At 40.0% G+C, this 60,948-nt stretch overlaps 1 protein-coding gene across 2 annotated transcripts; it reads left to right on the forward strand.

Moving 5' to 3' along the window:
* Positions 1–8,439: 8,439 nt before the first annotated feature.
* Positions 8,440–60,685, forward strand: TBC1D9 (TBC1 domain family member 9). Of its 2 annotated transcripts, XM_017820326.1 has the most exons (21): positions 8,440–8,623; positions 22,670–22,780; positions 29,073–29,191; positions 30,630–30,858; positions 31,940–32,201; positions 33,154–33,361; positions 36,055–36,261; positions 37,942–38,112; positions 39,634–39,784; positions 41,333–41,547; positions 43,286–43,403; positions 44,336–44,621; positions 45,332–45,461; positions 48,616–48,714; positions 48,837–48,905; positions 50,277–50,517; positions 54,887–54,952; positions 56,216–56,302; positions 57,191–57,265; positions 57,404–57,504; positions 58,452–60,685. In XM_017820326.1, the coding sequence occupies exons 1-21, from the start codon at positions 8,497–8,499 to the stop codon at positions 59,163–59,165; spliced, it is 3,786 nt and encodes a 1,261-aa protein (XP_017675815.1). In that variant the 5' UTR covers positions 8,440–8,496; the 3' UTR covers positions 59,166–60,685. The 2 variants fall into 2 exon arrangements, with proteins under 2 accessions (XP_017675815.1, XP_017675816.1); XM_017820327.1 differs by lacking the exon at positions 48,837–48,905.
* Positions 60,686–60,948: the final 263 nt, after the last annotated feature.

The following is a 60,948-nucleotide window of genomic DNA, read 5'->3' on the forward strand; positions in this document are numbered from 1 at the left end:
TCCACCACGATGGTTTCTACATTCATTTGGGTAGACTCACTTATTTGATCTGTTCACTATGCATGTGTTGCAACACCAAAATAAACTGCCACTCTCTTCTGCCTACAGCGAGAAGAGGGGGCTGGAAGAAAGCGAAGAGGGTCCTAATGAAGAAATACTAAATTTTACAGGCTGGGATTAGAGAGGTGAGAATGACCAGGTTTAACAAAAAGGCTGAGAGGTGAGTTGAGACTAGATCTCCTCCCTAACACCCACCAGATCATGGCAATGGTCCCCTGTAGTGACCTCTGCAATTTCAGATAGCTCAGGAGCCACAACCAGTGCTCACTTGATGAAGCAACATGCCAGTGACCAGGCATTTTTTGACTCATCTTCCCTCAGCTCCCTCCTTAAGGGAAGTAGGTTAATTCTAGACATTGAATAGAGATGGGGTAGGTCTGAGCTTCAAGCAAGTGAAAGGGGGCAGTTGAGGTTTTTTGTTTTTCTTTTGTTTTGAGAGGAATCACAGTAAGCCTTCCATGCTGCTTCACAAAATTGTTTCATACCTTTTCCCTTCCTGCTGCAATGAAATTTTTTATCTCCCTCCATCGAAATATTCTCTTGCAAATTTCCTAAGAATTATAGATTTACTAAGAGTCCAGGTGACATCACACTGGGTACCACCTCATCCCACAATTACAGGCATTTCAAAGCCTCCTTTGTCCACAGCTGTTTGGTGAGTGCTGAAATATAGGGGGCTTTTTTTGATCTACAAAGCCAGTAATAAGAATAACAATAAAAACTTGCATTCTTTCTTCTTTTAGGTTTCAGAGAGCTAATGCATTGGGTTTGTGTAGCAAGGTAGCTTCCGTGAGAAGTTGCCAGAAGCTTCCCTTGTGTCTGATGGAGCCAATGCCAGCCAGCTCCAAGAATGGATCTGCTGCTCGCCAAAGGAAAGCCCATCAGCAACAGTGGCAGCCCCTCTGGGATAACTGGTTTAAAACAGAGGGGGGAAAAAACCCAAAAGCAACTGAACAATTGCAACTAGAGAGATGAGTGAGAATGTGTGAGTGAAACAAGTCAGTGGGCACCAAGGGGGAAGAGCAGAGTGCCAGGTCAGTGTTTCTTTACATGATTCATTCAGAAAATTAGCAGGAAATCAATTCATGTATTTGGGGTTTGCGAGGCCATGTGGATCTACTGCGATGGCAAATCTGTCCTCCTGGGTTGCACCAAGTACAATGCCATTATTTATGGGAGATTTTAATGTATTCAACTGCAAATCGTGATGCTTTCAAGGGAAGTCAGCTCTTCAAATTTCAGTATCTTAACTAATCTTGGTGCTGTCTATGTTATTTTCAATAAACAGGCAAGTAAGTGGTAAACAGTTTATTACCCATCATTTAGATGTCAAATCAAGCATATTTTATCAGCATTTCAGGAGCCATCTAGTTCCCTTAAGAACATGTAACAGAAATTTCAAGTATCAATTCAGATACCAGCTGACACATAGTAATTTTTTAAGCATTTAGTCACACAAAGCAAGATTCCTCGTTGATGTATCTTCACTGATTGCACTGAGTTGTATTAGGAGCTTCTTGGGTGTGTGCCACATACTCTTATATTTTGTAAGCAAGTAGAGAACATCTCAGAGCCATTTAAAAAGAAAGATAAAATAAAATAGGTAAAATGAGACAAAAATACACAGCAGAATAATTTGTGAAATAAGGTAATGATTCTTCAACTAAACTATTTTTCCCAATTGTTTGGGTTTTTTTAAAGGGCCTTAGTAAGATCAGTGAGGAGTTTAACCCAAAACGATGCCCCCAGTTTAATCCAAGTTCAAAGTGTCAGAAATAAGTATCAAAGATAATTGGTTCTCTGAAGACCCTGTTCAACAGAAGAGACATAAGTAGAACCTAGAACACAAATCTATATTGACTACTACTTTATTTAATAAAATCCAGACAAACAAACAAAATAAACCAAACCCCCACCCACATTTACAGGCTCTCTCTGAACAGACACATCCACACCCACAAACTGTGTCACCATCTCTATGCCAGCACTTGCTAAATCGACTTCTTTGTTGACTCCCTCCATAATCACATTGCATTATTGGGTAAGAGGTACACAATGAAACAGAAGAATCACAATTATTATAACACATTACTATGACTTTTATTTATTAACTGAGTTTGTATGCCAAACCAGAGGGGAAATTTTGTATTCTGCTTCATGACGTTTCCCTGCCCATTTATGCTTTGAAGATCCCTGAGACAGTTTTCAGGTTTCTGATTTCAGCAACCAGAAACATTCCTGGAGACCCCAGGCTACAGTAAGAAAAGCATTAGAGTAAACTAACTGCAAATTAACTTAACCCTGTAAATCATTCAAAACACAAATGAGTAAATGAACAGACCAGAACCCTGGCTTCTACTTGGTTCCGTAGGTCTAATGTAGGTTTGTTCCTCATTTTTGATGGAATGTTGCTTCCCTAAATAATTTCACATCAGATGTGCACTCTTATTTTAGGGTAACACAGATAACAAAAAACAGCATATAGAAAAGCAAGGAACACCATAATCAAAATTTATTCTGAATTTAAGGATAAACAAACCTGACCAGTTTATAAATGGGCCAAGCTAATTAAGTCTTATGACACATACAAAAGTATTTAAATTTAGGTACTTAGCATAAGTAATTAATGAAGAGATTCTGGGGTAAGTAATTACTGAGTACTAACACTCTTAAAGACAAATTAAGTCCAGCATTTCTCTGTTGTCCAACAAAACTTACGTTGTTCCTCAAGAAATCTGTCATCTCCAACTTGTTCAAATTATTATTTACAAGAGCACGTAATGAAACCATCAAAATCTTTAAAAGAAAACTCATTCCTTGCCAGTATTTTTCTTCAAACTTTTTCACTCCTGTCATGCTGAAGAGGCAGTGCCAGTGAAGCTGCTTGCTGAACTGGTTCGGTGACTTCTCCTCTGCCTGTCTGCAGGTGGCTCCGGAAGGTGCTGACAGCGAGGTGCAAGATGGAGTTGGATCATTGAATCTGAGAGAAAGGGGCCAATTCTGCTGTTACCAAGATGTACACCTCCCTTTTTTTCTTAGCATCTCGCTGAAACATCATAACTGTGCCTTTTTCAGAGCCCTGTTGCATTTAAATATCATCTGCAAACAAATGTTTCTTGGCTTTCCACTTCTGTTAGTAATGTTGGCTCAGCTATGCGTAGTCTCCTAAGGCATATCCAAAGAGCTGCTTTTCTTCTCAGCTTTATAGTTATGTCAGCTTTGTTGTCACAGGAAATCTTAATAACTTCTTTGGAGTTTTCATTCTTAAGCTTTTTCTATTTTCACTCCACTGGAAGATAGCAGATGTTAAAATTCTTATACATTCATCCATATACTGATGTAGTTCCCACATTTTAAAACAAGCAGCTCTGTTAATTAGTTAGACTGAACAAACTATGGACCAGATAGTCTATCACTGAACTTTGTTACAATGGCAGAGTAACCAATCTGCCACAATGTTAATAAATAGTTTCAGGATAAGAATGCAATTGTATTTTTTCTTGACCTGCCCAAATATGGTTTTATGGAAGTAGGTCCTGTCAAACAAAGCTTGTTTGTTTTTTGGCAGGGTGAAGGCTTTGGGCAATAGAAATAGTAGAGTTGGTATCATATGTCTGGGTTTTGCTGAAAGAGTGTTAATTGTGAAGATGGATTGTATATGAAATTAACTTGGTCATAAGATCTGGGCGTGAAACAAACCCACAGAGATATTTAAGACAAAGGGATAATAGTGATTGGGAAACTTGTAGCAGTTCATATATACCTCATGATCAATACTCAGCTAAAGAATCTTTATGACACTGTTTCTGAATGGCATAGGGATTGACAAGATAATAAATAGTGATGTAAGGTCACTGCTGTATCAGGACTCAGATCACTCTACTACAGCCCACTGCTTATATCCATAAGCCAGACGTAAGGCAAAGGGTCCCTTCCAAATACAGATCCCTTCTTTGGAAAGCTTTCACTGCATTAAGATTTTAGATAAAGTGCTCATTGTATTCCCAGTGCCATGCTGTGTCAAAAAAAAAAAAAAAGGATGATTCAGACAGAATGTGTCCAAATTAGCAAAGAGATCACAGAATCAGAGATCACAGAATATTCTGAGTTGGAAGGGACCTCCAAGGATTGAGTCCAGCTCTTAAGTGAATGGCCTGTAGAAGGATCAAACCCCCAACCCACAACCTTGGCATTATTAGCACCACCTCTAACCAACTGAGCCCGTTTCTGTTGCAACAAAACAAAAACTGGCAAAGCTCTGTTAACATACAGAGTCCAGTTCTGACACCTACACTTCAGAAATTACCAAAGGATCTTATAGACATGGCAGGAGAGCTGGAAACTTTGAGCCTTATCCAACACACCTCATGAAACAAGGTAGTCCCCAAACAGATGTGTGGGCTTTGGACAGGCACCCACCTTACCCATGGAGAGCCTGGTACACCAACAGGGTAAAGTAGTCGATACGACACCTAAGGGTAGCTAAATATAATATGTTGCTGGAAAGTAGGGAACCGCTCTTTACCAACCTGGAACAAGTTGTCTCTCTCAACGGCAGAATCTTACAAAAAAAGTAAAAAAAAAAAAGAAAAGAAAAAGCCTAAAAAAGCTGTTATTCACAGTGAGAGTAAAAGTAGTAAGTGGTATATTGAAGAAGAGCTGTCATAATTATGGGGAATTGCAAAAAAATGCATCACAGGATATGAAACTGTTTTATTTAACTTTCCTCATGAGGTAGGTTCCTCATCCAGACTGAAAGCTTGCATTCAGTTTATTTCTCCTGGATATATACGCCTGTTGTTCCAACCTGAGCAACGCGTGCATTTCTCCAAGATTATTTTTCAACATTTTGATATTTAATCTTTGCTTCTAGTCAACTGAATGGCTGTCCTGAATCACTAGCAAATGCTACTTGGCTGCATCTGAAGAACAGGTCCATTGTAAGAAGGACTTCTGGGGAATAAATGGTAAAATGTCTGCTTTATTTAATCTTTCTCCTGCTTGAGTAGTGTTAATATGCATTAGTCTGTGATATTACACAGAATGGTTGTCCTTCTACAATCATGTTTATTTTCTTCCCTGAGAGGCTTATAATACCTCACTATATGAAAATAACTCCTTAGTTTGTATTGATATCTGCACCTGATTTCTTTAATTGGTTTTTCAAAATTGAATTATATATGTCGAAGTTTTAAATCTCGTGGCATAGAGAACTTTAAACAGCCCCATTCAGTGTTAATACCGCTATGAGGTTCCAACCTGATACAATTTTTAAAAAAAAAATACTACAAAACATGCAAAGGCAATTATTCTTTTATTTCCATTTCACACTTTTTAAAAAAATTCCTTTCATAATTCACAGAACTAGCCAGAAGTTTTTAATTTTTTTTCTAAACTACATGATGAAAAAGAAACTTTTGAAACTTTATCATGGAGCATTAAGACTCCAAAAAACTCCCCCCAAACACATAGACAAGCACTTTGCATGAGGGATAAAAATAAGTGATGAGCATGCAGGAAAAATATATTTGCATTTGCTTCAACAAACAGGTCAGCCATGATAGCACAACACTGTATTTTACATTACAGTGAAAGCAGATCAGGTTTCCATTTAAAAATGCTTTGATACTATCTACAACACAGCAGCAAAAAGACACAGTACAATCTCATTTTAAATGCCATTTACTTGAGTGATGATATGTCATTTCTTTCCAGTTTTATTCAAATGCTTTGTAATGCTTAATGGAAAATAAATAGGAAATATATCAGACATTCTGCTTTTCTTTATGCCAGTAACATATGTCACCCTACTCACATGTAAAGCTGTCTAATTGGCAATAATAGGGTGTTTTTGGTGCTCACGGTTTTCCACTTATAACTGTCTGTGCCCACTGCTGAAAAGCAGGTTAGGAGTGGGAAGCAGGAGTGTCCAGCTTCTGATAATGCTTTTTTTTCCTTCTTGAGGGCAAGTGGACTGTTCACAGAGAAAATTAACTTCATCCCTGTCTTCAACTACAGCAGAGCATCATGTGCTTATTCTTTCCTAAAATGTTGGCGTGGCTTTAGTGGTTCTACTGGAGATTGTTGGCAGTGGTGACATCACTGGTAAAGCCATCAGTACTCCTATGAGAACACGGGAGCATTGATAAGCCTTGTGTGCGTGACATCCTGTCTTTACTAAAGGAAGTTACTTGGAATTTTTGCCACTAATTTTAGCCAGGATAGAATTTAACTATAATCAAGCTACTTGGCACGTAGTTTTTAACTAGACCTGGTTTAAAAAAAAAAAAAAGAAGATCATAAATATCACCACCACCACCGAAATCCACAAAAACAAAAGCAAAAAATCAAACCCCCAAAACCTTAAATTTCTCCTCAAAGCTATAAGAAACTTGCTTGTTCAAAATTTTTCTTTAAAAATTCTACCCCTAAAAAGCCCTTTAAGAGCAAGATCATTTCAGCAATACTAAAATTCAAAATAACCTCATTCTGTGATAAATTCAGAAAGGGTAAAGAAGCTCTTCTGCATTACCATTTGAAGTGCAGCTGCCCTTTAGCAATGATGATGAATATCCCCCATGGTGCAGTGGAACTGAGAATTGTTAAGTGTCCATCAGAGATGGTCACTTCCTTCTCCTGAACCTTTTACCTACACAGTAACAGCCTCATGACTGCTACCTCAGATGAAGAATCATTTCTCCCATGACCATGTGTCCATCTCCACATGATGAGCACTGGGCACCAGCCCCATGCCAGCACAACCTGATGAAAGGCTGAACTCTATCCTAAAGCTACAGCCTGCATATGAGTAGTTTGTGCTTGGAATACGGTTTTAATGTTTTCTTTGGGGCTTAATTTATTCTTCTCCAAGCCTTTAATAAATCAAAGATAAGTATCTGACTGGACAGTAACAGTTTTCAGAGTAAAGGGAGGCCAGCAAGTCCAGCCCTTTCCTGACAACTTGGAAAGCAAATAGTGTTCAGAGTTGCAAGGGTAGAAAACATGTTACTTACGCATACTACTGTTCCTTTTGAGTGTGCTTGGCATACTGCCAAGTATACTGGTTTATTTTAGGACTTTTCAGGCCCTCAAAAATTCCCCCCATCTTAAGCAATAGGCACGATGTGGTCTTCAGCAGCAGAGGTGAATTTCAAATGCTACGTGGGGCATAGCAGAGAAGGGATACTTAAAAAAGGGACTGTGGAAAGAGGATTGTCTCACCACCTCTGGTGGATGGCTTCCTTCAAAGTTGAGGTCAGATCCCTCTCTTAACACCCAATCTTACAAACTTCTCTGAGCCACAGGATGAGAAGGCCAAATTTTTCAAGGCAGGCAGTTAAAAGAGGGAATCATAGAATGGTTTGGGTTGGAAGTGACTTTAAAGATCATCCAGTTCCAACCCCCTGCCATGGGCAGGGACACCTTCCACTAGATCAGCACTGCCCAACCTGGCCTTGGATGCTTTCAGGGATGGGGCATCCACAACTTCACTGGGCAACCTGTTCCAGTGCCTCACCACCCTCGTACCGAAGAATTTCTTCCTGGTATCTAATCTACACCTGCCCTGTCAGTTTGAAGCCACCACTCCTATCATATCCTATCATCACGTGCTCTTGCAAAACGTCCCTCTCCAGCTCTCTCGTAGCCCCTTCAGGTACTGGAAGTTGCTCGAAGGTCTCCCCGAGCCTTCTGTTCTGCAGGCTCAGCAACCACAGCTCTCTCAGTCTGTCTCCACAGGAGGCTGGACGCAGCACTCCAGGTGGGGTCTCACCAGAACAGAGGGGCAGAATCCTTTCCCTCGCCTTGCTGGCCGCGCTGCTTGTGATGCAGCCCAGGACAAAATCGGCTTCCTGGGCCGCGAGCGCGCCTGGCCGGCTCACGAGCAGCTTTTCCTCCAGCAGAACCCGCGGGTCCTTCTCGGCGGGGCTGCTCTCGCCCCGCGCCTCCCTCCCCGCGGTGTCCCCGCAGCTCCGCGCCGGGAGCGGGCAGGAGCAGGACCGTGCCCGTGCCCGGTGCGCGCAGGTGCCGGGAGCGCGGTGCGCGCTGCCCGCCCGGCGGGCGGAGCGAGCGGGGGCGCGCACGGCGCGGGAGCGCGGCGGTTCCCGCGGGCTTTGTGCGGGAGAGGAGCGCGGAGCGGCGGCGGGGCCGGCGCTGATGTCACCGCTGCGGCGGGAGCTGCCGCCGCCCCGGGCCGCTGCAGCCGCCCCTCCGCGCCCGGCGGAGCGCGGGTAGGCGGCGGGGGCCCAGCGGGGGGCTATGCGGCTGCTGCTGCTGCTGCTGCTGCTTCCACCGCCGCCCCTCCGCCCGGTGCCCGCCGGTGCCCCCGGGGCTGCGCCGTCGGCCGCGGCGGCCGGGCATGGTGGCGCCTGATGCGGGCGGTGCGAGCGTGAGCCGCCCCCGCAGCCCGCCGGGCCCGCCTTTGTCCGCGCCGGGAGCATGTGGGTGAACCCCGAGGAGGTGCTGCTGGCGAACGCGCTGTGGGTGACGGAGCGGGCCAACCCCTACTTCATCCTGCAGAGGAGGAAGGGGCACGGCGGCGATGGCGGCGGCGGGGGACTGGCGGGTAAGGGCGGCGGCGGCGGGCCGGGGTCCGGGCGGGGCGGTGCCCGCGGTGCGGGGGGTCCCCAGGGGATGCGGAGGCGCTCCCCGATCCTGCCGCCCTCCCGGTGCCCGGGCTGGGGGCGCCCCGTCGATGCTCAGGTGCGTGGAATACGCCAAGATTCCCGTGAGGATTTACGCACTGGAGCTTTGTGGGGTGACCCCCCCCCCGGTGTCCAATGGCTCCGTACATCGGGCTGTGACTTGCCCAGATTCCGGGAGCGTTTTGTTGTTGAGCCTCTAACACGCCTTCTTTAAAACGTTTTAAAGACCGTGTTGTAATTCATAAATTAGAAGAGATTTGCTTCGGCTTCTCCGTGTTCTCCACGATGTCCTTGTGAAGTATGCTCCCTGAATGCTTTTGTTTCCGACTGCTGGCAAGTGGAGACGCTTTTGTAGATGTTTGGGTCATAAGCATCTAAGCCTCGATAGTACTGTGCATATCCATTTGTCAAGAGCTTCCACCCTTCTTTAGGCAATGTATGTACACATCTGCATGTTGGGGATACAGAACCCAATGGTACTTCCATTGGTACATTTTTGTATATTGGAGATACAGAACCCAGTGGTGTTTCCACTGGTACTTCTTGAATTGGTACAGAACAGTCAAACTCATGCTCTGAAAACCTGTGCTTTCTTCTTTACCCACTTCCATGACAACTAGTACTTCAGACTAAGCAAAGTAAACATATGGACTACATCTGTATTTGGTTCAAGGTCCTGTACATATTTACCAGGAGATTAAGTGTTTCTTCGGTCTTTGAATGCTCTATGGACTTGTAAACAATTTATAATCTAAACTAAAGCATTGCTGTGAAGTGTGTTTTTGTGTAGACTGCCAAGGTCTTCAGTCTACTTCAGTGTTGTGTGTTGATAAACCACCTCATTTTTGTGTGGGAAGTGACCAGCAGCTACTACAGATTTTTAATTATTTTTTAAAATCTTTTGAATTATGGACAGAGTTGTCAAATCAATAAAAAGACATGTTGTGCCTTAAAAGTTCATCCTTGCTCTATTTACTGAGAAATTCTTTTCAGGCTCCCCTTTCATAGATTGCCCCCTGGCCTTTTAAGATCTGACAATGCATTCTTCTTACCTTTCTGACTTTGTTATCTTTGAATTAGAGATCATTTGAGATACCTGTCTATTTTCCAGTCATTCTTCAGTTATTGGGGCAACATGTTGAGAATGTAGAGTTTTTTCCTCAACCTGTTTGCACAGTGCATATATACCTAAGTCTTCTTGCAGTTGTTTGGTTGGTGATACCACTGTACAGATGGAGAGATCACTTTTGAAGATTTTGTCCTTGAGTGGGAGTAGGATTCATAAATGTGCAGGGTTTTTTGTGAAAGCCAGATAAGCCAGCAGCATTTGGTAGTAGTTCAGAATACAGAAATAGTTCTTTGTTTCTGCATTTCCCCCCTGCCCCTTGGAATGTAAATATTTGTGCACTGTATCCATTATTTTAGTTTGTGAATGAAGTCTGTATAGTGAATATTGTTTAGGAGGCAAAATTTCTATGTGTATTTTGAAAACTGCTTTCCATGTAGCTTTTATTAGTTCCTGTGCTTTGCCTGGAATTGCAGCAGCCGTGGCATTGAGGTAGTAGCAATAAGGCAACTTCCAGGCAGGTAGAGAAAACCAGTGGATTGTTGCCAGTAGGAAAGACTGGTTAAAAGCAAGGTATTGAGGGACCTAGCTGATCCTGAGGGTTCAGAATAAATAAATCTGCTGAAAAGGTAAACTGGATACATAATTTGCAGCAATGATAGCATTTAGGATGACCCTGTGGAAATTCTGTAGATGATATGATACTGTTCTTGTGACAGAGCTGGAGGTTATCTGATCAAAAGTAAAGAAACAGGAATAAAAAAAGAACCTTTTATGAATGGTGGGTTAGGGGTTTTTTCTCCTTAATTGTCCTTTCTGTAGTGACATAATGCTGAAATTTGCTCAGATATAGTCTAAAAAGTTATCCACCCATGAATGTGATATAAAATTTGGCCTGGTTGCTCTGTGGGAAACCAGCTTATATGTCCTTGAAACTGTCTAGAAATATTGTATGCAGGATTTTACACTGTGGTGGGGATGGCCTGAATTCATATATGCAAGAGAGGATGTAAATACAGCTGTCCTTTTATTTTTTTATTTTTTGATCTAACATTTTCTGACTTGTACTCCATTATTGACTCTTGAAGTCGTTTTTTCTTGAATTGTAGAATGACAATTGACTTTCAAATTGATGAGACTATGGGGTTGATGACATTACCTGGCTTCACTGTGTAACTTAAGCAGTGGGTAGACAATGAGAAGCATTGATTTTCTGGCAGAGCCCTCAAATCTAGATTTGCTGTGAAACTACCCCATCAGCAAACTGATCAGGGTTAAATGTGATGCCCTTCTCTTTATCTGTGATCATGTCAGGTTTCAAAGAACTTTAGCTGGGGCTGCTCTAATGCAGCTGAAGGAAGAGACAGAGTGCTTTCATGTGGGTGAGTGAGTGAGAATGAGGGGGGAAGGCTGAGAACAGACCCCTTTGGAGGTGGATGGAATGCTGTGACTCTGAAAATGCGTCTGAAAGGCGTGAAATATCTGCCAGGGTCTCTGTGTTACCCTTCTTCCATCACTTAGCTACCATCCTGTGGACAAAGGTTGCCGTCACCAGAGCAAAGTCTGGAAGGCCTCATCTTTCAGGTCTTTTGACACATCTCAGTTTAAAAACAAGTATTTTGTATAGCCTTGGGGGTGGTGAAAGTAATTCCTGTTGGCTTTGTGTTGGAACAGAAGAACAGTACTGGTGTTATCTGTTCTCCTGGATCGACTCTGAGTGCCGCAACCCTTTGCAGGAGAAGGAGTATCAGTTGCCTTGGGGGAAGGGGTGAAAAATCAGCCCTTTTACACTGGTTCTCTCCTCTTGACCTTCGTTTGTGTAACTGTTGAACTGAGAAACACTGTTTAAATGCTTGTTTGGACATTGGAGACGCTTTTTCCGCTTATTTTAATATTGTATTGTAACAAATTAGAAGAATTAGGATGATCTTGTTATGTGTTAAGGGAGTGATGATTAGTGAGCCCACAGAAGTCACCTCTGCTAACAAAGTGTATTTGATCAATAATTTTTTCAGAGACACGGCTTTTCTGCTAAAAGTCTTACTGAAGTAAGGTCTGTACTCATTTAAATTATTGTGTCTATGTCAGCACTGGTCACATCGGTGCAACTTTTCTTTGTAAGCATGGCTTAACTGAAGGGTTGCTTGGGTTTTATTTTCCTTTTAAAATAGGAAAATAGGAAAGACTTGTGAATTGGATTTTAAATTGGATTTTCATAGCTGTTCTGCAAACTCACATTATCTTGCATCATTGCATTAATCTTCCAGGACAAGAACAAAAAAAGTGTATTTTGCTGCTTTAAAAGTACTTGATGATGAACTTTCTCCTAAATTAAATTGTTTCATGCATTCCACATAATGCCATGCCCGTGTATTGCTTCTCTGTGACCTTTGCTCAAGAGTTTCATCTTCCCTTTGTTCACCAACAGGGAAAAAAGTATTTTCTTTCCTGTTATTAGTTTTCTCAAAGGTGCTGGATGTTTTTAACCTTCTCTCCTTCATACATATTCTGCTTGCTTCCCTGGGCAGCCTGCTAGTTTGGCCTACATGAAATAATTCCTTTTCCAGAAGAATCTGATGTATTTATTTGCACAGCAGCCTGCATGTGCTGAAGCAGAGGTATTTGGAGAGAAGGTGAACCCAGATCTCTACCATCATTTGGGCACCGTGCCCTGTATGATAGTACTACTTTCATGGATGTAAGGATCTTGAACATGCTGTAAAGTTTATAAACAACTAAAAGGCTCATGTTTTTAAGCATGTCTTGCATTCAGATGTGACAAATAGGTTTAAAAATGTCTCTAACTGCTTTCTACTATACTGGGATAATGTTTCCCAAACTCTTCTGCTTGGAAACATTATTGAAAGGAATTAGTGAGACTAACAGTGGATGGCAGAGCAGTGTATTCACTTGGAGCTTACAGGAAGAGAGACTGAGGGTGTGGTACAATTAACTTGTGGCTGCTGTGCTCCTTTTGCATGTGTACATTTGTGGGTGAAGTAGAGATGAATTCTAAGTCATTTTGTTTAAAGTGTTATTGTGAGATCTCTTTGAATCCCAAGGCAAATAAACTGTTCTTAGCTTGAAAGAACTGTTTTTGGGAGTGAATTATTTTGCAGACAGGGTATATTTATACTTACAGCTGGGACAGTGCATGCGTGAGGGATGCAGTAGGAGTTTATAAGTTTATGAGATGTTGCCAAAGATTATTCAAATGTTTAAGCAGAAGAGAGCAGATGGAAATTTGCAGACTTCTGGTGATAAAAGAATCTGATAATATTTTTGCAGAAAGAGTTATTGTTTAATTTCCAAATTGGAAGGGCAGAAAGGAGGGGTTCTGAGCTTGGCTGGCTGATGTGAGCTTTCAGTGTCAGATCTAATACAATTTTTAATACTGTGACTGTGTTCCATCTTGAAAGACTTTTCTGCAGCCTTGCTGAACAACACAATTAGTAGATCAAGTTTGGAGATAAGATTCTGTCTTGCTCTCAACCTGTCAATTCAGAGAGTTGAGGAAGAGGTTGCTTGAAAACCTGTTTTTATACTTAAGGTTTAGAAAGTCTTTTGGCCAGCGTATCATCTGCCTGAACAAACTTGTTAACTCTGCCCTTGTTGACTCAAGCAGTTAAAATTTTACATGTCAAACTTGGTACATTTGAGTAGAAGGCGTGTGCTTTTTCTGATACTTGAAATGTAGTATTTATCAAAATGGATGCAATTAGCATAACCAGTAGAGGTGGCCAGCCTGTCTATCAGCTTTTCGTGTTCATTTCAGCTCATGGAGTGGAAACCAGTCTCTTTTGCTCCACTCTTGTCATTTGGCAGTACCCCAAATCTGCTCTGATGCTTCTGAGCTTTTCCTTAGGATCTGCTGTGGGTGTGTTTTGCTTTTTCACAGTAGTGGATTTCCATTTCCAGAACATGCAGATGTCTGGGGTTGAACTGCTGTTTGATTGGTTTGATTGCTGGTCTTTCTCTTGAATTCCCAGATGCTTTCCCAGTTCCTCAGTTGGAAGGTGTCTCACTTCCTACTTAAAGGTTCTCTTGATCTCCAGTTCTTGCAGCAGGGCACTGTTTGCACAGACACAGGGCCTGAGATGTTGCTTGGTGTAGCTTTGCTTTCCCTACTGTGATGCTTCTTGGTCAAAGACTTTTCTTGAATGATACTTTACCTTTTACCCTGTGAGCAGTGTGACCCATCGAGGCTTCTGAGCTGAGCTGCCCTTTGCCATTTTTGCCTTCTGAAATAACGTTACTTGACATGTGGAATTCCAGGATTGCCTGGTGTTTCTCCTGTTTGTAGGAAACCCTGTTGGAAATGTCACACAGGATCACAAAATAGTAAGCAATAAATGTCTAGGCCTCTTAGTAATTTTCTACATTATACCAGAGTTTGTGTTGCTTACAGGATTTTTGTTATTGCTCTTTAGTCCCACACTGAAAGGTGTAGAAGAAGCACTTCTTCACATCAGTTTCCGTATTTCCATCCCTCCACTGTCCACTTATGAATCCTTGTAAGAATATATCTTCTTTCACAGAGGTTCCTGTAATAGACAGGAGTTGTCCCTGCCACCAATGCTATTGAAGTATGATGATACAAAGTGTATAAAGAGCTGTAAGCATTTGGCTGAAATCTTGCTTTTCTTTCCCTCTTTGATCACTAATCATCCTTCTGTTGTCTGATCAGTGTTGATATTCAGAAATTTCATATGCATTTTTGCCTTTAAATCTGGTACTTAAGTAGGCTTAGGTTCTGGAGGACTCCTTGATAACCTTTCCATTTGTTTTCTTTTCAAAAGAATGTTTCTAAGTATTTTCTAGGCCTGATTTCTGATTATTTTTTTCTGAAGTCTCCAAGTTGGGGTATATGAATTTGTTCTACAGCAGTAGTTTTAGCGTCACCTAGTAATTTTTAAATTTATTTTATTGTTGTTCTTTCCTCACAGTCCTTATACTTTCCCTCTGCCTTTTCCAGTATTTTGTTAGCCAGAGTTATTGAGATTTTTTGTTCAGCATCATTGATTTCCCTGGTAAAGTGCCTCCTCTGATAGCTTATTGAAATCTCACCTATCTGCAGGTATTCAGTCAGAACAGTTAGAATTTAAAATTAGCTTTTTCTGAAACTATTGCTTCTCTTCAGGTTTAGCTTGTACTTGACCATGCTGTGCTTCAGAACTGTTCTTAGTTAAAGCTGAGTTTACTGTACACACTTCAGTTCTCAATTTATGCCATTGATTTCATTGACTAGATTCAGTTTACAGTAATTTTTCTTGGGTTAGCAGTGGTGATGTTCGTTTGCGTTTTTTTTCTGTTTCATTGGGGGTTTTTTGTTTGGTGGTTCTTCTTGGGAGTTTTTATGTTTGGTGGTTTTTTTTTTTATTTTTATTTGGTGGTGTTTTGTTTTTGTTTCTTTTTCGTTAAATGGCTCCTCCTCACTTGATTTGTTCATTAGTCTTACATAGTTTCTCTGAATGGTGTATTGGTGCACATGTACTTGATTTACATTTTGCTCTTGGATGAAATCTGTTTAATTTGCTTATGCTACTCTGAGAGAATGGGATACTTAAAATAAGTAGTTTTGAGTGAAATTCAGTGACTTCACTGCTGCTTTGGTCAGTGATACTTGACACTGCTTTTCCTGAATGTTTTGGTTTTTTTTTTTTTACAAATTTATGAATAATTGTTTATATCAAACCAAAAGTAGTATAAAATTTATTTTCTTCAGCACTGTGAGATTATTTGTTTGAGGTTTTGTCCAAATATCAGTTTTACTCTGTGTTGTAAGCTTTCACATACCTGTAACTGTCCAGCATATCTTGTCAGTGCTCATCTCTCTGTGTTTTCCTACTTCTGCTGGGTTTTGTTTCAGTTAAATTCTGGTGGGTTCATTTCTGGGAACTTATTATTTGGATGTATTCTTGTGGGAGTTCTTTGCCTGGACTTTTCATCAGCTGCAAAACTGAGCCTCGGTGGAAATTTATTTTGGTTTTTTTGAAATTCTTTTGCTTTGTATGTATTTATCTGTATGTAATGGTAGATACAGAATGTAATGCACATTCTGGTTTCTTCTCTGTTACAGAGAAAGCCAGCAAAGGTTTATAAGCCTGAAATTCTTTAAGTATTGTTTAGTAGATAACACTGGCAAATGTGGTTAGCCTTACACTGCTTAGGGCCCTTCAGCTTAACAGAAGAAGTTACCAAAAATTCTAAAAGCTGAAAGTCTGAGCCCAATGAGATTTAGGTTTGAGTTAAGATACAGATTTTTTACAGGGATGGTCACCTTGACAAGTATTGTGGTAGTAGTTCAATTGCTGATCACTTTTACAGTTGTTAACTTGTAGGCTGGATGAAAGCTTTAGTGTTTGTTACTGCTTTATCCCTCAGTAGTCAAGCCAGATCATCACACTGGCCTTTCCTGAGCTTTTTTTTTTTTTTAAAGATTGGTGGTTAGGTTTTCTGTCTTCCCTCATTTGTGTCCATCAGTCTGAAGACAGAAAAAGCAAGTACTGTCTTTGCTGCTTTTCTGGCTAAATGTCAGTAGAGGGACAGTCCATCCCCAAAGTCCATTGCACTGAACATGTTTGAAAAGTTGTGTGTAAAGGAAATGGTGGCTGGACAAATCAGTGCTCTGTAGAACTGCATTAGTAGAAAGAGAGAGCAACAAAGGCAGACACTGGAGAAAACAAATCTTAGTTTCAACACCTTATGTTGAGAGGAAAAATTTCTTTTTCTTGATTCCACATTAGATGCCCATGTAAGCAAATGCTATATAACCCACATGGGAAGACAGTTATGAAATAAGTCTTTAGAGTTTATTTTGCCTTTGTTTATGTGAATGAACACCTGTAAAAAAACCCTAACCCTTCATAAAGTTTCAAGGGCAGTGTTCACAATGAAGAGGTTATATTCCTACTTTTGTGGGTATCATTACTAGTATTGAAAGTTTAACACTGTAATTGTTTTTGAGTGGTTTATAATATTTACTATTCATATAGGCTTTCCCATGAAATTAAATCAAACAGAACTGACCCTCCCTGTTAAAAGGATTTGTCCATTGTATTATCCATGGAGTTCAGATGGTTGCTCTAGGTTGAGTTTTGACAGACAAGTAATTGGATGATCTCATCCTGTAATAACAAATGAGGGCTAATCACATGAGCTGCCTTGAGAAAGAATGGAAGAGTAATGATTCATTATAGTTACTAGGAAAAACAATAGCTTATACTATGTATTCTTATGAGTTATTGTTTTTATAGTCCAGGAAGTAATACTTAAACTTTAGGAAGAGTTTATTCGTTGTCCATGAAATCAATATAAAACTGAATGCTCATGGTGCAAATATGACTTAAATCAACCTTATTGATTAAGGCTTTCTTGGAAATCAGCTGACATCTACAGTCTAAATAGGTCCCTTGGGTGTTCCAGGTTTATGACCAGAGCTCATTATGTGTCCATCACTTCAGTGGAAGGAGAAGGAGTCATCATCAGCATGCTTTAAATACTGAGAACCTTTTAAGCAGTGTGTTTCTGATTCAGTGTTGGAATGTCACGATGCCTGTTTTGAAAAGTTCTTACTGCTGGCACATGTGACGTTGCAAGTTCTCCTAGTTGCAGTGTTGAGCTCCTACACAAATAGGCTGCTGGCATCCATGGGACTGTTTGATGATAGCTCATGAGCGTGGCTCCAAGAGTCAGTCTGACCTGTACTACAAATCTCAGCTCTTTTGCAGGATATGCTTTTGTGTTTGCGTGCTAAAAACATGTATGCTCTTTGTTTAGGCATTTTTTTAGATAAAAAGCTCCTAGCAAAGGGTGTTGTGAGAGACTATCAGGCTGTAGATTGTATTCATGTAGATCTGGGAGAAGGATACAGCAGGGCAGGGCTCTGCTGCTGGGAGTCAGGTGAATAACACATTTGTAATCTGGCAAACTGGGGGAAGGGAGGGTGTCCCTGCATGGCAGCATTGCACAAAAACAGTGATACCAACTGCAGAGTGACCTCCTTCCAGCTCTGGGCAAGGTGTGATACAAGGTGGCCCCATGTCCCTGAGGAATGGATGTATCACAGGTCTCTGGGATGTGCTGAAAGCACCTCTGCTCTGAGGTTAAAGCTGAATGGGAAGCATTGCTGTCTGATACCATCCCAAGCTTTTTCATGGTGTTTGCTGTGCAACAAAGCCGTGGCTGCTGGTAACTCTTAAGCTTTGAAGTGTCATTATTTATTACAATTCATTGGCTTCAGTGTTTTAATAAGGTGTGCTAGAGGTAATACATAACCCAGATCCTCACTGTTGGTTGGATATGTAATCCAATTTACTCTGAGAGCCCGGTGTATTTTAGCAGGAAAAACGCCAAAGGCTCACAGATATAATTGTAACATTGCTGTTAGGGGGACTGTAGAAAGGTGATAAAGACTCTTTAGTCTTTGTCTGTGTTTTATTTAAATTAAAGTGTGACTTTCCGTGAAAGAGGGTTACTGTTGTTATAAGAAAATCCTTTGGTACTAAAAAAGATTGTTCATGTGTACAGCGCATAAACTCCCTTTTCCTTTAAAAACACCAGCAATTGATGCTTTATAAAGCAACTTTTTTGTGAAAGATAGAAGAATTATAACTTTAAAAGAAAGAAAATAAAGAGGGAGAAGTATTCCTGCAGCAAAGATCTGTGCCATGGATATCCAAACAGTCACAGATATTGTGACTTACTTCAGGTATTTGAGTCCAGTATGTGTGCTTTCAGTGGTAACTTGCAATGTACCGGATTGATTCTACAGCAGATCATCCCTTGATTTCATTACTGTTTGTGGGCAGTTTGTAATCAGTCTGGACTGTAAGTCATGTGGAATGCTGGTCTCCCAAGAGCAGGGAGTGCAGTGGTGCTTGGAAAAATCTGAACTGGCTGAAGCAGTTGGCTTAGTTTTCACACCAGAATGACCTACCTTTCCAGAAAATATTCTTTGGTGAGATAGAAATAATTTGACTTAAAAGAAGTCTGTGTTATGCAGGGGGTCAGGCTTCATGTGATCGTAATCCCTTCCAGCAAAAAACCAGGTTGAAAATTGGTTGCTAGTGTAAGGATACAAGTAGAGAACATCATGATTTAATGTGTGAATACAGACTATTAGAGTCTGTACACTTTCTGCAGTGGTTACAGGCTCCCACTCCAGTTTATGACTAAATGTGAGCCACCACTGAGTGTGGTCAGATAAGTAAAACGTAGTGTGATATCTTCCTTCAGCACAAATTGCATCAGGTAACTGAACCCCTTTCCAGTAATTCCCTCCAGTGCATTGGTTGTCCTTCCAGTAACATGATGCAAGAGCAATTTCCCAGGCCCCCAGCCAGTTGTGGCTTTGTATTCCCTGGTTCCAGGTATTACATATCACTGGTTTTCCTCTGCTAATGTCTATGTTTTACAGAAAACAAAGAGAATATTGAGACATTTTCGGGACCTTTGCTTTAGAATTCAAGTTTGCAAAAGAGAAACCAGACTATACAAAAAAAGTTGTGTCAAACAAAATGGCTTTATCTCTCCCTTTTCCCTGTATTGGTATGGTTGCTCTAGAAATTTGGCAAGTGTGTCTCATGGGACTATTCCTTGATATGTGGTTGCTTGTGCTTTAGTGCCCTCAGGATTGGGGCTGCCGTAAGTTAGACAAATGTTAATCTTACAAATTATACCACGTGCTTTATTTAACCTTTGCTCATGACAACATCACACTTCAACAAGGGCTTGCAGATCTAGTATTCTTACATTGAGAATTTCTTCCCTTATTTCAGTATCTAGTCAGAAACCTGATGAAATAATGGGGAAAAAACTTGCAATAAGTATAGTCATGTGATTTGATGCCTGGGTAATTTACTGGCTCTTGCCCAAAGGCCTGTCTAATCTAAGGAATATGATTCCTTGTTTCTGTTCTGTTTCTATAGAAACTTTCAGTTTACTTAATCGCATCTGAAAAGGTACTTGCTCTATGAAGAATTAATGAACACTATTAAAATGCCGTTAATAGTCTTGTGTTTTTTAATTTTCGTTTCTACTTCATGTAGAAATTCCCCAAAGAGATCATCTAGATGAAATGCTGTGACTTTATTCTGGTTGCATCACGTCTGCATTGCAAAAAACCCCCAACCAAAAAACAAATACCCAAACCCAAAAAGCCAGTGCTGACCTAGCAATGCAAAACAGAACAGTTCCTGAAGGAGGGCAGACAGGTGTAGCTGCATGACTGCACAAGGAAATATTAACTGATTTTAATGTTATAAAAACACATCATTTATTTTTTAAAATATCACATGTATCATCTATCAAAATAGTTATGTGATGATAGAAGTAAGATTTTCCTGATAAACTGTCTGTTGCAATTATCTTGGTAAGCTAGACTTTGAATTTCCATGGGATCTTCTGGAGTTCTTTGAATTTTCTTCCTTTAACCTCACTACACAGTTATTTCCATGTCCTGTTTCCACTGCTAAAAAGCCCCAGGGCAACACCTACTTACTGCACCACTGGAAAGTATTATTTGTTTTCTTTTCCTTTCCTACCTCCCATCTGTTGTTTCAGTGCTGGCTTGTCTCTTTTGTTGGCGGTTTGTTTTTTTTTTATGGTGCTTTCCACGTTTCTTGAATACATGCTTTATCTTACAATGTTTTGTGGCACAGGACGCTGTTCCTCTCCTGTCTCCCATATCCAGGGGAGATGGAGGTAGGATGGGAAACTCTTCTGAACTTGATGCTGCTGCACCAAGTCAGTAGGTTTGTTCTGACTCCATGACCTTACCTGCATATCCCATTTTTCACAGCTGCAGTGCCCTCCTAGAACTAGGGGCAGAATTTGTTGGCAGGACCACCCACATGCCAACAAATCTGGAAATACAGCAGGAGGAGAGAAACAAGCACATTTTTAAAGAATGCAGGGAATTAACAGTGTTTCTGTAGCTCAGAGAAGATTGCATTTGGCCAGCATACAACTTTATTTAGATATTACATCATGCCTAGTGCATATTTAGTGCTGTCAGTAGTCATGTGAAGCTGAAAAGCATAAAGAATCTTTGGCTTAATTCTGCTGTGTTTGCAGCAAACCCAGATGATGAAGGCAGTGTAGTGTCTGGCTTGGTCTGCACTCCAGCTGAGCTCACTGGCAGCTTTAAGTGTCTGAGGATCTTTGCACTTGGTTGAAGTAATCATGTGCTTTCTGGACCGGGACCATACTGGGTTTGTGAAGCTCAGGAGAGTATATTTAACTGAAAAAAAAATAATTGAAGTAGCATTAACATTATAACCTACTTCATTCTCCTGAGTTTGGAGGGAGTCAGGGTGTGTCTAGCAGGGCTGGGAGAGGATTGTTCAGAGGCAACTTCTCAGTATACACCAGTAATCAAAATGTGTGAGAGATGAGGGTTTAAGATGGCAATAGGAGGAACTAAAGCTGGTTAGACTAATGAACACTGGGATATTTTACATTAACATTTTTGTTCGTATCCTATAAGTGGCAGATAGCTTTGTAACACACCTTACTAATGACCTCATGTTGTGTCTAGACTTGTTTCTCATGTACTTTAGAATTCTTGTACTAAAAATTGGTGGATATTAAGGCATTAGGCAGAAACAGGTTACAATTGATCTGGCCTGTGAAGATCTGTATAAAAAACAAAATACAAATAGAAAACATAAAATGGGGAAATACAAAATCACTGATAAGCAGGGTATTTCTAAGTATCAGTTTCAGTTCAGATTTAAGGGATCTACTGAGATGGAAAATGGGTAGTGCTTTTTTATCTTTGTGATGCAGAATGCAAATCTGAAAGAAGAACAGCGAGGGAAACAGTCTTCTGTACCAGTTGTGACAGAGGAGAATGAGGAACTAATAAAAAAAACCTATGACAGTAAAAGATGAAAACAGCCACTTGAAAGGAGAAGAAAACTTTACCAGGAGTGTTTTAAAACATTCATTTCAGCTATTTACAAAAAAAAACCCCTAATAAGTAATCATCAGAACTTCATCCATTTGTTTTCAATCTGTTTGAAATTTTTTTCAAACAATTGAAACAATTTGCTGGGAACTTCAACATGAGAATTTAAATCTGACATCTCTGCAGGGGAGATGAAAAATTTTTTTGGAGGTGAAAAGGGGAAAAACTGTTATTTCTTTTAAAAATAAATTGGTCTTTCTTGTGGAAGAGAGTTTTGAGGCGTTAGAGTTTTGTTTTGTGTGTAGTTTACTATAAAAATAGGATCAAGAATTTCTGGAAATATAGTTAGGAATTATTGGTAGCTTTTGGTATGCAACTGTTGATGGCCCCCTCAGTAGCAAAGAATTTTCAAAGCTACTTCTGGAAAACAGTATGGCTTTGTCTTTCCCTAGTATCCTTTCATCTGCAAAACAGCTTGACTCTAAGGCATTTTGATCCTTTCTACCCTGAAGAATCAGACCATTAAGTAGCAAAATTATTTTTGCTGGAAGTCTTAGTTTTTCCTAGCTGACATTCCAGTTTTGAACACTTTTAGGGTGTATTGTCTGGGGGTTTTTTGTTGGTGTTGGAGGAGGGGGTTGTGGTTGGTGGGCTTTTTTTTCCCCAGGGCTCCAACAGTATATGAAACACAGGAAAGAACTAAATAATTTTTGAACGTGATTTGATAATACAACTGCCTTCTGCTTTGCTTCAATTTGTTTGTCTTTATGTTAGAATTGAGGTACATTTAAAAGCCAAAGTCCTGTTGGAATGGAAGATTTTTCCCTGTTGGGTCACTTTTCCTCTTTACAACATGAGCATGGGGATGAATATATAGGTCTGTATTTTGCCATGGAGGGTGAAATGGAATGGGGAGGGGCTGCAGAGGCCCCTTCTGGGGGGATCTTGAATGGTCTATCACTGTTTTCATCATAATTTCCTGTTCCATAGGTCTCCTTGTGGGTACTCTTGATGTCGTGTTGGACTCCAGTGCCAGAGTGGCACCATATCGAATCCTCTACCAAGCTCCAGACTCCCTGGTCTATTGGACTATTGCCTGTGGTAAGGACAAATACACTGACATGGATTTTTATTCTTCCTGGATACTGTGTCACATACTTTAGAGAGCATCCTTCCTGCTGAGCACAGTCGTTTCAGGACAAATAAATGGGTCAGGACGAAAACCTGCTCTAGTGGTAAAACTGAGAAGCTGATAGTCAGACTTGAATGCCAGAGTGTGTGTGTGTTATGCACCGTGACCGAGTAAAACTAGGAATGGCCATGGAGTAGGGACAGAAGCCTCTGTTATTTCCCACTCTTCATCTCCCAGAGGTGTTCCCAGGCAAGCAGTATAGTATCCATTCCTCCTCCTTGCATCCTCTTCTCCATGCCCATGGCTCACTCCTGCAGCACTTCTAAAGCGCAGCATTCCTGGGTGATGGGGTATCTCTAGAGAGGATGGTCAGAGGAATACCTGGGTTATAGGCCCCAAATTACCCAGACAGGGCACCTGGCTTCCCTTGCAGTGGTAACCAGGAAAAATATGCAGCCCCAGCGCTCATGTGAATACATACAAGCTGATAGCATTTCCTGGACAGTGAGCTCAGTCTCCTCCAGGATAAATACCATCTAGATCCCAGGGATGCCTACCTCTTGGGTGTTTATTTCAGCCAGTGTGTGGTCCTTCTAAATATGATGTACTTGAAAATTCAGCAAGATGGTAGCTAGGTTAAATACAGAAGTGTCTGTTTTGGTCATTAATGCTCCAACTTGGACAGATCTAACAGTAAGACCAGTCCTTCTGTCTTTATGGTAGTTAGTGAAAACAACTGAGTTTTGAAAAACAGTTGAATTATGAAAAAAATTTTCATACATTAAATAGGAGTTTTGATTGCATCAGGTCCTATACTAAATGCTTTTTTCTGTGGTCAGGTACTGATTGCAAGTAGCATCAAAGAGAATGTCGTTGGTCTCACATTTTGTTCGCTGGTTTTGTGTCCGGAGTTGAATGAAGGAGATCAAGGTCTCTCGGCTTTGATTTGCCAAGCGTGTAAGGTCAGATCCTCCGTTTGGTAGTGTTGCTTTTCAGTCTTAGCAAATGGAAACTTTTCCATGCAACACCTCTAGCTCAGTAGTTTCAGCAGCTGTTTTAGGCAACATCTAAAACTCTGTTCATTTGAAAGAAAATTGAGAAAAGAGGGCAGATGAGAAGTGCATGCGTGCCTGTCATCTCTCTAATGGCCTCGTAACCCCCAGCACCCTCACTGCTGCCTGACTTTCAGAAACACTAGTTAATGAAGCTCTAGGACTCTTCTGGCCTAACAGTGCTGTCTCATCAGTGCACATTCTCTCAACAAAAATTTTTCCATTTAGATAATTTGGATGACTTTTCCTCCGGAAAAATCCCCTCTTGGGAAGGGAAGAGGAAGAGGAATGAATGAAGGTTTGCTATGGATGTAACAATGTTAGCAGTTCAGAGCAGGCTCTGTTCTTAGGAGCATATGATTTGTGTGTCTAACAAAGGTGATATCAAACCTGTGTCACATTCTGAATCCAACAGAAAATGTTTTAATTTTTTAATTAGCACGAGTATTTCTTATTATTTTTGATAGTATCAGACCTAAAAGAAGGCATCAATTTAAAGAGCCTTTTCCCCCTCTAGATCTATTAGTACCAACTCCCTGAGGATTTTAAAATTCAAATAACATAATTTATCTTTTGTGACAGGTAATAGTAAAACCAGATATTAATGAAATTGTCAATATTATGAAGGTTTTTTCCAAATCTTCATTTAACTTCTTGCTTTGTACTGTCATCTACTCTGCTGTGACCATAAAAAATGCATGTCAGCTTTCCATGGATCTCAGTCATGAGAAAGAAGTTTAAAAGTACTTGCCCATGTGTTTATTTACACTGTTGGTGCACAAGTAGAGGTAGTTGCACATAAAATCCCTTTTTCCTTTCATCCAGATGTCAATTAGTGCAGCAATTAGTAACCACCTCCATCCCATAAACTTGAAAAGGGGCAACTGAGGACACAAGTTTTTTTGCTGTTTGCAGACTCCCTTCCAAAGAAAACAACTTTGGAAATAGGCCATATGACTTTCCTTTAAGTGTATTTGCAGGTTGTTTTGCATGGTGCCTATAGACAATGACTATAATTTTATACCTACAGTGTGTGTCCTCAGGGGCATACAATGGAAGGCAGATGAGTTATGGCCCCAGAATAAATGAATGTACCATTCATGTAGAAATTTATGGTGCTGATGAACTGTGAGAGTTTTTTTTCTCTTCTGTGACCGATATTGTGGATTTTATGTAAAAATATGGTACTGTGTTTACATTTAAGCTAGTATTAATAAACATGCTCTTCAATTATGAATCTTAGCCCTAGCTGAAATTGGTAATGTAGTTAATGTATATATCCATGATTTTGTTTTGTGGAGTGTTTCTTGAATTTTTAGTCTTGTAATATCTGGTTGATGGCTTAGTTATTTTTTTAAATTATAAGACTGCACTAGCTTAGTCTTGTCACCTGAGGGGAATAGTGTGGGTTTAACAGGGAGGTAACATTTTACAGAAAGCAAATAATTTATCTACATAACCTTGAAGCTGAGCAGCCCAGGGTTCCCTAAGGCTCTGCACTGTGGTTATTTTATGAATCTGCAACTAAAGCAATTTCGTCTGAACTGATCAAGGGTTGTTAAAATTATATGGGTTACTAAGGAGTTTAGCTGCATTTAGCTATGCAACTCAGATTTGTCCTGCATTGTCCTTCCCTGTTCCCTAAGGGTAGTGCTGGTTATTTAGTACTTATAATCTCTTACTTATACAGAAATTTGTCATATTCTTCATCACCAGCCAGTCAGGGAGGGGATTGTCCTGCTTTGCTCTGCACTGGGGTGGCCTCACCTTGACTATTGTGGCAGTTTTGGGCACTGCAATATAAGAAAGATATTAAGCTCTTAGAGAGTCCAAAGGAGGGCAGTGAAGATGGTGAAGGGCCTTGAGGGGAAGCTGTGTGAGGAGCAGCTGAGGGCACTTGGTCTGTTCAGCTGGAGAAGAGGAGACTGAGAGGAGACCTTACTGGAGTTACAACTTCCTTGGGAGGGGAAGAGGAGGGGCAGGCACTGATCTCTGCTCTGTGGTGATCAGTGACAGGACCCAAGGGAATAGCATGAAGTTGTGTCAGGGGAGGTTTAGGTTGGATATTAGAAAAGGGTTCTTCACCCAGCGGGTGGCTGGGCACTGGAACAGGGTCCCCAGGGCAGTGGTCACAGCACCAAGCTTGACAGAGTTCAAGAAGCGTTTGGACAATGCTCTCAGGCACATGGTGTGAATCTTGGGGATGGTGCTATGCAGGGCCAGAAACTGGACTCAATGATCCTTGTGGGTCCCTTCCAGCTCAGCATATTCTGTGATTCTATCTTCAATAAAGAAATAAGCTCCATCTCCACTAAGTAGATGTACAGACTGACTCAAAGAAATGTGTTCAGGTTGACTAACAAGTATCTCAAGTAAGTATATCTGCTTGGAAGACAAAACTGGACATGACAGCCTCATCAGCTGTCTCAAGCCATTCCTATTTCTTAGTCACCAGCTGAAACAAAACTGAGATCATACTTCTGAGTGTGTTTGAAAGCATGTTTATATGACTTTTAAGTTTTCTTCTCAGGACTTAACTTGATCACTTTTCCTCTGTACCTTCACCTCCTACCTTAGACACACCAGCCTAGATGTTAGAAACTTAACCCTGACACTGAGAGATGCTCCCATGTTGCTCCTGCTGTTACTGTACCCCACCTGCTAGGCAACTGCCCCTTCTCATCCTCTCTCCAATTGGGGATATTAATTAGTTTATTACTAACAAAATCAGAGCAGGAAAATGAGAAGTAAAATAAATCTTAAAAACACTTTCCCTCCACCCCTCCTTCCTTCCCAACTCTACCTCCTCCCCTTCAGTGGCGCAGGGAGACGGGAGCAGGTGAGTTAGGGTCAGGTCATCACAAGATGCTTCTGCTGCTGCTCAGGGAGAGGAGTCCTTCCCCTGCTCCAGTGTGGGGTCCCTCCCACGGGAGAGAGTGCTCCATGAACTTCTCCTGCATGAGTCCGTCCCACGGGCAACAGTTCTCCGCAAACTGCTGCAACGTGGGTCACTCTTCTATGGGATGCAGTCCCTAAAGAACAGCCTGCTCCAGCATGGGTCCCCCACAGGGCCACAAGTCCCACCAGGAAACCTGCTCCAGTGGGGGCTCCTCTGTCCATGGGTCAGCAGGTCCCTGCCAGCAGCCCGCTCCATCATGAGCCTCCCATGGGATCACAGCCCAGACATCCACCTGCTCCAGCGTGGGCTCCTCCCTGGTCTGCAGGTGGATCTCTGCATCCCCGTGGTCTTCCGTGGGCTCCATGGGCACAGCTGCCTCACCATGGGCTGCACCACAGGCTGCTGGGGAGCTTCAGCTCCGGCACCTTGAGCACCTCCTCCCCTTCCTTCTCCACTGACCTTGGTGTCTGCAGGGTTTAATACACTAAGATAGGCAAAAACTTGCCAGTAGTGGAGAGAAAGTAACTTGTAGTTTAAAACATTGCAGCAAAAGTGTTTTTTCATCCTGAGTGAACAAAGCAAAGAGAAAGATCTAGCCTGTGATGATGAATTGATAACTGGGTGTAGGTTTTGGCCTGATGTCATGATCTGCTGAGACTTGGGAGAGTAAATAGTAATATAGTGGAGTGGTGGTGAAAATGAGATGGATTGTTGCAAGTTGAGAATAGTCAACCAAAGCAGGTCCATAAGAAGTGATGAAAAATAATTGATGAACCACAAACCAGAAATAGACAGCCTTAATAAATAGTTCATCATGATAGTGTGTCTGCACTGCTTGTCACTGCTCTTCAAGAGATAAGCAGTTTTTCTGATGACAGTCTGGTTTTATATACATAGCTCATGCATTTTATCATTGATTTTTACAGCAGTTTAAAAGCCAAGAAGAAATAAAATAGTCTTCAGGCCACCTCCTGAGCTCCAGAATAGTCTGGTTGCATCCAGCAGTTTTAAGAGGAAGCAGCAGTGGTTCTGAAATATTGATTACATATGCAGGTTATTCTGCAACATCATTTATGTGTCCGTACTACAACTAGAATTGTGAAATTCCCCTGGAAGTTGCACAGAATGTTGCCTTCTGTTGCCTTCTTGGAGTTGTGTTAAAGCTCTGATTGTATACTGTACAAAGAATATTGTTCCCCATCATTTGCTATTGAAGTAAGCTGAAGAAGTTATTAGCAGCAGCTTGTTGCAATTTAACCTCTTTCCAGTGGTTGTTTCACATGAGCCCTTATTTTGTTGGGTTCTGTAGGCATTATTTAGCTGGTAGGTCCTCTGTGAATATGTAATGTTTGTTTTCTGAAACTACTTAAATTTTGACAGAATTCCCTCAAAATACTTTTTTGGGGGAACAGTTTTTTTTGATCACTTGAGTTTATTCTTCCTCCGGGGGAGGAGGGCACAGGGAGATCCCGAAGAGCACCAGTGACTTTATTCTGCAAGATGCTGAGAATGGGATCAAAATAGAAGTTATATTTGGTACAATCCATCTGAAGTAAAATAGAAACAAAACTTTGTGTTTATAAGCCCTAGTTCATACATGAAGCTTTTTCATCCCTTTCTATAAGACTTTACAGGCTGCATGTATACTGATTCCTCAGTATCAGTTATCTCACTTGACCCCTTTTGATCTCCTAAGGAAACAAGGGTCGTCAAAGTTTAGTTTATTATTTCATCACTAAAAATAAACCACCTCTGACAACCATCTTCCCCTAAAAGGTACAGCTTTCTTATAGGTCTTTCAGCACTTCTTTTGAGGAAGGGACGTTGTAGTAGAATTGTCAGGAAAATGATCCCTTTTAGCTACGATTTTTGAAATTTTGTCATTGTTTCATAATTTGGAGATGCATCTACTGGTGGAGATTTTATGAACCAATGGTAGAATATACAACTGTAGGGGTTGTATTGTCAGCTCCTAAAAGATGCAGGTAATACCTTTCTAACTCTTTAATGTCACATTAGGCATCTCAGTGTCGTCATAGTTAGAATTCTACATGTAGGGGGCTTTTGCTTATGATACTGACATAAGTAGCTTGTGCTTCTCACAAGAATAGTCTTGAATGTTGCTGCTTATTTGTTATGAAATTAAATACAGTGGGAGAAAATTTTGGAATTTCCAGACATCTAGTGGAATCCTGCATCTCCAGTTGCTGACAAATTTTCTTAGAGTCTTCTGTTTATGATTAAGAGGCCATTGACGCCGGTGAAATACTTCTTTTATGACTTCTGGTTGTTTTTTTTTTTTACGTACAGGTTGCTCAAGGAAGGAAATCACTGAACACTGGGAATGGCTTGAACAGCATTTGTTGCAAACGCTTTCAATCTTCGAAAATGAGAACGACATAAACACATTTGTCAGAGGAAAAATACAGGTAGTGTATATGCTACTATAAATGTTGTTAGTGATAAGTGTGACTGTGGAAGGAAAACTGATGTGAATTCTAAACCAATTTGGCCCGGTAGTCCCTAGGCTGCTCTGCATTTTTGAAGGAAAACCAGATGCTAAGTAGCAACATGTGTGTAAAAATCAAGGAAACTGGGATTAGTGCACATACCTATAGCACTGTGATCTAAAAAAATCTCCATATAAATATGTAGGCAGGGCTTCAGACGTTATAAGTTCGAAAATTAATTGTGCTGTTGCCTGTCTTAAACTTTGACAGTTTTCTGTGTAACTGTTTTTCCAGTGCAAAGCTTTATTTTTTTTTTTCATATGCTCATAATGTCTCCTTCCCCTCTTCTGTGTAGTTAAATCCTGTAGTTCTGGCATTTACATTTCATGTATTAGGGGTTGCTGGTTCATTGATTTGTTTGGTTGGTTGTGGGGGGTATGGAGGTGTTGGTTTTCTCAGAATTTCTTTTTCTCTTTGTAGGAGAGAGAGTAGCTATACTGGTAAAAAGTACTTTATCTGCACTAAGAATTATCTAAAAATAAATACTTGGTAAAAGATTGATTATAAACAACATAACTATGTTTACTGGGTGTGTGTTCTAAGCATATGCTTTGCTTCATTCCTTTTTTAACATTTCATGTAATAAGTCAGCTGTCTTAAGAATCCCCCAGTTGCTTGTGTTTTACTAGTGACTCAGATTTGAGGGCTACAGATGGTCATGGAAACATATGAGAAGACCTCTGTCTTGTGAAATATAATCCTTTAAGGAAATTGTTACTTCTTAGAATTGGAAAAATGCTAAATGTGAATTTAGTCTTATACTACTAAATATTACTTATAAGTAGTATTGTACTACTTCTATTACTAAATGTGAATTCTCTGTCTTATATTCTGCATTCCATATAAATACAGAGCGAGTTGAAGGCAAAAAGTCAGTTTCCATTTTATAACTTTAGTATAAAAGGCAATAGAGATTATTATAAAAGAAATTGGGAAAATAAGTGAGTAGACCAGAGCTTCAGCATAGAACAGAAGGAACTGTAGTCTTCAAGATATCAAGAGCAGCTTTTCACCAGACAGTTGCCACTTCAAATTTCATGAAGGTCATCAACACCTGAAAGTGGGAATAATATTTTCCATTGTGACAGTTAATCTAATAGAAGATTTTCTTTTTCTTTTGCTTGAGGTCCAGTGAAAAGGGTCATAGAAGTCATTTGGTATTTTCCCTGATGAATAACAGATCCTTTTTTTCCTTTTATTTTTTCTTCCCTTTTGAAAAAAAATTTTTCTGGTGAAATCCTATCCCAGGGAGCATATTTACACCTAGGAGGAAAATATTACAAATCAGGATGGTAATTAGGGTATCTGATGCCCCGTGGCAGCTAACATGATGTGTACTTCTTTCACTCCCTACTAGGGCATCATCGCTGAGTACAACAAAATCAATGGCATCAAAGAGGATGACGATACAGAAAAATTCAAGGAAGCCATAGTGAAATTTCACAAGCTTTTTGGGATGCCAGAAGAAGAAAAATTGGTGAACTACTACTCCTGCAGTTACTGGAAGGGGAAGGTGCCCCGTCAGGGCTGGGTGTATCTCAGCATTAATCACCTTTGTTTTTACTCTTTCCTTATGGGCAGGGAAGGTATGTTTTTGGTGGAATGGTAATCTGTGCATCTGAGAATTGTTAGGAAATTTTCTGTAGTTTGTTACTGTTCACCTGCTCAACACTGGGGGTAAAAAGACACTGCTGAGGAAAAGAGGAGTAGGGAGCAATTCCCTGATTGTCACCCTGCTTCACTGCATGCTTTTGTTCCCTTGTTTGTTTTGTATTTCTCAAAGTAGTTCTCTCTAAAACAATACCTGTGCATTGTTTAGAGACGTGGTTCACCTCAGGGACCGTGCCCAAAAGGGAATAGGGACGAGATCACACCAGTTTTGGTTCCTTCTGCTCTTATACAATCCTGCAGTACTTCTCTGGCAGACTTTGCAACCTCAAATGCCACATGTACTCTTGTACAACTCCAGAACATAAAGGTCTCAGAGGAGACCCAGAATGAGCTACATAGTGTGGATGCAACCAGTCTGCTCTAGAGGGAGTTAATTCAAAGCAGTGTGGAGGTGAATGAATCTGCAGTACTTGGTTATGGGCAATGGATCAATCCCCAGTCACGAATGGCTGGAGTTTCTTTTTTTTCCTTGGTTGTTTTGTTTGATTGGTTGGTTGGTTTGGTTTGGTTTTGGTTTTTTGTTTGTTTTTTTAATAAATGTAGACTTAGCCTCTCTTTTAAGGACACTACCTATATTGGTGTTTGGAAAAAAGCAAAGGATCTATCATTACTGTAATATTTGAAACTTTTAACTGTATAAAAATAACACAAGCCTGTCTGATGTGTTTGGACTGTTTCTTTGGTTCCACAGGAAAAGAGGATATCAGAGTCTGAGCAAGTGCTGTGGCAATGATAAGTTGTGTTAGACTACCCAGCATTGTAATGCTTGTGTGGTGTTCTGTAAACAAAGTAAATGATATTTAAACTCTTTTATCTGCTGCTTGTCAGGTGATAGTAGTTTGTTTGTACAAGCTGGGTCTATTTGTTCTGAGCTCCCAACTTTTCAAGATGCAATGAAAATTCATCCGAATGCATTTTATAGGAAGAGGAAGATAAATGCTCTTGAATATGCTCATTTTGGTACTGAATCTTTTTTCTTTGTTTGCTCCTGTTCAGCAAAGCTAGTTATCCGCTGGGTTGATATCACTCAACTTGAAAAGAATGCTACACTGCTCTTCCCTGATATGATCAAAGTGAGCACAAGGTCAAGTGAACATTTCTTCTCAGTATTCCTTAATATCAGTGAGACATTTAAACTAATGGAACAGCTTGCCAATATAGCGATGCGACAGCTTCTGGACAATGAAGGATTTGAGCAAGACAGGTCATTACCCAAACTGAAAAAGAAATCCCCCAAAAAAGTATCTGCACTAAAACGGTAGGTATAGCACTGTCTCTTAATCCTTTGTCCTCCTCAACCCTTTTACTTCCAGGATTTCGTCCCAAAGTTTTCTAATGTTGCTGCCATTTACTGTTACTCCAAAAGGAATGATTGATTCCAGCAGTGGCAAAATGTGAGTAATGATTTGAATATAATTACTTGGTGTCCTGTAGAAATGGGAAAGGGACAACATTTGAATATGAACATATTGTAAAAAATAAAAGAAACTTGAGACAAGTTCTAGTTTGTTCAGAAGCTCTTTAGAGTATCTCTCAACACTGGCTGCATTAGTTATCTGTTGTAAGGCTGTTTTATGTCACTAGGAGAAGGTAATAAAATGATTTAAATGTTATTAAGAAATGTGCCTAACATTCATATTTGGTCCTAAAACTGGGATTGAAAAATGATTGTAGATAATGAATTCTATATAACACTTACTTTAGGTAACAGAGATACAAAAATTGACAAAAAATTATAGGGGATGAAGAACTATCTGGAAAATATTTCTGCTTCTTTTGTATCATAGTGCAATTAGTTTCTTTAAATTTTTTTCATTATATGTTTGTCATTTTAGTGAACCATTCAGAATTGTAATCAGTGCTTGTTTATATTTCTCATTATTTAGTGACGTCTAACATGCAGTATATCACTTGGGCCTGTAAATATTCTCAGAAAGCAGGGATGAATATGGAAAGCTCATCCTGTCCTTCCCCTCTGAGAAGTCAGGATAAATGTTTAAGTCACTCATGGCAGATTTTTTTTTTTCATGTAGTTTTAGAGCCTTCCAATGGTGAAGATTATACATGCCCTGCATGCAAACTATTTCCACTGTTTTGCTGTTCACTCCGTGCTTAGCTGAGTTGTACGTTGGCCATGATTTGCATAAAATGTATCTTAAAATGTATTATGTATTTCTTAAAACAAGAAAATCTCTCTGTGGGTTTTTCAGGGATCTTGATGCCAGAGCAAAGAGTGAGAGATACCGTGCATTGTTCCGGCTTCCCAAGGATGAGAAATTAGATGGGCACACAGACTGTACTCTTTGGACTCCATTCAACAAAATGCATATTTTGGGTCAGATGTTTGTTTCTACAAACTACATTTGCTTTACTAGTAAAGAAGAAAACTTGTGCAGCCTTATTATCCCTCTTCGAGAGGTAAATATTTGTATTTGTAAATTTATAGGGCAAATAATAAAGCAATGTCCTCTTGGATATTGCATCCTAGCTTTGATTTCTTTCTTTTTTTGGAGGAAAACCTCTTTTGATCCTTTTAATCTCTTGTGAGCATACCATTCTGATGTGTTCTAAATAATATTTAATGACTGTGTATCTTAGTTTGTGATTCCTACTACTAAAATTCTCAGGCAATTCTTTAAGTTTTCACAATCCCTGTGAGTCCTTCCTGTCCCATAATTTGTATTCAGATTTACAGCCCCACTGTACATTTTTTATGCCTCATAGGGAGGGATGGACTGTGAAATTTCCTAGATCAATGAGTGAAAATTCTGTTAAAAAATCTGTCAGACAAGATTTGCTTTTGTCAGATGTAAAAAGATTAAAAAGATCCTAAAGTTTTGAATTGTCTCTTCGTGCAGGTTTGCAACTGTTTATTCCTGTATATGGGAAATATTTGTCAGCGTTTTTCAGATTGGTGTGTTTATCTTTTTAAAGCTGGTTACTTAAAGAAGATGTTCAGCAAAAAGCTTGTTTGATGCAATAAAAAAATAATTACGTTGGGGAGGTTTTTTATGGTTGACTTGATTTATGGGTTGATGGAAAATTGTGTAAAGTTTTGGAAGTAGTAGCAAGGCTGATGTAACCAAGGACAGTTTGGCTTAACTGAAGAACCATGGAATATTTCAAGGCACTGTTTCCCCCCACAAATCACTAAGAGTAAAGCAGTATTTGTTAGGTAATGTTGAAGTACAGCTTCTTGGCAGCATGTTGCAATGGCTTTGGTTATTTGAGATGAGACATTCAATTATGGTTGCACTGTTTGTCTGGGAATCAATGGGAGCAATGGTCCTCCAGGTAAAGCAGTGGAGGAGGAGAGCAAAGTCTCCATTTAGCAGGGCCTCTTTTCCTGCATGCAGATTCAGCAAGAGCTTTTGATAACCACAGGCACAGCAGCACAGGATTGAAAGCAGCTCTAAAGCTTTAAGAAGTAGCTGAAGGAATAAGTGCTTTTGTGTGAACAGGTTTGAGTCTCAGCACCAGCAAGGAGAACAGTAACCCACAGGGTAATGTCATTCCTCAGAACAACTGATCAGTACCCTTAATAATTAAGGGAAAGCTTTCTATTTAATTAAAGCTTTGGGTTAGACCCTAACCTAGTTCCTGTATTCTGTGGTATCCTGGGGGTGTTTTGACAGTTGAGACAATAAGCATTGATTCACAAATTATGGTCAAAAAAGATGATTTTTGGTGGCTGACTGCACTGCTTACTGCACCTACAATAGGTGCACTCTCCAAGATCAGCACTTCAGATGTGTGTGTGTGCTCTATTGAATAGGAAATAAGTGGTGCAGGGCATGCTTGCTGTAATGTCTGCCCTGTGCCTTTAGAACTTGTGTCTTTTGTGCTGATTGCACTCAAACAGTTTTTAAGTGGAACAGAAAAATAACATGGGAACACTTTTTAGCTAATTTCAATATGCTGTTACTGAAGATCCTGTAAGATAACAAAAAACTAATATGTTTGTAGTTAACAGAAAAATAAAAGGAAGTGGGAAGAACAGAGAAGTCATTTAGCACCTGGAGCTGTGCACTGCTTCAAAGAAAATGTGGGAAAAATGATTATCCATTTAGCTAAAGAGATATTAATATTATAGCACTAATGTCTTACCATTGATTTCCATTTTAAAAAGGGTTTAAAAAAGGAACAAAAGTAAAGGTCCTAGCAAACTGAAATATGCCCCTTTCTATTCTGAAGGCAGTAAGTCAGTTTTCATTACCTAAGAAATCGTTTAAAATTGTAAAAACAATATTTACTGTTGTGATTTGTGTTTTGTTCAATGTATGAACTGCACAAACTTGATTGATTGATTTATTTTTAAGGCTAATAATTGGTAATGTTTAGAACACACAGCTGTTATGTAATTCATCAACGGTGTGTGACTTGTCCCTGAGATTTCTTTGTGTTAACATGATTTACTGAAAGCTTAGGGAACCAGTTCCTTGTACTCAATAGATTGTTGTATGAGTATTGTTTACAGGTTGGATGGAGTTCAGTTAGATTAGTGACCGCTCCACTAACAATTGAAGGCCAAACAGAAGCCTGCACCTCACGGAGTTAGATGTTTTCCTTTGTAAGAGAAGACATGCTAGGTTAGTTTCCCTTTGTTCTGAGTTTCTGTGTGCTGTGAATATACAGTTAAAATAACAGTTGTTATCACAGTATCCAACTAGGATATAATAGCACACGAGTGTTGTCTCAAAAATGGCTTATTCCCATGTATTGGCAATAAAAGGTAGGCAAAAGTCTTCATTGATTCAGCCTATAGTGTTGCTGAGAAGCAGGAGAGGGATTTGGAAGTCCTACAAGAAGGCCCATAGATCTGCCTCCCACAGAAGAAATTTTGTTTTACTGATTCTTTTAAGATAAAGCCAGAAGAAAATAAGTTATGCAGAGGAGTTCTGCTGGAGAATGTACTGAAGCCAGTTGTTTGAGGGATGACAGCCTTCATCTTTCAGACTTGCATGCAAATCATGTTTTCCGTGCAGAGGGATGTCCATAGTGACTTGAGACAAGGGCAAAAGGAGCGTGGGTTTATTGTATTAAGATGGTTTCTTAGACCAAGCAACTTGATTAATTAAAGATCTTAAGCTGTAGCTGCTGTTTCTCCCTAGGTGACCATAGTGGAAAAGGCAGACAGTTCCAGTGTGCTGCCCAGCCCGCTGTCAATCAGCACAAAAAACAGAATGACGTTCCTCTTTGCCAACTTGAAAGACAGAGACTTTCTTGTACAGAGGATCTCGGACTTCCTGCAACAAACCACTTCAAAAATATACTTGGAAAAAAATATTTCTGGAAGCTATATCAGCTCAGATGATGAGGTATGTGGAGGAACGTGAATAATTTACTAGAGGGGGATTTTAACTGGTGTGGGAAGAGGGGAGCCAGGAAGAAAGCTAAACCTTTGTACACAGAAATGTTACCTCTTTTGTGTTAGTGTGTTTTAGTTTCCTTAAACTGAAGTGTTAAAATTTTACAATGAAGATATCTATTTTTTTGTGTTAGACCTAAGAGAAATCATAACTGCTGAGGAAAAGCTTCTTTAACTCCTGCTGCCACATTCTGAAATTACAGTATGTCTTGTTGGAAAGCGTCACAGCTAATTAATGGTCCATTGAATGATACTTTTAATATCTATTAACTTGTCCAAGTCAAATGTAATAATGGAATTTTAATAATTTGAAGAAGTTATCATTGGATATGAAACTCCTTTTATTCAAGACTTTAGCTGCTAAATCCCATCCTTTGATTCTTCTGCAAACAACATCTGAGCTGAGCAAGTTTGCATGTGCACGGCTAGTGAACTTGGGAACATTTGAACTAACAAAAACCCTGCCCTGTCCTGGACATGAAATGCCCCTATTCTGAACCCCCTCCTTATTTATGTGTGCAAAGTAAATGGTTTTTAAAAGATATGATAAGGTACACTTTTCTTAGCCACTCTGAATGTCAAGCCTTCTGCTGAATTCCAGATTTTATGTATGAAATTCAGGTGCTTCATACAACGACCTCATCAGATCTGTTGAACCCAGAAAAGTTTACTAGTTCAGATCTCAAAGCAGAAAAGGCTGTTGTGGGTGTATCATTTTGGTTTTATGTGGGTAGATCTCACATTCCAAGTCTGTACTAAGCCTTACCTTAGTATTGCACTGAATAGCCCTACCCTGTTTGCTATTTATATCTTAATAGAATTTTTTTTATTTGCTTTGTTGATGGTGAGGTATAATTACTCTGTTGTTATAGTTGTATGCCAGAGCACAAAGGCATGTGTAGTGCTGAAACTTCGTCTTGCCTTTTGCCCTAAATGGATCTAAGTATTCCACCTACTGATTTATAAACACAAATTAGCAATTGCAAGCATTATTACTACATTTAGTAATATGATTACATATGTAGACAGGCATGACTACTATTTGCAATTTCAGGCATTTGCTATGAACTTCTCTATGAGATTTTACTGTTATACAATTTCAAAAATGTTTGAGAAGTCAGAAAATCGTTTTTCTTTAAAATATTTTTCTTCCACATCACCGTATGACAATGTTGAATTTTCTGTAGAACATATTTTAATCAAGGGGAAAAATAATTTATTTTGTATATGTCTGTATAAACATATATACAGATATAAATATGTGGGTTTATATGTGTACACACACATATAAAAATACCTGTTATATATAAATTTTACATTCTGGACAGTCATGGAGCCACCCATGGAGTTAACAGTCCTACAATGCTGACAGCAGACCAAAGGAACTGGTTCAGTTGCCCAGGGCTACTTCAAGTTAACATGACCTTAGTAATTCTCATTATAGAATTTTATAGTGTTCCAGGGGAGCTATTTGGAAACTGGTTTAATTTCTGCTGTCATATGGTCAGCCTGTACATGGGCGAGCGTTTGTTAACTGTTAGCATGTATGACTCTTTAGAGTAAAATGAAGTAAAAAGTCTGGGCTCTGGGTCATCCCCATGTCTGTATTGCTTGTGACTGCTTTCTACAGGTGTTCACAAGATCCAGTAGTTCAGTTTCTGCCAGCCCTCACAAAAGCCTGAGCTCTGAGTCGGAGGGAGAGCGACAGTTCAACCTCAATGACAACGGCATTCCAACAGCAACTCAAGCTTTAATGACCATGTATCGGCGGAGGTCACCTGAGGAGTTCAACCCTAAGCTGGTAAAATGCACTCCTGAGTGCTGTACCTGACTGAAAAAGCTGTTAAAGCATGTTTTCTTTAAAACTCATGTTTCTGACCCAGAAGAGTTTCATCCAGAGCTAATAGGCAGTACTTTTCACAGAAATAAAGCGTTGAACATGACATTGTTTTACCAACAGAAATAACTTCACCACAGGAAAAAAAAGCAAAGGAGAGGTTGTGTTCCTGTTCTTTAGTACAACCGTGTAGTGGGTTGACCATGGCTGGATGCCAGGTACCCGCTAAAGCCACTCTCTCACTCTCCCCTCTGCAACTGGACAGAGGAGAGAAAAAAAATTAACAATTCATGAGTAGAGATAACAGCTGGGAGAGGTCAGTGACTGATTACCTTCATGGGCAAAACAGACTCAAAGCGGGGATAGTACTTAAATTTATTACTAACAGGATAAGAGCCAAAGAGCGAGAAATAAAACAGTATTAAAAAACACCTTCCCCTCACCTCTTGTTCCATATTCTCCCTCCTCCACTCCAGTGGTGCAGGGGGATGGAGAATGGGGGTTGCAGTCAGTTGTTTCTGCTGCTGCTCAGAGAGAGGAGCCCTTCCCCTGCTCCTGTGGGGTGCTTCCCACAAGAGGCAGTCCTTGATGGACCTCTCCAGTGTGAGTCCATCCCTCAGGCAGCAGCTCTTCCCAAACTGCTGTCCGATGGGTCACTGCTCCGTGGGGTGCAGTCCTTCATGAATGAGCTGTACTGACGTGGGTCCCCCACAGGGGCCACAAGTCTGGGAAAAACCTGCTCCAACATGGGCTTCCCTCTCCACGGGCTGCAGGTCTCTGGCAGGACCCTGCTCCATCTTGGGCCTCCCACGGGGTCACAGCCTCCTTCATGCATCCACCTGCTCCAGCCTGGGCTCCTCCAAGGGCTGCAGGGGGGTCTCTGCACCCCGATGGTCCCCCATGGGCTCCAGGGGCACAGCTGCCCCACCATGGTCTGCACCAGGGGCTGCAGGGGCCTCATCTCCGGCACCTGGAGCACCTCCTGCCCCTCCTTCTGCACTGACCTTGGTGTCTACGTTGTTCCCATGTTCTCACTCCACTCTTCCCTGGCTGGAATTCTTTCTGAGCAACAACCTTCTTTTCTTAAATATGTTATCACAGAGGCATTACTGTCACTCCTGATTGACTTGGCCTCGGCCAGCAGCAGGAAGTCTGTCCTGGAGCCGGCTGGCATTGGCTCCACGGGACAGGGGAAGCTTCTAGCAGCTTCTAACAGAAGGCACTCTTGTAGCCTGCTGCCCCTGCTACCAAAACCCAGCCACAGAAACCCACTACAAACCGCTTCAATAATATTCTCTTAACAGCAGGGTCTACTGGGATAGAAACTAGGAAGCCCACTAAGAAGAAAAATGGACTGCAGCCAAGTTACTTCTTGCTCACTTGGAAAGTTAGGACATTGTAGGCTTTTTAGCACTTAAGATTTCAGTGGGGCAGAGTGTTGGGAAGAGAAGCTGCATCTTTATGCCTGCCTTCCTTTGCTTTTAGGCTAAAGAGTTCCTGAAGGAACAGGCCTGGAAGATTCACTTTGCTGAATATGGCCAAGGAGTCTGTATGTATCGTACAGAGAAAACCAGAGACCTTGTGCTGAAGGGCATTCCAGAAAGCATGAGAGGGGAACTTTGGCTACTCTTTTCAGGTAGGTATTCATTTGAATGTGACTGTGGGGTATAAGCAGAAGCATGAAGGGGAAAAAAAGATTTCAAAGATGATTAAAGGTGCAGATAATAAGTGTCTGAAAATATATGGAGTAAGTAAGGTTGTGATTATTAACAGGCACCAGACAGGTTTAGACAAGAGTTCTGTTTAGACTAGTAAGTACCCTTTCTTCAAACAGGCTCACAAATTTAGGGAAGAGTATAAAAAAGCAGAATGCACACTCTGTTACCAGAAGCCAGCAGTCTAGGGGCCTCCTGGATGTTCAACATCTACCAGCAAGCCTCATTCCCATTTACTTAGTAATTTCTGAATCCAATTAAGCTTTTGGCCTTCACAGCGAGTTGTTGCAAGGAATTCCAAAGTTCACCCATGTTGCATGAAATCACTATCTTTTTTTGTTAATAATACAAAAAAAGTTACTTTATCATTTTATTAGATGTTCCCAATATGTGAAAAATGGTAAGAAAATACTTCTGTCCATCTTCTGTGCCATGAAGGATTCTCTAGATCTGTATCCCCTTAGGCCTTTTTTCAAAGTTGAAGAATTTTATTAATTTTTTTAATTTTATTAATTAGTTATGTGGAAATCAATCCAACCTCAGGCTTTCTTCATAACCCTTCACTTACTGTATACCTTCTCTAGCTCTAGCCCACCCCAAAATAGTTACCACAGCTACCCACACCATTTAGGATATGAGCTCACCAGAGACTTCATATGATGCTTTCTGGTTTGTTTTCTATTTCTTCCCTAATAATGCTTAATCATGTACATCTCTGTGCTGCTGGGCATTATCAAATGATTTCAGAAAATATACACAGGAATGCACAGCTCTGTTTTGTGTCTGATTAGCAGCTAGTTCGGACCAATTTTCATGGTGTATGTAGAACTAATATTTTCCATTTGTGCTACTGATGCTTGATTTTCATTTCCAGAGAAGTTTCAAAGTCAGTAATGAAATCTCATAGCAACTCTGTGAGCCTGTGGTGGTATCCCTAAGACAGGCTGTGTCCTGCCCAAGATGACAGAGTCATTTTCAGAAGCAGGAATAGAGCTCACGAGTCTCTTGCTTTTGGCTGATGTATCATACTTTCTGCAACCAAACATTAATCTACTTGCCCTCCTCAGTCAAGTAACTTTCTCAGAGAGGCATGTTTTGGGTTATTTAGGATAGCCAAACCCGCAGCCATCTGCAGAGGGAGCTCATGATACCATGTGACTGCATAGATGGTTTGTTCTTCATGCCTCATTTTTTGTTCTGGCTGAGAGACAGGCTTTATCTTCTTCCTTTTTTTTAACCTCATTATAAAAATGCCACTAGAAGAGAAGACAAGAAGGGCTGATAATCACATAAGCACACCCTTTTTATTTTTTAATCACCTTTACCAAAATAACATTTCATATTTGCTTTTGAGATGCTTGGTGATATTCAAGATGACAGGAAAGGGCAGCAGATCATCAAGCTGGAATACTGTACCTGCCAACTCTTCCTTTTTTCTTCTGGTTTTAATACTGTTCTCCCACTCTCAGGAGCCATTAATGAAATGGCCACTCATCCTGGCTATTATGAGGACCTAGTGGAGAAATCGATGGGAAAATATAACCTCGCTACAGAAGAGATAGAGAGGGATCTGCACCGCTCCCTCCCGGAACACCCTGCATTCCAGAACGAGATGGGTATTGCTGCTCTAAGGAGAGTCCTGACAGCTTATGCTTTTAGAAACCCAAACATAGGATATTGTCAGGTAATTGAAACACCCTGCACTCCTTCAGTTTCTGGAATTCCACTTCTATCCTTATACTCCTGTTCCTTCAGCTGTGCACGTGGGTGTTCAGCTGTGTGAAGTGCACTGGCATGTGGATAATGCTTGTGAGCTGACACCTCAGCACTGCAGAATGGCAGCAGTGCTGAGCTCAGAGGGATTTGACACGAGGAGCTGCTCTGACAGCAGTATTAGCAGCACATGTTGAGAGATGTGAAGTTTTCTGTATGTTTTGCCCATAAATCTAGAAACTGGACAGAGCCATCCTGAAGTGCATCTACAGAAAATGACAAATGGACCATGAAGAAAGATTCTTTTTAACAAAAAAAAAACCTCAAGCCTTAAATATTTATCTAATTATTCAATGTATTAGTTGTAATAACTCTCCACTTGTCAAAAAATAAAGCACCCTAGAAGATATCTCATCACTGTGAGCCACAACCATGTATCCATAGAGTTAATGCTGGTTTTGGTGTTCTTATGCCTGTGATTCAGGTCACTTTAGCTTCTGGTCCTAAATCATTCTTTCTTGCTATATAAATCTGGCTTATCACCTGGGCCTTTTTTTTTCCTTCCTACATATTTTTGCAAAAAGGAAACTTAAATTCATGAGTATTAGGAAGCCTAATTAATGTGTGACTGACGAGTAAGTGCAAGCAGTTCTAACAGATACCATCATAAATTATTTAGTAACAAATATAATACTAAGTAATAGCTACAACAACATTTGCAAAGGTTGTTTAACAGGGGAGCGGTAGAAAGACACTTCAATTCTGGTTCCTAAAGCTGTCACAGTAATTAATAGCCTTGAGATTTGGTCCATGGCATTCAGAACGCTACAGTGAGAATTCAGGCACTGAAGTATTTCATACATGGTAGACAAGATAAAAGGAATAACACAGACTTTGACAGAGCTGTAACATAGTTTGGAGCTTCAGCTGAGACCTTAGTTGTGGTTTCAGACAGGTAATGATCAAGCTGGAGTCTTAAAATGCTACAGGATTTGAAATTTAATTCCTTCGGAGACAAACTGAGAAGAAAATAGTACCGAAATACTTCATTTCTTCAGACTAACAGCAGTCTAGTCAAAGGCTGTAAGCAAACAATTCGAGGTCATTGTACAGTGCTGTGGTATTTGAAATAGAGACAAACAGGCCGTAGGAAACTGTCATGTTCACATTCAGATGAGCAACAGCAAGGCACTTGTGTTTCGCTGTGCTCTGGTTGTTTGTGAATGACACCCTTACAGGCATTTGTCTGAGCTCACAGGTGCTCTGTCTTGACCTTTCCATGGGAGCAGAAAGCACGGGCAGTGCAGGCAGCCTCTGCAAGGAGTGCTGGAGCATCATTAGTGCTGTAAGAGGTATTTTGGCTGCACCAGACCCAGATTCCACGAGAGCACCTATGGGAGAGTATCAGTATCAGTTAATGGGATGTTTGCAGATTTGAGTTTGCCCTTGATTAGGAAAATAAATCTTGATTTATTCTTTTTCTAAAGGAAAAAAAAAAAAGAAAAGAAAACAACTAACAATTTTTTGTGATTTTTTGAGGCTTTCTTAAGTCTTCCTTTGAGCACTGGGAAAACACTGTCTTGCTGTTTTTACAGGGAAATACTTGAACAGTTTGGGGTCTGCAGGGGGAGATGTAGCTTATTTCCTAACCACTTACCTTCCCAGGTACTGTGCTAGGTATTGAATAATTATATTTCTCTTTCTTTTAGGCTATGAATATTGTCACTTCAGTGCTCCTCCTTTATGCAAAAGAGGAGGAAGCTTTCTGGCTGCTGGTGGCTCTTTGTGAACGGATGCTACCTGACTATTACAACACAAGGGTTGTTGGTATGTCATGGGGATGTTTTCTAAAAAGACAGTACAAAAAATAACCAAAATAATTGGTGGTATTTGTACTGAAAGAAATATATGTGTAGATGTATGTGTGGCACAGATACAACTGTGAATGCCAGTGACAAGCCAGCTTGCTCAGGAGCATAGAAGCAATTCCGTAAACACATACTGTGGTAGTTAATAGTTTTTTCACTTAGGATTGGACAGCATTCTGAAGTGGGCTTAAACAAAGTAAATTGAAAAGAGATGGGAGGCTAAAATTTGAATTTTAGATGATCCAGTTATCTGATTAAGGTAAGGTAGAAACAGGAGCTTTAGCAGTTTGCAGTAGAAGTCTTTGTGCCTGTTTACCTCCTGTTGTCAGATGAGTTTCCTTGTGTATGTGGAAGTGGCTCTTCAATTTATCTTGGAAACTCTTTTTACTGTAGCTCACATGAGATACTCATTCAGCCCTAGAAATGATTTTTCCTGGCCTGCATAAGACACTGATGTTATGGCATAAAAATGTATAACATGGGGTTCTCTTGAAATGATTCCAAACCTTCCCAGTCACCCTGGCCTTGTTCAACAGGTGATGCTGAGGCCTTATGCCAATTAATAATGGTAAGTATAAAGCCACCATTTAAATTCTGTAGGTACTAGACCAAATTGACCCTTAGTTAGCTATTGTGAAGTATATAATTAAAGCAGAATAAACCATATTACAGTTCAATTTGTCTGTACAGCTCAGTAGTGTAATGGAATCTGTTACTTATCTGAAAGTGAGAAAATGTGTGTAAGCATCATGTAGAATATTTTTAGGCTTTGTACTTATATATATTTATATATATATATATAACATATGTATATATTTTTTTCTCCCCTAAATGGCAATGTGTCAGTTGCTCCCAAATTAATGGATGTTCAACTTTATTTATTTTCAACAGGAGCATTGGTGGATCAGGGTGTCTTTGAAGAGTTGGCTCGTGACTACATTCCACAGCTTTATGACTGCATGCAGGACCTGGGTGTAATCTCCACCATTTCCCTGTCCTGGTTCCTCACTCTTTTCCTCAGTGTAATGCCATTTGAAAGTGCAGTGGTGGTTGTGGATTGTTTCTTCTGTGAAGGAATAAAGGTGATATTTCAATTAGCACTCGCTGTCCTCGAAGCTAATGTAGACAAGCTGCTTAACTGTAAAGATGATGGAGAAGCCATGACAGTCTTGGGAAGGTATTTATTACAGAAAATAAAGTATCTTAATTTTATTTTTCTTTTTGCTTACTTTTCTGATTTGTCTTCTCTGTTGAAATACTGAATTTAAACCAGTACCATGTATGTAAGCCTTTGATGTTCTTATAGTCCCCTCTCATCCCCGTAAGGTGGTATTTATGTTATCTTAGAATAATGTTAAGTGACCAACAAGATATAAATTCTTCAAGACAATCAAATGAACTTCCCAAACCTGGCTATAGAAACCTAATTTGTTTGATTATTTTAGTTAATTGCATGGGTTTTGTTACTTCATCTTTTGCCTGCTGCCTTTTAAATGTTACTAAGATAAAGCCTCGATGTCAAGGGAAATTGTTTTGGGAATGGACTAAATACAACTCAGAAGAATTAAGTAGGATCTTGAATCAATAGACTTCAGTGAAACAGGAGGCTGGTAAATAGAGGGGCTTGAGTCATTTAATACAAACTGATATTGCTGAGTGCAACCTCTGATTTCCTCATGTTTGGTAGTGGTGCTTAGTTTCCAAGATGCTGCTGAAACTTTGAAATTTTTATTCATGATAAGTTTCATTAGCCTTACCCTTATTAGAGAGCAGCTTGGTAACTTTTACATTTAATAATGTATATGTAACCCTTTTTCTGTTAACCCTCAGAAAGAAAGATAAAAATGTATCTTGGGCTTCTCATTTCTTCTTTTTTCTTCCCACCAGATACTTGGACAGTGTAACTAATAAGGACAGCACTCTTCCACCCATTCCTCATCTTCACTCACTGCTCAGTGATGATGTAGAGCCTTATCCTGAGGTGGATATCTTCAGACTGATCAGGTCTTCCTATGAGGTAGGATAAGATTCCTTAACAGGAACTTGCCAACGCACACAACTTCTGCTTCACAGAGGAATTTGATGCTCTATAGTTTGACTTTGCTGGAAACTGAAAGAACATAAAAGAAATACAGACTCATCTCAGAAGGCTGAAGTGGGCCAAGGGAGAGGGGTTAGGCTTTCTTTTTCTTTTAACCAAAACTTTTAGTTGGAGATGTTTTATATAGAAGCCTGAGGACTCAAAGGAGAACATCCCACAAGCAAAAAGTGATTTACAAACAAAAGGCTGAACTTGTAATTTGAAAAAGGTTAATTCTCATCTCAGTTTTTTCATGCTTTTCCAAACTGAAATATTAGAAATATTAGTGAAATCTGTATAATTTCAGAAGATCTTTATATTACCAGTGGAGTCTTGTTTCTTTTACCTTTTTTGTTTGTGTTTCCCCTCAGCAAGTGCTGATTATGACCATGGGCCACTATATTCTCTACTATCACCAAAGCTAAAAAAGTTTCAAATTAAAGGATTTGGTAATAACTAATATCTATAAAGCATTGGACAAAGCCTGCAAAACCAATTATAATCTGAAAACTGGTTTTATTGTCCTTAAATTTTGAAAATGAGCCATCAGTTAAAAGCCTCTCATATACACTGACATAGCCATTTTTTATAAAAATTAAGGAGTAACTTTAAAGATTTATTCTCCTTAATTTCCTTTTTTCTTTCCATTGACATGCAGCATAAACAGACATTTGAACAAGCATTCAAGAAGTCGGTTCATACTTAGAAATAGGACAACCTTTTCAAAGGCACTTCCTATGTTCCTAAAACCCCCTTGCTTGATAGTTGTTTAATAATTAGTTTCAGGAGAGTCACTGTTGTTAGTTGATTTGATTATTAAAAAGACCCCAACAATTCATTAGTATATTGTTAAGATAAAAAAACTTGAAGGCATCTGTTACATCTGTAATGTTTCTCCATTAGTTATGTGCAGTCAGGGCTGGGAATTCACTGTTAGCTTTCTTACAGCCACAAAGAGGGAAATACCAAGTAAGTGAGCATATTTTGGTTATTTTTTTAGAATTTAAACTGTTAAAGGTGCTTGCCAGGTAACCATCTTAATCCATCTTCGTCTTTTAGACATTTATTGTTTACAAAAAGTAGGAAGACCTACAGCTGAAGAAAATGTTTTTTCTTGGAGACATTTGCCCTCCCTCAAACACACCCCCCCCACCCCCAAGGAAAGGGGAAAACCTTGCAGACTGTCCTATGATATATGTCATGGGAACCTGATGAGCCTGACAGCTTGATAGCACTGGCAAAAGCACAATGTTTGGATTGTTTTATGATGAGCTGCTTTCCATCGTGCTCTGACCCTGTCCAGCTCTTAGGTAATCATGTTAGATACACATATTAGAAGTCTCCAGTGAAAGCTAAAGTGGTCTAGATGAATTCTTTGATAATTAACGGATGGTATTGAGGAGACTTTCTACTTTCAAAGGAAAAACATTCTTGAAATAAGAGAATATACATAACAAGTGCATTTTACACTGCCAGTACTTTTTTTTTATTTACCGAGAATACATTCTACTAAGAAATCTCTTTATCTTTTCATTCAATATTGCATTTAATTCAGAAGCCATAGACCCTAGTGTCATAATGTTCATAACAGAAGTGACTGAAATAAGGTATAATCCCTGCAGTTTTAAAAGCCTGTACACAGTTCACTAGCTGTCAGTGGAGTGTAGACTCCTGTTCAGAGCTGTGATGTGCTTAACTCATTTGATTTGTGTGTTAGTTTGGAAAAGAAAATAGACCTTAAACACTTAAGCTATGTCTATAGTAGTCTCTGGATCTTGGCCATTTTAACCAAACAGCTGACACTCAAAGCTCTGTGCTGTTGAAAGGTTTGATACAGTTTTGAATTAAAACAGGTGACACACTTCCAACAATTCCTTGTACAATTTGAAAGTTAAAATGGGCCAGGCACCATTCCCAAAAGGTAATTGCATGCAACCTTCCTTTTCTGTATGTAGGCTGCATGAGTCTTAGTTTCATGGATGTGGACAGACCTTCTCATTTGGCCTACAGAACAGCAAATAAACTTTGATTGCTGGAATAGATCTGGTCTCAGAGCCAAAATACCTGTCTTTTCAAGGTTTTGTGACGTCTGTGATGCTTGATATTCATAAATGTTTATCTAGATTCCATTTTTGTCAAGAGTTCTTTATTTGCAAAATACTCAAGGTAAATTAAGCATCTTTTTATTCCCAAGGTACATGATAAAGATTAACATCTTTATAGATAAATGCAGCTTTGGCATTAATTTGATCATACAAGAAGGTGACAGCAAATTATGACCTGCTTGTGTAGATGCACTTGCACTGGAAATATAAATCCATCTTGCCACCCCTTTATAGTTTTACATGTGGTGTACTTGATGTCTGGCATTATTGTTCCTGCTGATCATCTGTGCCTTTCTAAGTATGTTACAAGTGGTTTTTGAGTGGCAAGAAACTTTTGCTTATAATACTTCTACAAAAATGAATCTTGGAGATTCTCTGCTTATGAAAATATGGAATATTATTCCTAATAGGTTTTCCCCTAGGATGCTTCTGTACTGTATTCAGGAGCTCCCTGACACTGTTATGTGCATTGTAAAGAAACTTCTGAAAATAAGACTTGGATACTTAAAAGAATCTTTTCCTGATGGAAGTTGCATTCTTGATACCTGGTTTCAGATCCTGAGAATGTAAGGACTGCTATACTGTCTCAGCCAGTAGAGATCAAGTTAGTTGAAATATCCTCTCTTCTGTCATGATTATGAGACATTCCAGGACATGCTGAAATAAAACCCTGCAGGTGGAGTAATGAAACAATCTGTTCATAGAGTTTTGCCAGGCAACAGGTTTCTAACTGCTGAGATTACAGTTTGAAATGTGAGAATTTGAAATTTAATAAAGGCCTTTTCAAATGAAAATCAGTTATTGGGAAAAATAAAATCTTCATAAAGTCTTCATAACTTTGTAATGTGTTAAAAAAAATGCCTTAACAGCAGTTCCATTTGTGGTATATCACATAATTGAATTAATTTCTGAAATACATTAAAGGCAAGCTAAATATTCTGAATATTAATACACAGACTATCCTGTTCTACTTTTTCTCTTTTAAGAAATTTGGAAGTATCCGAGCGGATTTAATTGAACAGATGAGATTCAAACAAAGACTAAAAGTCATCCAAACCCTTGAAGATACTACAAAGCGCAATGTGGTAAGTACTGAAATAATCTTCTTTGCAAATATTAAGGCTCAGTCAGTTTCTGAAATTCAAATTAGTTTTTTCAATGAAACATGGATTTCAAGTCCATAACTGTTAATGTTATGTTTCAAAAGGTACGAACTATTGTGACAGAGACTTCTTTTACTATCGATGAACTGGAGGAACTATATGCTCTTTTCAAGGTAAAGCTAAGTGAAGATAAGATCATATACCTTCAGGAAATGTAAACATTTATTTTTGTTGTGGGACAGTGTCTTTTCTAAAGACCAGGTCAAGTCTGTGAGTTACTATTGGGGTATCTTGATACAAACGTGAATTAACTGCTGTATTATTGATTTTAAAAAACCAACCAAGCAAAAACATGCAACAAACAAACAACAAGAACAACAAAAGCCGTTTTTAAAACATCAGGAGATGAATAATTCACTGTGGAAAAGTAATATGAATGAATAATTTGTCCATGGAAAAAAATGCCTGCACTGATGAAAACAAAAAGTGAATAGATAGAGGCTTTTGATCAGTCTTTAGAAACCTAACCTATGTCTCTCTCTGCCTGACCTAAGTTTTGGAATTTAGCAGAGAAATACCTTTGTTTTATTGTCTGAGACAGCTAATACTTTCGTAGTCACAATAGCTGATTTTTGCCATTGTTAATGCTTTAATATGTTACGTGTGAATTTAGTGTTACAAGGTGATGTGTCCTTGTGAGCTGATTGAACAGCAATGCTGTTAGATCTGAATATTTAAAGGTGAGAAGTTAAATGCTTTAACTTCACCTTCATGCATAGTGTTTTAAGATGCTTTCTTCCTCTGTTTTGTTATAACAGAGATATTTTTTTTTATATATATATACCATGAAGAATTTATTTACTTTTAATTTCCCATCTGTAAATGACAAGTCTGGCAACTGTCCAAATCCCTCAGTACCTTCTTTCAGTCTTCCATGGAATCAGTGAGACCAAGTCAGACAGTCCTGGTTGATCACTGGGCAGTGCTTGTATCTTTTTCTCTAAGCTTCTGAATTGTTTTTAAATAGGTGCTGCCAAAACCAGCTCCAGAACCTTCAATGAGTTCAGTACAATAGTACATTATTCGGTATTTTTGAGAATCAACAGTTCAACAAAAAATATTTCAAATAAACAGCTATTTTCATATGATTAGAGATTAAATAAAGATTTCATAGGACTCCCCTTTCTGACTTGACTGTGTAATGAGAGTGAGCAGGGTGACTAAGCACAACAAGCCTGTGTATATATGGAAGTCACAGCTGCTTACTGCTCTGCTCAAAATGGGAATTTCATGTTTCATCTGCTTAGGAGGCAGAATAAGTTTTGATTTACCTTCTTTTTTTTTAATAGAGGGATGTCTTTTTATTCTGGTTAGAGGAGAAACCTGTTCCAGAAGTGGAAGGGCTAGGAAAATTCAAATACATCTGTTACCTTACACTGTTTCAAGAATGTGTGTGTACAAGTTCGGGAGGTTTTTTTATCACTGATAATGATGAATTGTTCACAGAGGTGCTGACAGTCTCATGGTATTTACCTTCTGTTCAGGCAGAACATCTGACCAGCTGCTACTGGGGAGGAAACAGCAATGCCACTGACCGGCACGATCCCAGCCTGCCTTACCTGGAGCAGTACCGCATTGACTTCGAGCAGTTCAAGGGCATGTTCGCTCTCCTCTTTCCCTGGGCATGTGGAACTCACTCGGATATCCTGGCTGCCCGCTTGTTCAGGCTGCTTGATGAAAATGGAGACTTGCTCATCAACTTCCGGGAATTCGTCTCTGGGCTAAGTAAGGAGGGTTCACGGCACCTCCAAAGTAATGGGACCAAAATGGTTTGCTCTGAAGGGTATCCCGTCCTTCAGAAACACAGATCTTATATTAGCTATCAGATAATGAGTTTAACATATGCTAATTTGCATAAGTTACTTTTCTGTTGAGTTCATGTTATCATGCTTGTGACGGTGGTTCCCACTGGGGTTTAGGCTGGTCTCAGTAGCTGCATCTGCATTAACCAGTGGTGTGTCACACTGGGAGAAGGACAACACCTGAACTGCACATCGATTAGGATCTGAAGATTTCCCTCACTGCTAACTTTCAGTGCAGAAATGGACCCCAATTTGTGTGCTTAATGGTGTTATTACTCCTAGTCAGAGTATTTCCTTTGGAAAAGCCTTTTGTATGTTCTTGTGTAGTGTTCCTTTCTCAGTGACACTGCATTTCGTTGTATGTTCCTTAAGCTTTCCCTGAAAGATGGGAATTTTTACCATTTGTTAGTGCTTCTGGAAAGGGGAGAGAGGCAGCATTTGTTCCCTTAGTTGTTCATGGAGAAGATTCTTGAGAAATTTGTGTGCATGTGTAAGGGCCAGGGAAAGGATAGAGTGAGGATGCTGGTTTTGCCCCTGAATAAAAGTCCTTCTCTTTAGAAGTCTGCTGAGGTGGCACATAGGTGTGCTCCTGCGTGAGGGGAAGATAATGCACCCCATGGTATTTGCAGTGGGAGGTACTACCTGTATTCCTTCTGAAATCAGCAGCCAAGGCTGCAGACTGAGAGCGGGATGGAAGTCACCTGAAAAGGAGAAAGTGGAGGTGCGGGTCAGAGAAGGAGGCTGAGTGTTGGTTGTGAAGGTTATGGCCCATGCAGGTCTTGAGGAAACCAGATTTCAGGACATGAAAGTCAGTATCACCACACAGGGAATGTGCAAGCCTTAGGAATAACATGAGGAAGCAAAGATGAGGCAGGAGCTGGCCAGTCTTTTTTTAAAATATAGCAGGAATTGTTCCCTGTAAGTGATCAACATCTCACCATCTCTCATGTATTTCATGGCAACCTGGCATTTCCTTCAGCTTTACATTTTGATCCTTTTTTGGGAGAGAAAAGGTTTTCCAATCTGGCTTTTAGCAACTCTTTGTAAGATTATGTTTAAGTGTTAGGGCTCTAAATGCAGCCATGCATTAAAACCTCTGTGCAGCGATGGTAACACTTGCTCTCTTGCAGGTGCAAAATAGTTATGTGACAGTAAAGCTGGTTGCACACCTCCCCTTCACAGCACCCAAAAACCCAGTGATGCAGCAATTTGTATTTGAGGGACTGTCTGCCAGGTAACACTCAATGGCCTTTTGATGACCCATGAATTAACTATTCCTGCTGTTAGCATAACAGAGTGCTGTTAATATCAATAAACCAGTTTTTGACTGAGACAGCATTTTTTGGAACCAATAATGAGTAATAAGAACAGTGTTGACCACTGTGAACAGAAATTAATATAAAATGCACAAATGTGGCTATAAGCCAACATGACTGAATTAAAATATTGAATGAGTGAAATAATCAGAACTGCTTGTTCTGCAAACCCACATTTTTTCAGAAACTAAGCCCAGTGTGGAGTAGCTTGAAAACTTTTTTTTCTAAAAAAAGTCAACCCTGCTGACCCCTTTTGTTAAAAAAGCACATGAATGGTAGAAAGGGCAACACAGTCAACAGAAACAACACTGGATCTCTTTGAGCATATTTCACCATGCCCCGGGACTTTTAATAATTCCACAAACATCAGCTGCTTCAGTCTGCCTCACCAACCCAATATGCTTTGGCTAGGAAAGTATCTTATATGACAAGTATGTTTTGTTGGAGCAAGATGCATCTGCTCAGCAGATGCCTGTGTCACCTTTTCCTTGTGGCTGTCCTGGCAAGCATGGGCAGAGGATGGGCATTCTGGAGGTGACCTGTGGGCACTGCCCTCTTGCTTCCTACTGAGTCCAAACAGCAGAATTGAACTCTGGCCCTGATTACTCAAGTCTGTCTTTCCTAAAGGAAGTGTCCTTATCCAAGTACTTTCTAGGTATGGCCCATTTTGGAGGCTGCTGATTGTCATCTGAAGCAGCCATGGCACCAGAAGCATTTCTGTTTCACAGCTCTCTCTTTCAATAGTGTTATTCCGTGTAACCATAAGGATTTGTTCCCTCAAAACCTCTCATTGATGCCACTGACTTCTTCTAGGAGCTGTGTGAAGAGGAGGTATCAAAGGGTGGTGCTGTGATCTCATGGCCCTTTCTTCTGTGTCAGTCTGAAATCCTTGGGATATGAGAGTGCTGTAGCTGCAACTGGGAATCTCTATTTCCTTTTCACTGTCCCTGCAGCAAATAGCTCAAAGACTTCCTGCTTCAGGTGCCTCTAAGGCCTCAGCTGAGCAAAGATGGAACAACCTGGCATATTCTTCTGTACATTTACTCTGTGTTATGTTACTGCAAGTTCAACTAAAGGAGTGATCTTGATTGATTTGCCTAAGGAGTTGTGCTGCTCAAAAGGGGTTATCAGCCTTGGTTATGAGCTGTTATTCACCTGCACCCCTGTACCACACTGAATTAGAGCATGACAGTTGTTGACTCTGCTTCCTAGTAAGCTGGAGAGATTTCTACCCAGACTCAAAGTGGTCTCCTGCCTCCCATCATGTTTTTGCAATACTCTTTTTGCAGAATGTGCAGCCCTCCCACTTCTCCAATGGCTGCTGCTGACTGCAGCACTCATCACAGCCTCCTGCAAAAGTCAGCACCATGAAAACTGTGTCTTGCAAGGAGTACCTGAGTGTATTTTTATTTTTCCTTTTTGAAAACACTTTTTCTTCAACCACAGATTGTGGAAGCATGTTCAGAAAGCAGAGTGTTAACCTCACCACTTCTCCAATGCTTTCGGGGAGCTGAATGCTGTACAAACACTCTGCACCCCTCCACCTGTGGTCAAGGGAGGGGCAACTGCAGCCACCACTTTTGTGTTGCTGTGTTGTCCTCTGCTGGACCTGCTCCTGGAGCTCCATGTCTTTCATGTACAGAGGAGCCCACAGCTGGACAGAGGACTCCAGGTGTGGCCTCAGTAGGACTGAGTGGAGGGGCAGGATCACTTCCCTCGACCTGCTGGCAATGCTCTCTGTAATTTTGAGGGGGAAAGAAAGGGCCTGACATTAGGAAGCACACACAGATTCATCTCAGGTGAAAAGCAGTAGCAACTGAGCTTTTTCAGTTCTCATCTGGGGACAGAGAGAGGAACAAGCAGCCTACACGTGTCACCCTGTGCCCTGGTGACTGCTTCCCTAGCTGTTGCTGGAGGATGCAGAACTGCAGGCAATTCCATGCTTTGGTTATTTCAGGTTGCCTTTAGCAGTGGGGCACTTCATGTGGTACCTGGAGCCATAAGCTAAGCCATGGTTTCAGTACAAGGGAAAGCATGATCTGCACGGCGTGGTGCACCAGAGAGGAACGTAACAAGGTTTTGTGCTTAAAACACCAAGCTGAAAGCAAAATGGCTAATGTAGATGTGCTCGATCCTTTGGCCTAATATCAGTATTTATTGTAGCATTCAGCTATACAAGAGACTGTGATTGCTAGGATTTGCCAAACCACACGTTGTAGTTTGCACATAGCAGAGGCAAGTTGACACGGTCATCTATAAAGTAAAATAAATCTCTGCATAACCTAATTATTGAAGGTTAATTCATTTGTTTATGAATAGCGTGTCACAACAAGTGAGATTTATTAAGAAGTCTGATTATCAGTTATTTCATTACTTTAAAATTAACTACTATCCATTTAATTAATTGGAAGGAGGGGCTACAATAGACCACTTGGATTTCATACAGCTAATTATGGTGTTAAACAGAAAGGAATAGGGATAAATCACTAGAAAGTGTTGCCTGAAATCAGTTTAGCCCATGGCTAAGCTATGATAAATGCTGTTTACTTGAATTTCTCTCTTTTTTCAGTAAATATCTTATTGCTCTGAGTCTTGTGATGTTTTTATTGGATCCTCAGATTAGAAAGTTTGAAGTCCACACAAAAAGGTCTTGTTAACTTTCAGCCGGAGGCCTTTCTGGGGTGGTAATGCCATGACCGTAGCTTAATTTTTGAGCACTATAAAATAGGCATTTAATGAAGGACCCAAGGTTGAAATACAAAATTCAGGGTAAATTGGTCTGTGTTCTCTTGCTATTTCTACTGCAGACTGTATAATCTTACATATCAAGTGACTGCCTTATGATTTTGGTCCATAAAGGGACTACAGTGCTTTCCAGAGTAAATGTAGCAGCTTCTAAACCAAAATATTGCAGCAATAATAAATAAAATCGCATTGAATGCTGAGTATTAATGTACTGTATGTAATGCTGTTTAGGTGCAGCATGCCATGGAGATCTTACAGAGAAGCTGAAGCTACTGTATAAAATGCATGTTTTGCCTGGTAAGTAAATGATGTTAAAATAGCTGTTGTCTTGTTGAGAACAGGAATTTGGAGCAGAGTTGTTTATGACTAGCTTTCCCAATTAAAAATTAATTTGTTGGAACTATTGTAGCTGTTTATGCAGCGGTAAAATAAAGAGCTTCTACCATAACCAGACAGAGATTTGAAAAGTCTGAAAGCACCCACACAGCCCTCTATTGCTCAAGCCACACACAGGCCATTTATATGTGTCTTCTGCCTGTTGATCTGGGGTTGGTGATATCCCCCATGCATAAATACAGTGTTCTTCAACCTTTGTTACCGTAATAATGCACTTTATTTAATATCAAAGCTAGTTTGAAATGTTCCTGCATGCCCTGGTTCCTCGTTTCTGTCCCCAGGCTTTGTTCTTGGTTTCCCCTCTGGGCTGACACAACTGTATGCAGAGGGAAGCTCCAGATGGTTTCATAGATGTGTTTTCCAGGGAGCTGTACAAACTTGGACTCAGCTAAGTGAGAGAGAGGCAGATTAGGGTGGAGAGGGGACGAAAACATCTCAAAACAATTTTGCCTCTGAAGAAAATGATATCCTGGAACTGTATCCTCTCTGTCTTGTCACGCAAGTGCCGTAAAGAACCTATTGCTGTCCTCACTGAACCTGCAATTTTAAGTACGTTGCAACTGCTTGGGTGGTTTAAGTCTAGTGTCCATTTACATGCTCTGGTAGAGATGTCTAAAGGCTTTAGGAGGACATTCACCTTCATGTGCTTTGAGCATGAGTCCCTGATTGCTCCCAGCTGGCTTTGCTTGGAGGTAGGCTTGACTGATTCATTAATTAAACAGGGGAAATAAGCTTTAAATACTTTAAAAAAATATTGAACTATAACAGATCTCTTTTTAAAAACGTAGTTTCTGGTATTTGGGGACTGGTAAGCTCATAACAAATCGTGACAGACTGTTTCCAGCTGGGAAGGAGTTGATACCCTGCTTAGGACACGCTGAGCTACACAGAAGAAAGTAATGGAAGTAGATATGGGAAGATGGGTAAGCCAACCTCTGAAGGCAGGCAGCTCCTTTTTAGACAGTATTGTCTAAATATTGGGGAGAAGACAGTTGAGGTCCAGCTGTTCATTTCTTGTGAGCTGAAAAGAGATGATTCCTAGTCCATCACATCCTCACACTTTTACTTCTAGAAACTGACATTCTCGATGTATGAATGGAAATATCTTTTTGTTTTTAATTAAGGGCGGAATTGTTAATGAAATATATTTACTGTATTCCTCAGATCCGTCCCCTGAGCAAGAAGAGCCAGACTCTGCTTTTGAAGCCACTCAGTACTTTTTTGAAGACATCACACCAGAGTGTACACACGGTAGGCATCTTTTGTCTTGGGCATGAGAAGATGAGGTAATGCATTTCAAACAACATATGCTATTTTTTAATTGGGTTAAACTTTGCAAGTGAAGTATTCCCTGTAAAAGGAAGTATGAAGTATTTGTATATATTTTATATTCTTAGAGGTGCAGGCATGTTTACACCACAAGCCACCCTGGATTGTGCTTTGCAGAAGTACTTGGCAGAATAATGTCATCAAGTGTGTTGTAATAGATGTTGTTTTGTGATAAGTCCAGCATATATGTGTTGATGGAGAATAAGAATAGATATATTGGCTTTCACAATATGTTTGGATCAGAACTTTAAATATTCTGTGAAACTGAGACTAAAACATCAAAATGTAGTTCAGCAGTTTGAAATCTTTTCGTGCCCTGATGAGAGGCAGTGTCTCGTTGCTGTTACCTTAAATGGCATTATCTTTCTTGAGATATTTGATGTGAAGTTTCTGTCTGATTCAAGGAAAATATTCTTCAGGTTACAAGGGGGAGGAAGGTTGTTTGAAAATATGGGTAGGAGTTTAATAGACTAGGCAATTTTAAGTCCTGAGAGACAAGAGAAAGTGCATTAATATAATCACCAAACATACATCATGCTAGAAGTTGTCTGTGTTGTGGTAACAAAGGCTAATCATTGTACTACACAAGCAAAATTTAAGATGGTTCAAGGCTTATTAGTGATATTATAAATTAAATGAAATATGTCAGCAGGTTTAAGAATAAGCAAAAATCATCATTTATTCCTATCATTTTTACTCTGCATTTTCTGCAGTGTAAACATTTTCTTATTTTGCACTGTACACATGAAAACTATGTATGTATCTAAAACCATGCTGATCTCTCTCTCCCCTTGCCCCTCCACTTCCTAGTTGTTGGCCTAGACAGCAGGAACAAACAAGGAGTAGATGATGGGTTTGTTACAGTGAGTCTGAAAACAGACAAAGGTATGCATGGTGTCTCCATGTGAGTTACATCTTTCATTTCTTGTAAAGATGCTCCTTCTGAACATGGAAAAAAAAGTATTAATTTATGGTTTCTTCATGGACTTTTTCCTGCATATATGGGTAATTTGTTACCAATAGGCAAGAAGAGCTCACAAGAGAATCGAAATTACCTGAGAATTTGGAGCCAGGAGAATAAATCCAAAGCCAAAACCGCAAAGGATTTGCCCAAGCTGAATCAGGTACTTCTGTTGACAGTTACTTATTTTTCATTAGCGTTAAACTTTCTTCACATATGTATAAATATTCAGTTAACACTGAACAAAGGTTTTATTTTGAGGCAGATACATTTTTACCACAGAGCAGCAGTCAGCTGATTACAGAAGTTAGTTGTTTTCAAAGTATTGTAACTGGCATTCAGCTCCCAAAACATCCCAAAAATGAGACCCACACATATAGGAATGATAACATTAATTTGATCTCTAGACAAAGGGTGATGTGACATTGAATATCACCAGCTAGCTAATAATGTCTGATACGCATAAACTGAAAGAAGTATTTTATGTTTTGTGATTTATACTGCCAGTTTCATTCCCCTCAGATCCACAGCTGCTAAGGAGGAGGAGACCCATTGGGATAGCTGTTCCCTCCAGAGCATGTAGGGAAGGTTTATTCCCTGTAGAACAGTGATTCTTACCTAAGGTAACCTCGAGCAAATCTCCTCCCTATTTAATTCATGAGTTTTGAATTTCTAAAGACTTGCATCCAACTAAGTTACCCCTGTCAGTTAAAGAGTGCTGCAGGTCTTATTTAATTTTTCATTACTTCTCATTAGTTTTAGCAGACCCCTAGTTATACTTAGCATCATTCCTACAAGGAAATCCACCAAAATGAATGCTGTGTCTCACTGCTCACCCTCTGTTGCCCCCCTGTGGCCGCAGAGAATTATATTTGTCATATGGTGGACGAAATATCCAATGGTTTATTCTAAATAGCTTTGAGACAGGCAACACATCTGACTGCCCAGTCACAGAAAATGCTTTCTAGACTGCACTCAAATTATTCCCAATTTTAGTTTAATCACACAAACTGTTGTCATGCCTCAATTCCAGACTTCTAAAACTGATTTAGTAGACGTCAGCCTGATTTGTTTCCTGCTCTCATTAATGTTTCCTCCCTCTGTGTTCAGGGACAGTTCATTGAGCTGTGCAAGACGATGTACAACATGTTCAGTGAGGACCCCAACGAGCAGGACCTGTACCACGCCACCGCTGCTGTGACCAGCTTGCTTCTGGAGATCGGTGAAGTGGGCAAGCTCTTCAGCGTGCAGCCCGCCAACGAGGCAGACAGCAGCAGCAACAGCTGCAGCAAAGCTCTCCAGAGCGAGCTGTTTCAGAAGAAAGAGCATCAGCAGTACCCCCTGGAGCAGCACAAGCCGCTCCAAAGCAGCGAGGAGGAGGCCGTTTGCCCCGACAGCGCCCTGGGCATGCAGATGGAAGACATTAAGCTCGACGACTCCTCTCCCAGGGACAATGGGGCCTGTTCCTCCATGCTCATTTCCGATGACGACACGAAAGACGACAGTTCCATGTCCTCCTACTCGGTGCTGAGCGCGGGCTCGCACGAGGAGGAGAAGCTGCACTGCGAGGACATCGGCGAGGACACCGTTCTGGTGCGGAGCAACCACAGCGCCGCTCTCCGCAGGAGCACGAGCATCGACAGGGACTGGGCCATCACCTTTGAGCAATTTTTAGCCTCCCTTTTGACTGAGCCAGCGCTGGTGAGGTACTTTGACAAGCCTGTGTCCATGATGGCTAGGATTACCAATGCTAAAAACGTAAGGATGAGGGGTAGACCCATAACCTCGGCCAGTGACTATGAAATCTCTACTATGTCGGGATAAAAGGCAATCGGGGTTTTTATTTTCTTTTTTTTTTTCTTATTCTGTATTTATTAGTACCTGGCACAGGCCCTGGTATTTTCAGAACATGATTGTTTTCACTAATGTGAAAATGTTGGGGTGCAGACTTAACTATCTTGAAGTATAATCACTCTTTCTGTGGGAAATGTTACACAAATGCAAATTTTATTCAAAATACAGAAAAAAAATAACGGTTGTCAGTGAAGTGTGTGTATTATTAATCTTGCTGTCAATATATAATGGTAAAGATAAGTTCTGAATTTCTAAATGTAACCTTAATGCCAATATTTATGTGCATTTTTAAAATAGACATATATAGAGATCTGGTTCTTGGGAAAAAAAAAAAATCAACAAAATGGGAAGAACCTAAAATTTAAAGGGATGCTGTCAACCTGAAAAGGACCTCAGGTGAAATTAAGTTCCAGGCAACATTCCTGAAGGATAATTTTATTTCATATAATTTTTTTCAAAGAGGTTTCTAATGTATGCTTCAATTTTATTTTTTTGAATATATGAAAGACCACTTCAGTGACACCTGCCTGGCTCCTAACTTCCTCTGCCTGAGACTGGTATGCTCAAGTAAAAGTGAGAAGTCCATCCCAAACCTAGCTGGCGCATCAGGCAAATGTGGATAAATGTGATGGTTTCTGCTCTGATGGAAAGCAAAGCCCTTTTGCCTTTTCCTGGGTTCAGCTTGGTAGAGAGAGCCCTTTCCCATCTGCAGCCACCAAAGAAAGATTTCCAGCATGACCCTGCCCAGAGCTGTGTTCCTAACCAGTGGACTTGGAAGCTTTGCTGGTGTGCTCCAAAGACAGTATATGCAGGTCCCAGAACAGATTGGTAGAGTCTCTTTTTAAAATTTGAAATCTGTTTTTAAAAGTTTAAAAAAAAATATATATATATCTACTTCTAAGGCTGATCTGCAGCAAATATAGCTTAGCTCTTAAAACTAACCATTACCACCAACCTATTATATTCTTGTTAGATTAAGAAAATGAAAGCCTGTATTGCATAAGTCTTTATTTACTACAGTGTAAAGTAGCAGTAATGAAAAAAAATCTGCAAGATAATGTAACTGAATGTTTAAGTCTTACTGAGAACACTGTCACTTTATATAAATTGAATAGTATCCTGTATTGACTTACTGAATAATATGTTCAAATGAAAACTGGAGCACCTGCACTTTGAATCTTTTGCTTTTTTTATACAGAAATTCAGGATTTTTTTTTTAAATTTTGTTAGCTGTTTTTTAATTGATATTTGTTCGGTTCAGGATCATGCCTACATGCCTAATCTTTATTTGCTGTTTTGAGAATATTTTCTGTAGAATACTGTTGATTTTTTTATACTCCTGTATAATATTGCATCCATGTAACTTGCAGATTTTTTTAGCACAAGCTATGTTTATTTCCTTTGTTTTAAAAGAATGCTTTTAAACTGTCAGATGAAGTGGTTTTTAACCACAAATAGGTAATGTGAACAAATAAAGTACACTCTGCACAGATTTGATTTTTAACTATTAAAAGTCATGCTAGAGGGAAAAGCAGGTGGTTGTGGTTTATTACACAGACAAATTCAAGTATGTATACATGTAACAGTATGAAAAAGCACTATGGTCTGTGTATGAGACTATGTGGATTAGTTTACATGTGTATCAAATAATGATATTCATTCAAATAATGACATTAATTTGAAGCCATAATTACCATTTTGAAGACTATGGCTTTGTTTTAACTTAAGATGCCGAGGCCAGAGTGGGGTGCTT

The sequence above is a fragment of the Lepidothrix coronata genome, unplaced genomic scaffold, assembly GCF_001604755.1.
Source record: "Lepidothrix coronata isolate B3197 unplaced genomic scaffold, Lepidothrix_coronata-1.0 Scaffold82, whole genome shotgun sequence".
NCBI classification, from domain to species: domain Eukaryota; kingdom Metazoa; phylum Chordata; class Aves; order Passeriformes; family Pipridae; genus Lepidothrix; species Lepidothrix coronata.

Excerpts from the sequence above, each read along its gene's own strand:
- TBC1D9 (XM_017820326.1), top strand. The coding sequence starts at position 8,497 with ATGTGGGTGAACCCCGAGGAGGTGCTGCTGGCGAACGCGCTGTGGGTG. Across the intron at positions 30,859-31,939 it reads TTTCCTTATGGGCAGGGAAG|CAAAGCTAGTTATCCGCTGG; the intron begins GTATGTTTTTGG and ends GCTCCTGTTCAG. Across the intron at positions 32,202-33,153 it reads AAAGTATCTGCACTAAAACG|GGATCTTGATGCCAGAGCAA; the intron begins GTAGGTATAGCA and ends TGGGTTTTTCAG.